General features: G+C 33.9%; 3 protein-coding genes across 4 annotated transcripts; 2 read left to right on the forward strand and 1 right to left on the reverse strand.

Annotated features, from left to right (window-relative positions):
* Window positions 1-1,370: 1,370 nt before the first annotated feature.
* LOC133194341 (gelsolin-like protein 2) lies at window positions 1,371-42,295 on the reverse strand. Its single transcript, XM_061330318.1, has 5 exons — window positions 42,269-42,295; window positions 41,930-42,040; window positions 39,128-39,214; window positions 33,839-33,927; window positions 1,371-1,464 (listed from the first exon to the last, which is right to left on the reverse strand). The coding sequence occupies exons 1-5, from the start codon at window positions 42,293-42,295 to the stop codon at window positions 1,383-1,385; spliced, it is 396 nt and encodes a 131-aa protein (XP_061186302.1). The 3' UTR covers window positions 1,371-1,382.
* Window positions 42,296-47,735: 5,440 nt separating this feature from the next.
* On the forward strand, window positions 47,736-51,624 carry LOC133195484 (uncharacterized). 2 transcript variants are annotated; one of them, XM_061331337.1, is made up of 2 exons: window positions 47,736-47,813; window positions 50,297-51,624. In XM_061331337.1, the coding sequence occupies exons 1-2, from the start codon at window positions 47,761-47,763 to the stop codon at window positions 51,471-51,473; spliced, it is 1,230 nt and encodes a 409-aa protein (XP_061187321.1). In that variant the 5' UTR covers window positions 47,736-47,760; the 3' UTR covers window positions 51,474-51,624. The 2 variants fall into 2 exon arrangements, with proteins under 2 accessions (XP_061187321.1, XP_061187320.1); XM_061331336.1 differs by having other exon boundaries at window positions 47,746-47,831.
* Window positions 51,625-60,775: 9,151 nt separating this feature from the next.
* Window positions 60,776-68,136, forward strand: LOC133195486 (GDP-fucose transporter 1-like). The gene is made up of 7 exons (XM_061331340.1): window positions 60,776-60,886; window positions 61,052-61,112; window positions 61,244-61,384; window positions 62,731-62,847; window positions 63,306-63,414; window positions 65,768-66,314; window positions 67,030-68,136. The coding sequence occupies exons 1-7, from the start codon at window positions 60,810-60,812 to the stop codon at window positions 67,037-67,039; spliced, it is 1,062 nt and encodes a 353-aa protein (XP_061187324.1). The 5' UTR covers window positions 60,776-60,809; the 3' UTR covers window positions 67,040-68,136.
* Window positions 68,137-72,089: the final 3,953 nt, after the last annotated feature.

Below are 72,089 nucleotides of genomic sequence, written 5' to 3' on the forward strand. Positions count from 1 at the left end.
ACCAATGCAATTTATGGTCTAATAATTTTGTTTATTTATATGTTCATGTGTGTTTTATACGTATATCTAACCTTCAGGGTTTTTTTGTATTATTACTATGAATAATTTTTCAATGTTATCTTTTTTATGTGCTGTACTTTATTATAAACTTTTCTTTTTTCAAGTACAGTTGTCATTTTTCATATAACAGCCCTTAGCAGGTCTCTCTCTTTGTATAAATGTCATTTTTCTAGTTTCAGCTGGCACTGCTTCAATAAATATAAATACATCAATTATCATTATGTTTATTATAAGGATGACCTGCGATATGCAGCATTATTGCACAAGAAAATAGCACAATAAAACTAGAAATAAAAATGACAAGTATGAAAAAGAGTTCCAAAAATAATTATAAATTCCAAAACCCATATGTTTTACCCCTAATATAAGTAACATTTATAATTGTATACATATGAAAAAATATAAATTAGGCATGTTAAGTGAAAAAGGTTAGTGATAAAGAGTGACAAAAACGAATTTCTCCAACAATTGGTGTTAATTTTCCTCAGAACATAAATCCATTTATAAAAAAAACTATATATATTGCTAAATCTGGATTATAACTATATCTTTGGGAAAGAAATCCATGGATAGAAAACTATGTATTGCTAAAATCTACATCAAAACTATAACACTATGATTATTGCTGACATCAAAACAACATATTTAAAGGTTCTTTCAGTTCAAAAAACTGTCATCTCTGGGTATCAACTATTTATGAATGGATTAGATTAGCCTCGGCCTTTGTCCTCGAGTAACTAAGCGCTGAAAGCCATTCTGATCTGTCTGTCATGTTTTCCCTCGGACAGACACGTGACGTTCAAAAGTGGATGGTCAGTTTTCTGTAGATATTTCTGAAAATTCAGACATAGAGTAACTTTATTAATCCAGCAGATCTTATGAATGAACGTTCATGGTAATGATCATCAACATAACAATATGTAGGATCTACAATTATATTTTAAAGAAAAATTAAAAATTAGATAAAATACACAGTAATAATAATTAATAAAAGCTTGTGTGGGACTGGTGTAAATGAAGATGCGTTATTTATCCATATTGACAATACAGTTCTGCTTACATGGGCATAAGCCATTGCATTCTTTCTTTCAGCAACAGAGGTTTCCAATCCAATCCAAACGTAGACAGCTTTCTTGGTTTCGACAATAAACACATCCTAACGTTAAAAAAGTTAACAGAAATATATTTATCTCATTGTTACACGCATCCAAACTAACGTTAGTTAAGCTAGTCTGACCAAAGACAGATCTGTAAGTCTCAATATTTAATGTCAAATTCCCTGTAGAAAATATTTTAGACAGCAATCCTCAGTGTACATAGACTCACCTTCTGTCCAAATCAGATGTGGCTACTGACCCAGTCTTTTCTACTTTAAATGTCAGATTTCCCGAGGCATCAGATAATCTATGGAAACAAAATGTTGTAATACTTTGATGATGAAACAAGGTGTAAATTTATATGTTGGAGCAACAGTGACTTTTTTTTTTATTTCAACGTCCTTTTAAGAAACCTCTGTCTTATAAAGTTCTTGAAGTAAATAATATTTCCTTCAAACAACAAGAAAAACAAACTTTGAAAGAAAAAAAGTAAAAAAGTAACATTTGTGGATTTGGTACAGAGACTAGGAAACAGGAAAACCTACTTCAAAGACATTCATAATTTATTTCTAGATGTGCATGTCTTTTAATGGAGATAATATATATATATATATATATATATATATATATATATATATATATATATATATATATATATATATGTAGGACTCCAAAGTGCGATGGGACTCCAATGTCCGATGGTCACGCCAAAGTCCGATGGTCTGCGCCAAACCACGATGGTTTGACACGCCAAAGTCCGATGGTGCGGAAAAACGATTGACGTTCGTGACGTCATAGTACTACAGCGCCAAACTGCAATGCCGCGCCATGCCAAGTATAAATAAATACCATTATGCGAAAACTAACCCTAATCTCTCGGATAGTTGCGAAACTAACCCTAATCGCTCGAAAAGTGTGTAACAACTATAACCTAGATATCTTGGGTGAGTGCAAGACTAACCCTTATCACTCGACTAGTGTGCGAGGACAAACCCTAAATCTCTCGGGTTGGTGCGAAGCAAGGACTAACCCTAATCAGTCGAGTGGTGTGCGAGGACTAACCCTAATCTAATATCTCTGGTGGGTGCAAGCAATAAGCAAAATCAGTAAAATTATATGCGGGGACGAATACTGAACTGATGGCTTTTGAATGCAGGACAACGGCGTCAAGGATTGACGTCGGAATATTGTGACGTCATAAACGTTGATTGTTTCTCCGCACCATCGGACCTTGGCGTGTCAGACCATCGCACTTTAGCGCAGTGCGTCTCATAGGAAACGACCCATCGGACTTTGGCGTGTCCATCGGACTTTGGCGTCCGTACAGACATCAAACCATCGGGGTCTGGCGCAGACCATCGGACTTTGGCGTCACCATCGGACTTTGGAGTCTTACATATATATATATATATATATATATATATATATATATATATATATATATATATATATATATATATATATATATATATATAGTCCGATGTTGACGCCAAACCCCGATGGTCTGCGCCAAACCCCGATGGTTTTGCGTCGGTACGGACGCCAAAGTCCGATGGTCACGCCAAAGTCCGATGGGTCGTTTCTCATGAGAAGCAACGCGCGGAAGTGCGATGGTCTTACACGCCAAAGTCCGATGGTACGGGAAAAGCGATAATCGTCTATGACGTCATAGCATTCGGACGTCAATCTTAACGTCGTTGTTTAAGATTTTCAAAACGCAACAAAAAATGGAAGCGGCGGTCTGTCCAGATGATGGTTACATTTTTGAAAAAGTTAAGAAAAAGCGGGAGAGTAATGACCCAAGTCCGGAGCAGTTTTGGTCCGTCATGGAGGAGGTGGAAAAAATATGCAAATTAAAGGCTGAACATTCAGCATGGGGAGCTAAGAGAATTAAAGAGGAACTAAGTCTCCAGATGGGGGAAACAAGCATTCGCAAATATGCGTCGAACTTTATATTTGATGTTGATACGGAGTGTATTTTCTATAGGAGCTCGAAAGTAAACGAGGTGCACAGACGAGTTCTCTCTAAGGATCAGCTGATCATAGAAATTCAGAGGAATCACAACGTGGACCACAGAAAAAGTGACACCATCTACGAGACAATCGGGAAAACATTCTTTCCCGTGACTCGGGAAAACATCAGACTCCTCTTCAAGCAGCATGTAGAATGCAGCAAGTGTCTCGCTGCAGTTGATCTGCCGAAAACAGAGAGGACGAGAAGGCCTATTCCAGCGTCATACCCAAACAGCAGATGGCAGATGGACTTGAAGAAAATGCCACCATGTCGAGGCTACAATTATATCTGTAACATCGTGGACTGTTACAGCAGGTTTGCTTTTGGAGCCTGTTTAAAGCAGAAGACGGCTTAAGAGGTGTCAGACGTTCTACTGCGGTTTATCTTCTTATTCAGACCTCCTAGGATTCTACAAACAGACAATGGGAGAGAATTTAATAACGCTGATTTATCTGCCGTAATGGAAGAATTTAAGACCAGGTGAACGGCAGACCGTACCATCCGCAGTCTCAAGGTATTTTTACCGCAGTATTATCCAAACGTTTGTTTTTATTATTATTTTCCGAAAATAATATAAGCAGATACATTAATGATATTTGAAATTACTAGTTTTTTTAAGCATGTCAAATTTATTGGTTCTAAATTTTGTTTTTAAATGATTTAAGTAGCGTTCATACAAATGTATTTAAAAGTAATAATTATACTATAGTCTGTCCCACGGTACCAAGGACCTCACTTTTCGCCTCATATCTCAAAATGTATAAATACCTTGGTCTTCAAATTAGGTTCGATCGATAGATCAATTTTTTTTCCAAACTTCCTCCATTTATCCGAACCCTCGAGTTCAACCGGTGTATTGACACGGCGGCAAATTCAAAGTCTACGGGGATTTAACATGGTAAACTCGTCCATTAGCGTTGAGATTACGGGGCAGGAAACGATTTACTGATAGGTCGGACCATAACAATGTCGGACTATAACAATGTCGGACTATAACAAACTAGGACTACCCAAAGTCGGACTATAAGGAAGTCGGACTATAACAAACTCGGACCATAGGATTATTTTTACTAATTAATTAAGTTATATTTATTTCGAAGACTTTTTTTTATGATGTCCAAAGAGTATGAAGGCATACTGACCTTAAAAATGTTGAATTGTAGTATAACGTACGTTAGACTTAGTAAGTGGACGGTGCATATGATAATTGATAAAAGGTTATGTTGCCCTATAGTATATTTCTTATGCGTTATACTGTTATATAGGCCTTATATTACTTAAACAATGTTGTTCTCATTTTATTTTGTTAGGCCAGAGTTGCAGGTTGGTGTTCCTTGTTATTGTTCTCATTAACCAGAATTGCCTCTGTATATTTCGTAGTGAAGCTGCAGCATAGTTTGTTGACTTGAACTATAGACCGTTTCACAATAACTGCGGTACTTCTCTTTTGCAGGGCAAAAAGATATATTTTTTGCTGAAATATGACGTAAAAATTAATTGTTAAATATATTTCCAAACGTAATTAATTTGCCATGCAAAAGAGTAGTACCGCAGTTATCATGAATTTTATATATTTATGCACTGATTGAAAAGGCAGATTTAAAACCTTATTAAAGCCTCAAATTGTAATGAAGAAAAACTAACAAAAAAGTGTGTTTCAATTAATTTATTTTCATTGCAAACAAAGTTTGAAACCAAATAAATAAAGCAAGCACATTATATGGTCAACGTTTAAAGCTGTATCAAATAATTGTTACTGGTGTAAATATCACACAGTCAACACTGGGAGTCACGATCACAACACTATAGAACTATTCATTGTTTGTTAACACATATTTACACATGTCACATGGCACAATCACAAGCACAACACCAAAGAACTAGTCGTTGTTTGGGCCGTATACACCACCACACTCCCGCAACAGTTGGGATGCTGTGAGCTCTCCGTTGGTATAACGGTCCCAAGCTTCGTGTAGCCGGCAAGTGAGGTCCTGGTACCTCCTACGTTGGCAACGGAGGATCTGTTCCTCTGACACAAGTCGGACAGTCAAGTCCACCAATCGCGCCTCACGCTGAAGAGCAGGCACAAGGATGTAGAAGGCGGCATTAGCTTTACCGATGTCTGCATTGATCCTGGTATGCCAACCTGAAATATGTAAATTCAAAAATAAATTAAAAAATACAGAAATCATATTCAAAGATATTTTTTATTACATGTATATGTTCTTAAGAATTTTTTAAATATCTTTTTTTAATGTGGCTTTATCTTATATTATTACCATCACATAATTTAAGACAAATATTTAGCTTACCTTCTACATCGTTGTTTGTCCTGACATTGGTCTGGAAGATACTCCAGTTCCTGGGCTGCCAAACCGCACTTCCAATCCAGTTGCTGTACATGTATGCCACAAGCTGCTGCAGTTCCTGGGATGTTGCTCTGGCTGATAGTCTATCAAAAGCGGGCTGAATGTCTGCAGAGGGCAGAAAGGGCAGTGCCATCAAAGTTAACACAGCTGTTCAGATAACTTTGGGGGAACCTCAAAGGGGTAATGCTACTTATGGTTCGCTGCATTTCATTTCCAGAAATCTGCATAGCATTTCCGACATTATTTTATTTCATTTCCGACATTTTTTTTTATTTCATTTCCGACATAATTATTTTTTCATTTCCGGAATTTACCTGTGCGGCAATTTAATGTTTCCAAGTAAGTGAAAATGGAATATAAATAAATTTAAAAGTATTTATTGCAAAAAAATTATAAAAATCCATGAATAAATGTAAACATATAGCACTTGTAGCATATAGTCTAGGTACAAGATCTAGAGTTCAATGAACGTAAAGTTTTACCACATTTAATGTGCACTAAATTAAATGTCAGGGGAAAATTATTATTCACAGTCGCTTCATTGATAGATTAAAAAATCACAGAAATTGGATTTCAATGATTAATTTATGAGTTATTCCTTTAAATTTTTCATATATGGGTAAAGTCTTCAAATCTGCTACTAAAGGTACTATCTGAAAAATGTCGGAAATGAAAACAAAAAATTGTCGGAAATGAAAACTAAAAAAATGTCGGAAATGAAAAGTTGATAAATTACGAAAAATTCCGGAAATGAAATGCAGCCTTATGGTTTCATCTACATGATTGAAATGTATTTAATTCATCAACAAATTGAGTAATCAATGATTATTGATTGCATGATCTATTAAACTCAGGATTCGGTTGTATCAACGGTTTATTAACTTTAATGAGTTATTAAGCCTAATGAATCATTAAATTCCTAATGATGCATTAGTTAATGAAAGCATTAAAACGTGTTGTACAAAACCTTTATTAGTGTCTTATTAGTTAATGAATCATTAAATATTTAAGAATTCATTAAAGATTTACTAACGTTAGGGTAATATCCCGCAATGCATTGCGTTACCACTTCCGGGGGCGTGTCCTTGGGCGTTTCCTTTGTTTACCAATTATCTAATAAATAAGCACTAATAAAACCAGTTTAAAAGTCCGCCAAATAGTTGTCGTTTTTAATTATGACGCAAAATAAATAAATTACGTCATTTTACCAACTCTGCGAGCGTCTTGAACGATAGGCCTATAACATACAGTACCTGGCCATAATACAGTACGCAAAATGGACGCCGTTAAGGATGGATTCTTCTCATATTTCTTATAATGGCAGAATCTTGATTTTCTGAATACACAATATTCAGACTGTGTACACTATGTTAACATCCAAAAACTTTGGTGTCATCAGCCTTGATTTTCGGTCAAGGTCATTTGAAAGTCAGTCCTAAAAATAGTACATTTACACAGGGAAGTTTTGAAATTTGTGCACATGAATAAATTTTGATGACTGAAAAAAATATTTTCACCATAAAATTAAAGTTGTTCATTATTTTTGATCACTAATTAATATGAAATGAGCAGGTGAAAAGAAAACATGAAATCCTTTACATTCAATAAATACATTTAATCCGAATTTCCTCGATATTTTTTCAAAATTCTCTGTTTTCATGAATTCACATGAAATTTCATCTCAATTTTTACAACTGACCATATAATGTCAAATATTTAGTTTTTTGTCTGATGAATATTCAAAGGTTCAAGATTAATTTACAAGGTAAAAAAGATATGGTAATCAGGCAAATTATAGAACAAAATTAGCCCGAATTTACTCTACACTTTCAGAAATCTTCAATTTACAGAGTGTTTTTAAAATCTATAAGTAAGATTTTTAATCCCCAAAAATATAGCAATTTGGTGTAATTGTGACATATATACATTCATTTCTTCCAGCTATACATTTCATTTTTATGGTATTTTACACCAATGATATTTAAAATATTCATTTCGAATTTCCTCTGTCATTTTATTCTGATGAATAAGTTATGTGTGACAATTTTATAAAATACATCAACTTTCTGGTGGCAATTACAGAAAATTATCACATACATTCTTCACATGCACAGGACAAATTCAAAGCAACTTAACCTTCAATATAACAGGAATAATTAATAAACCTTCCCAAAAAATTATGAGAAAAATCATACTTAAAATTTTCATAGAGTAGAAAAGATTTCAATACATTATTTATGAGATAAACATGAAATCAATATACATGTATAGTGAACATGTCATATGAATCTAGACATTCAATACTTAATACAGTATATGAAAAATTCAAAATCAGAGGGACTAATACATGCCTATACATGTATATGTAGTTATATACATATATACACTGTAGATCCCTGGTATTATGTGTATTGGATATTTCACATTTGTCGAACAAGTTTGAAATCAATAAATACCTACACACATTTATGAGTATAAGTATATAGTTTGATCAGCACAAATAAATATAACTCCTCAATGTGATCATATATTGCATAATTTTTGCTGGAGTTTTAAGATAACAAAAAAGCCATCATGAGTGACAATCAAATGCACTTTGACTTCTTTGCCTGAAAATGACATCTTTTGAACTTTGTAACAATGATATTCATGAAGCTATGAAACTTAATTTCACATTTAGATGCAAAATACTTATTCAAGGATGAAATTTCTTTTGAGAATTTGTAATACAAAAATTTATTTATCAGTGTCAATAACTTGTTTTGATGAAAAATTCACTATAGGAGAAAGATTTCAAATTTGAACCAAAGATTTTGTAAAGTAATCACATTCTACAAAGCATGCACTGTACCAGGTACTTGGGATTTTTTTCCACAAACTTCCAATACATTTAAAAACAAGAGGCCCATGGGCCACAATGCTCACCTGAGTCAATATGGCCCTGCTGTTCTTCATCAGCAGATTTCTTCTCCTATATTTCTCCTATATATTCATATATAAAGCTTTGATCGCCTGTTCTAGGCATACCCTACCCCAAGGTGCCATGTTTTGAATGAAATTGAATATAAACCTTCTGAGGATGTTTCTATCTTCATATAACTAATCATGATTTAGCTGTTCTTTAAAACAGAATTTTAAAATATGTCTAACACCCTTCCCTGGGGGGGGGGGGTGAGGGTCATGATTTGAACAAACTTGAATGTACACTACCTGAGGATGCTTCCATATCCATATGACTGATCATGGCTTTGTTGTTCTTGAGATTGAAGAAGGTTTTTAAAGATATTTCCTGTATATGTTCTTTTGTAAAACTTTGATCCCCCATTATGGCCCCACCCTACTACTGGAGGATGCCTTGAACAAGCTTGAATCTACAATATATGGGGATGATTCCATATCAATATGACTAATTGTGGCTTTGTTGTTCTTGAGAAGATTTTTAAAGAATTTTCCTATTTATTCCTATGTAAAAATTTGATCCCCCATTGTAGCCCCACCCTACCCCTAGGGGTCATGATTTGAACAAATTTAAATCTACACTACTTGAACATGATTCCATATCAATATGACTAATTGTGGCTTTGTTGTTCTTGAGAAGAAGATTTTTAAAGATTTTCCCTATATATTCCTATGTAAAACTTTGATCCCCCATTGTGGCCCCACCCCACCCCCCGGGGTCACGATTTCAACAAAATTGAATCTACACTATGTAATGAAGGTTTCACATAAGTATAAACTTTTCTGGCTCAATGGTTCTTGAGAAGAAGATTTTTAAACGATGACACCAAATTTTCACCAATTCTTAATTATCTCCCCTTGGAAGAGGGCGTGGCCCTTCATTTGAACAAACTTGAACCCCCTTCACCCAAGGATGCTTTGTGGCAAGTGTGGTTGAAATTGGCCCAGTGGTTCTGGAGAAGAAGTTGAAAATGTGAAAAGTTTACAGACAGACAGCTAGACAGACAGACGGACCACAGACAAAATATGATCAGAAAAGCTCACTTGAGCTTTCAGCTCAGGTGAGCTAATAAGGGAAGTCAAATAATTAAACATTATATGATTATAAATAAAACTATTTTTGACTGAAACTTTGCTAAAAAAAATCAAGAATGGAATCATGCAACAAGCAGCAGTGATTTTGATAGCATGCATTGACTTCCATATTTCTACAAAAGATTTTCTCTGATCAGATAAATATATTATTCCTGCTTCTGACATGATATATTCTGAGAAAATCTCTTTTCCACAGACAACCATCATTCATTTGTTGTGAGAATTTCTTGCTGAACATGTGTCCACCTAGCGAAAGTCCAAGTTTTTTGTTTTTCTTCTTTCTTTGGAGTGAAGGGCCACTGCTGTGACATTTTCTCACTTTGATTAAAAACGTGTGTGGGAGGGGGAGTCCATGCATCTTTTTACAATTTAAAAACTGATAAAAACATGTCCTGCTTCCTTTAAGGTGCTTTATATCCCTGGATCCTGGTCTTAAAGGAATCCAGGGACATGATTGTTATGGTGTCTTCGGGTAGCTGGTTCTATATCCTGATGGTAGTAGGAAAGAATGACTCCGTGTAGATGTTGGTGCGGCAGAATGGGATCCTGTACCAGTGTTGGTGTCCTCTTGTGGCTGCTCCTGTTTGGCTGAATTGGGGAGGCAGGTCTATGGCAATAAGGGAATGGACAACACAGTATATCATGATAGCCTTTGCTTTGATTCTGTGTTGGTGCAAACTCTCCCATTCTAGCCTGTCGATCATTCTTGTGACACTACTGGTGGTCTTGTAGTTATTAGTCACGAACCTAGCTGCCCTTCTTTGCACCGCTTCTAATTTGTCAATGTTTTTCTTTGTGTGAGGGTCCCAGACGGTGGATGCATATTCTACCTGGGGTCTGACCATGATCTTATAACATCGTCCTTGATGTTGCTTTTACAGGACAAGAGGTTTCTCCATAAGAAGGCGGTGGTGCTGTTGGCCTTCTTACTAACACTACTGATATGGTGGTTCCACCATAGCTTGTTGGAGATGTTGATCCCTAGGTTCTTGGCCTTGTTGACCTACAATTTAAAAAAAAGTAATATATTTTACATAGCACCACAGATGATGCATTACATGATAGTTAGATAAAGTTGTGTCCATATTTCTTATACATGTACCTCAATAGTCCATCTGCCAACACCCCTTGCTCAATCATCCTGCATTCTGACCTCCAATCTTTTTTCTAGTCTAGGGTAAAGCAGAGTTGTTTTTCTCCTAAGAATTAAACATGAACATCCTTTAGATTATTTTTTTTAAATCAATGGAAATTGATTATAAGATTAAACAACTAATCTCATCTGCATTTCATTTATTGACTTAAATGAATGAAAATATTTTAATAGATTCTACAACATGTATAACATCTTATACTATAGTGTATTAGACATAAATAAATAAACATTTTTTTTATCTTAAAAATACAGAAAAAGAAAAAACAATAATATGAATAGTTTTTGAACAATTATGTTTCATTTTGCTCAATTTATTAGACAATTGTATGTTTCAATATTATTGATACTTCCACATACAATATCAAGTTATTTTTTCCGTTTGATTTGTACCCAAGCGGAACACCTTACTTTTCTAATAACTTGATGATTGTTGTGTCCTAAACAAATTAGGCTAAAATTTGTTGTAATCATATACAAAAATGATATTTTTGTGAATTATTATTCATAAAACTGACGAACACAGGAAAATAATAATTATATCCTCTTCAAATGTTGACAAGTCGCGGGAATGCAGACGAAATATATTGATAACAGATCTATAATTCCCGTGCGAATTCCCATAAATCAATGAAAATCAGCATGTAATTCAATTTCAAAATTATAAAAATCTTCAGACATATATAATTAACTTACATGCTCACTGCACATGACATGACATCAGACGAGGCAACGTGGATCTGCAATCTCGCAGGTGTTTGTGACCTTCAAGTTCAAACTTTCCTTTGGCTGATCGGAATGCCCCCGGGCATAAATAACTATGATTTATAAATTGTCATAACTGTCCCTGGGTTTCTGCAATGCTTCGATAATGTTCACAGTTTGTAGATTTTACAAAACGACCCTCTCAGGGTTTTCTACGGGAAATGATCTGGACATGTTGACATTCGCTACCGAACTGAGAATACGCGACTTCCGAGATACGTTTTCGACCCGATTTTTACATCACGCAAATGTGAAATGTAGGGCATGTTTACTTCCGTTTTCATCGTAAACGATGGCGTCATTAGATGCAGACTGCGATTACGACTATAATTTCAATTCTTGGCAAGTGCCTATGCTGAAAGACTTTTTATCCCTTAAAGGTATAGCTTTTTCAATATATTTAAAACATCATTTGATAAGACTTTGTGAACTGGCAGTTGAAATTCAGAAGTGGCAGATGATTACAGGGTGGTGATGTCAAACTGTTGTAGATAAAGTTTTCCAAATATAACAAGTGTTGATAGGTGGTCTGAAGATCTCATAAAACTGCCGAACATTGAGATTTCTGATGTTTTCATAAAACTTTTGAACGATGGCTGGAGTACGTCATTCTCAGTTGAAAACATAGACAGAGACAAGACAATGATACAGACTAAAACAACCACGTTGATAAAGTGAAAGTGTCCCCCCGTCTGATGATTTTCAGTACACCAAGAGTGACACAGTTCCTGAGACTAGCCAGAATGCAGATCCGTACAAGACCTGGATATTTGTTGAGGGCAATGGACAGATTCACTCAGGTAGATGTAGTGTAAATAAAATATTCTGGTTTTCACATTATGACTACAGATTCTCCAGTAGGATTTAAAGCAATAATTATCAAAAATGTTATTTCATAAAGATATACTAATGTTCATAAAAAAAAAACATACACAGAGGGAGCCTTGTCTCAGCCTAAGCATTTATGATGATGTAAATTGCTCAATACACTTAATTCATGTCATGAAATTTCATATTCAATACTTCATCACTTTGAACAAAAATTCTCTTGATTTTAGAGATGATGGGTCGTGTAAGCACTGTGCGGCTTCGTTATTTGCTGTGGCTTCATTCTGTGAGAGGCACAAAGACTGTCACACTCAAGTTGGAACAGATATTCCATGTGTTTGGGACAATTTTTAAGCCTCTTGTCATTTCATCCTGTATTGGCCAATTACATAAAACTACAGGACTATACAGGAGAAGAACCTGAAGTTAGCACTCACCATTCAATAAACAACCCATGCAAGTCCTTGAACAACAACTCTATTCAAGAAATTTAAAAAAAAATTGTTTCAGCTCCTGTGTTTTTACACAAAATGTGGATTTTTGTGTGAGCAAATACATTATGATCCTTTGAAATTTGAGGAAATTGAACAAAAATGTGAATATTTCTACAACAAACATTTGAAAGTTGCAATTATGTCTCTCTAAGTATAGCAGAGTAACAAATTTGTGAATGAGATAAGCATGTAATGCATACTAATTTATGGCATTCTTGATTATAACAGTGAGAAAAACTTAAAACACTTTTGGTCTAAGGTACAGGATTCATTTATTCATAATTTGTTGATGGCAGAATACCTGAACTGATAAATATAAATTACGAACAAACAATAAAATATTTCAATCATCATGATCATATGATTAAATTCTTTCAAAAATATATACAATATGTACATTACAGTTTGTATCAGACCTAGGGTAATGGTAATGCATTGTAATCATTACATTTTTTCAAAGTAATTGGATGTAATGTGTAATGGACTCATCTTTCAATTGCAAGTAATTGTAATGTTATGCATTACTTTAAAAAAATGTCAGTAATGACCATTACTTTTCAATTACATTTCAATTACATTTTGGTTTTAAATCTCTCTTTATTATTGAATCTGAAACAAATAAAGGTCACTGAGAGGTTTTTTTTTTCTATTTATAATGTCAAAGTCTTAAAATTAAAATCCTATTTCTTACTTTTTAAAAAAAAAATGTTTATTCAATGGTGATTGACAGACATACTAAATAATTGTTTTAATAGATAACTTCTTGACAAGACAGTTATAAAATCAACTGAAGAAAGCCAGAATTTTTTTGAAAAAAAGAAGAAATCATTAGGTTTCAAAGAAGCCACAAAACAAGTGACATTAATACATTTATAAAAAAAAAAACGGAGGAACTAACATCAGAGACTGAACAAAACTACATTAAAAGTGTTCCGATCCACTTTCTTTGTCAACTGTAGATCATGGTATATTTGTAAACTACATGGACATGATAAATGAATACAAAATCCAAATACCACTCTGACTTACAGACCTGAGGGAAAGCATATCAACCAAGCACAAAGTGTGAAAAATATAGATATAAATTGTGTGGTCATAAAATTTGTGTTTTTCTCTTATAAAATGTAATGTGTAATGTAATTCATTACTTAAACAAAGTAATTGTAATTTAATTAATTCCTTTTCTAAATGAGGGTAATGGTAATTGTAATGGTAAAAATTTCAAAGTAATTGTAATTTAATGCATTACATTTAAAGTAATTGACCCCAGGTCTGGTATGTATCAAGATGTCTTAATGGAATGAACATTCGGAGATATAAAAAAAGGTGGTATTATCAACTTTGCCTTCCTTTCAAGTAAGTAGCTCTTTATTAAAAAGCCATGGTCCACCATTACCTCATCTCCAGGAGAAATTAGGTCAAGAAATCTACTTTTAGCTATGATATACCTGTCTGAAACATTCCCTCCCCATAACTCAAACACAAAAGAGAAGGCACCAGAGGGAGTGATTCCAACAAGGCACTTTAATGTGTTATGACTCTTAATATAGTTATTGTATGTTTGATGCTGTGCTGTAGGGCTACGTGGCCGCTGAACAAACATCTCTGATCAGTCGATTACTCTGAACTCTTGTCCTAGGAAAAGCTTTCTTGAACGAGTGTGGCATGAATTTCCTTACTTGTGCTCTTGAAGCACTATATAAAATACATTTACATAGTAATACTTTTCAAAGTCAAAATACTAGTATTCTGTGTGAATTATATTAAATTATTTGTGAATCTAAATAATTAAATATATATATAATATATTTACCAATTACCAGTAATTAATTTATTTAAGGAAATAAACCATTTGTGATATATTAAGATATTTTCATAAAATATTAACAATATTTAGATTTTTATTTGAAATTTAGACAAATTAGTGAACTTGCAGTTTGAATCTTATATTTCTTAGTAACACACCCTATATATGAGATTAATTCATGTGCTAAATATTTGGTATACCCGACTCTCAGCTACCCCAAACAAGTTAGCAAGTAAAGAGGTGTTGACACCAGGTCAAATTCTGAGGAGTGTCACTAAGAATTCTTCGAATCTAGTCAGCTTCCTGGATGGCCCTGTTTTTTTTTTTTTTACATTGACCCTCTTCACACTTCTTCTTTGTTGATGTAGAGGTATACATGTATATTCATAGCGGTTGTATTCGCATACATGTATGCATGCTGACGTTTTTCAATATAGGTGGTTTCTGTTTTGGAATTTTGAAATTGTAGCGACTAAATAGGGTGGGAATAGGATTGTTTTCAGTGGGACAGCCATCTGCAAAATGTAGGGAACAAACGGAGTGGTATCGTTTAGGGGAAAACTTCTCGTCTCGAAAGACCTGCTGAGGCCACTGCCTTCGTAATTTGAGTTTCCTCTTAAAACTGGACGCCTTGCATCCAAGGATAAGTGCCACAATTGGCCTCCCGTCTGCTGCACACCCTGGCAAAGAACACCAGTAGTGGCTGGGAGTATCTGTGTTCTTCCTTTTTTTAAGACGTCGAATAATTTCGTCTGCTTAATATTTCGTCGCGATGTAAACATTCGCCATTACACTGCCCTACATTTCCTTATTATCACGTGACTGCTGTGTGTAAAAGTCAGCCGTAAACCACGATTCCGGCGTATCTCGAAAGTTCCGTATTTTATGGCCATTGTCGCAAATCAAAGAAAATTTTACGAAATATTTATTTATTTAAATAGAAATAGATTCAACATTGCTTAAACTAATAAATTAACTAATAGTTTTTCCTTCAGTGCAATTAAATATGAATTTTGCATTTTACGACTTGCATAATTTATGGAGACCCATTGACGACGTAAAATGCTGACAAGAATCCATCCTTAAAATTAAAATTAACATACAATGTTTTTCCTCTTCATTTTATCGATTGTAATATGATAAAAATTAATGACAACTACACACATCCATACATGAACGTCATATCTGACGTCACGCCCATAGGAAGTTCCGTAGATTTATTTTTAGTACCATAACATACGTAAATCAAAATGGCTCCGAGGGGGAAAGACCTTTCACTCGAGCAAAAGCAGACGATAATTAAATTGAATGAGAGTGGTTTAAGTAGCCGGAAAATTTCGGAAATTATCGGAATAAGTCCAAATTCCATACAGAAGGTTGTAAAACGAAATGCTGAAAGGGGTTCCGTGGAAAACAGAGAAAGACCGGGAAGAAAACGATTGGTGGGCGAAAGAGGTGATCGCGTCTTGTCAAGGTTGGTGAAGAAAAATCGTCGACAGACTCTGTCAGATTTAACTGATAAATTTAATGAATCTGTACCACAGAAAGTGTCTAATAGAACTGTAAGAAGGAGATTAAAAGAACAGAAATATCAAAGATGCTCCGTTTCAAAGAAAATAACAATCTCGAAACCAAATCGTCAAAACCGTGTTTTGTGGTGTCGATCCAAATTAGGGTGGACAGTGGAGGAAAACTGGAGTCAGGTCATTTTTAGTGACGAGATGAAAGTTGTTTTAGGAAAGGATAGAAAAATTTACGTCTGGAGAAAACCTGGAGAAAGATTTCAACCCGATTGTCTTGGACAGTATAGTAGTCATTCGCCCCGCTCCGGCATATCGGCTATGTTCTGGGGGTGTTTATCTTTTAATGGTGTTGGAACTTTGACTGAAGTAGAAGGAAATATAAACTCCGAGAAATATATTTCAGTCCTAGATTATAATTTGTGGCCTCTTGTTGCAAAAGTGTTTCCTGCAAGTCCCTGGATTCTACAGGAGGATAATTGTCCGGTACACCAGTCCAGACAGACGGTTGAATGGAAAACGACAAACAACATCCCTACACTTACCTGGCCTAGTCAATCACCAGGCATTAACATTATTGAAAATGTGTGGAGGACAATTAAGATCAGATTAGAACATCGCCTGGACGAAATTAAAAAACGCGAAGACCTAGTGCGTATTGTGAAGGACATATGGGCCTCTATCGATTTGGAGACGATTAGAAAACTGTACATATCAATACCAACACGATTACAAGCTGTTATAAAAGCAAAAGGTTACATAACCAAGTATTAGTAAGGTAGGATAAATTTTATTATATATCAATTTGAAAAAACAACATTCAAAACTGCAAGTGTGCACGTATATTTTTATAACGGCGGCCATTTTGCGTACTGTATTATGGCCAGGTACTAACAATGACAGAAGAACAGCAATCCAAGTCGATTAGAAACCGTGGCAAGAATTTTGACACAACAGAGATACAGTTATTGACGGAATTAGTGGAGAAAAATATTAATATCCTCAACAGTAAATTGACCAACAGTATAACAAACGAAAAAAAGAAGAAAATTTGGGAGAACATCACGACGCAAATAAACTCTTTGGGGATCGCAAGCCGTTCCACAAAAGAAATAAAAACTAAATGGACAAACATGCACCAAACGGCGAAGAAAGAGTTCAGCCTCAACAAAATTTCCCAAAGAAAGACAGGAGGAGGCCCCTGCGCTAAGCCTCTATCTACTTTCAGTGAGAAGATTGTCGACTTATATAAAGATTCGCCGACATTCAATGGATTGTCTGGGTTTGAGACACAACCACTTGGTAAGTTTAAGTTAAAGCAGGCATGTCGATGAAAAAATGTATTGAATTTCAATTATTGTTAATTTGCAATACGTCTTAAAGTTTTATACAAAAGATATATTATGATTTGATTCATTCAAGTAAAGTAGACGCAGTGGTAGACAACTATTTAGTACATACATGGATACAATGGGGAGGGGTCAATTAGGGACGACCATTTGATTCAGGGGAAAGGGGGGAAGGCTGGCAGACTTTGGAAATAAATAATCTGTCCTCGAAAATGATTAAAATAAATAAAATCTGTCCTCAACTGGGCAAGAAAATAAATAACTTGTCCTCTAGACTAGTCCACTATTGCTAGTAATATCGCAAAAAAGAGAGCCCCCCCCCCCAAGGAAATAGAGTTTTGGACTTTGTTGTTGTTGCTGTTTTTGTGGGTTTTTTTCGTCAGACCTTTTGAAGTGAAAAAGAAAATAAATAATCTGTCCTTGATCTTCTCGGAAATAAATAATCTGTCCTTCACCGACATGAAAATGAATAAACTGACTGTAAAATTTGCCAGACCCCCCCCCCTTACCCCCGAATCAAGTGGTCATCCCCTTAATAAACTAAAACGAGTTTTCTCCCTTGGTTTGGGATTGATTACAGTATGATTACAGCAGTAGATATTACAACCAACGCCTTTACATGCCGCCTGTATGTTAAATCATTAATCATTTACCTCGTTAAGTATCATTTAAATCTTCCCAACAGCAAATCACAAGAATCCCTTCTTTAAATCCATAAACAGGCAGAATAAATATAATACAGTCCTTCAACATTTATTCACAAAATGACGTCACAGTACTAACAACGCCACCTTTCGTAAAAAGTTACTGTGATGGACGATAAAAAGTGTCGTGTCCTTTTTTTTTTTTTATCTAATTACAGAATTTTTTATACATGGGTGTGAATTTTGACAACTTTAAGGTCATATCCATGATTTTTTTTTTTTTTACGGGGGGTCAGAGTCCACATCAACTGTAACAAAAGTAAGACTTGGACATTTTTTGACAAGCATACAACAAACAAACACACGCCCCCCCCCCCCCCCCCAAAGCTGAACATAACAGCTTTCACAAAACTTAAAACCTTATTTCATGGAGGGGGGGGGGGGTGTAGACACATAAGTCTTTTTTCCAAGTCTTCTCTTACAGTATTAAGAGGAGTTTGTGTTTCCAATTGGGGGAGGTGTCTAAGGTTATCTTTTTTTTGTTTACTCTGAAAATCACCCCCTCCACGTACCCTCCTCAGTCTATAGATTCCTCCAGGGACTTTGTAAAATTTGAAATTTGTATTTACAGGGTAATGGGCACCAGAGAATTAAAACAAAAATGCATTATTATTATTTTTTTTCATAAACAGACGAAAGCAACATAGAGATCTTGGGCTCACCCAAAACTATGTGCATGCTAACGGAATTGCTCATTCCGAGCAATGAAGGAGAGCAGGTCGTCGATGAGTCTGATCTGGCACAGAATGTGGTCACCGTGGCGACAGAGGTAACCGCGGCGACAGAGGTAACCGCACCAGAAAATATAACAACTACAGCGACGACAAGCATGGTGCCAAACATGTAATTATAGTTCATAAATAAATAAATTGTTGATATAGACGTGCATAAATATCTTTTAATTCAATAAATAATCAATACTTATTATAACAAATTCAAAATGTGTCTCTTCCTGAAGAGAATCTGCTATCACCATTCAAACTGGCGAAATTTAAGTATAGTTCTGCATTTAAAGTGTTTACACTTACCTGTCGACGTATTGTAACCTACATGTGCTAATGTAAAATTTTACATGTAATAAGTTATAACATATCATATTATGTAATATAATAGGATAAAATAGAAATTCATGATTGCACACATTGCTTTGTTAACAAGTTTTAATCTATGGAATGTCAATAAGCTCAAAAGTTCGATCCCGCATCAATAGTTACTTACTAAACACATACATTATAGGTCAAAAAAGGTGGAGAATATAGGACAACGCAAGAGGGTAAAACCTGAAGACGTGACTCAAATGCAGTACGCAGTGTTGGTGGAACAACAACAGAAATTACGGGAGCAAACGGTTTACTACAGGTTGATGAACAAAAAGCTTAGACGGGAGTTGGATACGTCTTCTGAAGATTAACTGTTTCTTTTCATTTTTTCTCATATTCGTGGGTTTTTCTTCTAACCTATATTACTACAAGTATAACTTTATGAATTTGAAAACAACTATTTGTTAAGCACACCTAAAGTGTTTGTACAATATAGAAATGAATCAAATACAATTTATGAATAAAATACAATAACTATACCAGTGTATACCAATAAACGCCTTAACTGTTTCCATTCGTACACATAAAATAAATGCAAGTTCTTAAAAATAATGTTGTGTGATATAATTTCTTATGTTTTTCCCATCCTCGGGTCCGTTGTACTGCCCTTGAATATTTCCATCGACGTCCAAGTCTTGATCTTCGTCTGCAAGTGGCTCCCGGAATAAAATAGCAAGATTGTGAAGTACAGCACATGCTCCTGAAATCAAAACGTATACGTTCACACAACAGGTACCTAAAAACATGCAAATAATTACTTGTGAATACTAAATGAACATGTTCCTAAGCCTATTAACTACATCTGTCTAAGCCTTGTACCTATGACTGTGCAGACCCTCTCCGGTGTCATCCGTATTTCAGCATGGAGGACGTGAAAACGCCTCTTCCACCAACCAAATGCACGCTCAATGGTCACCCTGGTCTTCGAATGGGCCGAGTTAAAGCGTTCCTGAGCTGGTGTCGATGGTCTTAGATACGGGGTCATAAGATAAGGTTTACATGCGTAACCGCTGTCACCAAGAACAACCCCATCCTTAATCGAGTGAAACTTCTCTTCTATAGTTTGTCTTATTCCTGACATACGGAATATATGACTGTCATGTGTACTTCCGGGCCATCTAGCTACGATGTTGGTAAATCTGCCTGAAAAATATGTTCTCGTTTTGAAGTAAAATATATCAGGAGTTGGGATTTCAGAATATCGAAGAAAATCTCTCTCTCTCTCTCTCTCTCTCTCATACCTGTATAATCACAAATCGCCTGTACATTTACTGAGTGGAAGCCTTTCCTATTAACGTACGCTGGTTCATTTTGAGAGGGGGCTTGGATTCGTACATGGGTGCCATCTATGCACCCTATGACACCCGGGAATCCAGCTAAATTGAAGAATTCGTTTTTGATGATGGTAAGTTCGTCATCGGCAGGCCATCTGATAAATCGGTGAGCCAGGGAAACAAGGGCTCTGGAAACTTTACGGACAACTCTCGAAACAGTTGACTTGTTCACTCCAACAGTATCTCCGACGACTTCAAGAAAACTCCCACTAGCGTAATATCGCAAAGAAATGAGGACCTAAAGATTTGAAATAAAGTGGTATATATGTCTTTATGATAATTTTAGTCGAGAAAAAAAATCAAACAATTCATTTTATGGGCTTTTAAATTACCTAGTAAGATGTTATTCTATTGATTCAAAGAAAGAAAACATGCATTGCTATATCCAAGAAAATTTCGAGAGGGGCCTACCTTAAGGGAAAAAAATAGGAAAAGTCAGTATTATAGGCAAGTTTTTGTTGTGTTTTTTTACAGACGTATACATGCATGTCATATTAATTTAAAGTGTATTAGAAACGATATGACTATTATTAATATACATGTATTTCACTTTATGTTTTAATTAGTTAAGATAATTTTGAGTTCCTCCGATTTTTTTCTAATGCCATGAACTATACACCAACTTCCCGTGTTCTGGTCCGAATTCTTTTTCAATCCGACATTTCTAACAGCGGAAGAGATTGTGATATGAATTGAAAGAAATAGTAAAATGTTAAATTTTAGATTTAAATTTTTTAAAGTCACTTTTGTCGATAACTAAATAAATAACCCGAATAGTTAATATATTAGTTTCGATTTTTAAAAAACTTAATTTAGGTTCAAAGTTCATAATATTCAAACCAAATTCAGTTTCTCTCGATTTACCGGCATTAAATCATGAAATAAAAAAAAAAACGAGTTCATAATTATGTTATAACAATCTGATTAAAATTAGATGTTCCAAATCCGCTACCGCCTCTAGCGGTAGCGGATTCGGAACATCTAATTTTAATTACATGTAGATTGATTTTATAGCAGATTTGATTTAAAAATCCTTCCAAAATATTTATTACTTTAATGGAAATTCACCTGATGAAGAAAAAAAAAATTAATTCAGCCAAAATTTAATTAAATGATATTGAAACACGCAGGATTAATGAGGTTGATTTAATTATTCAATTTACGAAAAATGATGAAGACCTACAATATTAACAATGAAATCTGATAAAATTACTATTGTAGAATTGCATATTTTTATGTAAACTAAATCTTAAACATGTAATTTTTGGCACTATATATATATATATATATATATATATATATATATATATATATATATATATATATATATTTAGGAATGACTCTAATTCTTGGCCAAATTATTCGAGTATAACCTGGTTTGGGTCAGTTTACGCTTTATAATCCGCGAAGCGGATTATAAAGCGTAAACTGACCCAAACCAGGTTATACTCGAATAATTTGGCCAAGAATTAGAGTCATTCCTTATAATTTAATTTTACAATCATTAAATAACTAGGGGTTTAAAATTTCGTTGCTTTTCATTAGTTCAAATTTGCCGCTCAATAATACAACCGTAGTAACGGAAGTGATGGGAAGCGAGGGGAGGTAAAAACTGATACATAGGCCTAGCAGCCATGTTGTTTGTTTGCATGTGGTAAGATCGAATTGTTGTTTGAAGTTAAAGGTACATTTATTAAATCTGGAATTTTCCATGAATCCCGAGGACTGGAAATGAGAGGATTGTATGGATACAGATGATTCAGCTGGTTGTCAGGGGGGTGTGTCCCCATACCAAACCAGGTTATACAGAAATAATTTGTGTTCCTTTTTGGATACTAACCAATCAGAGGCTAGAATACAAACGAAATTAAATTATATATATATAATCATATGTGGATTTCATACAAATGTAGTACAGTGTACATGCATATACATGTATATATTAATTCAATTTTTTTTAGTAATTTATGCTACAGATTTTATTAATGTGGGCCTTCACCATTTTTCATAGATTGAATAAATAAATCAACCTCATTAATATACATGTACAAGGACATATATAGACCCCCCCCCCCCCCAAAAAAAAATATGATACTAGCATATAGTTGCGGATCGTCAGTTTCCAAGCACCTGTGACATGCTTACACGATATGCACAAAGGGGAATAACTCTAATATTTTAGAATCACTCAAGAATTTTGTCATCACAGTTCACCTGTGTATAATCAAACAAGATTATTCAAATAATATGAGATGTATGTATAATCATGTTCATGTATAATATGTATAATAATTATTAATTATTCTTGTACTATATGGGTAAATATTGTCAGGATCCGCCACCAAGGTGACGCAATATGTGACGTAATCAACTAAAAAAGACAAGGGAAAGGGGAGGTTGTGGTGTTTGTTGCATGTTGACTGTTTACGTATGGACAGTACATGACAAAGTGAGTTTTTTTTTATCAGTTATATAGATAATGCCTGCGACCTTCTAATCCTATGGCCGATTACTGGGTCAAGTAAATCCACGATTTGTTTTATTGATTCCTTTCCAAATCGATACCGCCTCCGAATTTCCTCTTCACTCATGTTTTGTACAGAAAAACGTTCTCTAAAAACCCTATCCGCTCTTCTTCTACCCAACTGACCAAACATTACGTTGGCCGCCATTGTTAATGAGCGTTTAAAGAAGCCCTCTTGGCTTCATTAAAATTAGAGAAGTTAATGAAGCTTTAATGCATCGATTCGTTCATTAAAACATTGATACAACGGAATTTAATGACACATTAAAAATGATCAGTTTAATGAAGCTTTAATTATTCATTACATATTGATACAACCGGATCCAGGAATGTAATATTTGGTTTTTGATACATCCAAACACATCAAAGAAAATTTTGACACGCCCCTCAACCCCCCCCCCCCCCACACACACACACACCTCCGAGCAAAATATTATATCTTTAAAAACACCAACCAAAATACGAGATAATTTATATAAATATGGTTAAATTGATTTAGACACAGTTTCGAATAAATAACAAGAGATCATTTATCAGTCAAAATTGTTTTATTTTCCCCGTTGCAATAACGAAGCATGGGTCGGAGAGCCACCCCATGTCCATTTTACAATGACCTACACCCTAGTCGATAATGTACAATACATTTATTTACACTACCATCCACCATATCATACTTAAGCGATCTGTGTTTATGTACGCTCTTTCTGATAAGATGGAATCTGATGCTTGACCTTTCCAGGGTAGTGCACTCTCCTATATCATAGATTTGAAACATCAGACGCATTGATCCAAGAATTAAATTTCTTTGGATAATAAAACCATTTGACGAAATATTGTTTGTTATTTCCCTTTCCTCTTGTCTTTAATATTTTTTCAACTTTCCATAGATCATTGTCTTTCACATCCACTTTTTGAAGTTCTGATTGATAAAAAGATCCTTTGATTTCATCTCCGTCAAAATCCTCTACTCTGTAGACAGGTAAACCACCACGTAAAATCCTCTGAGAAATGATGAATATTTCACCCGTCCACCTTTCATCATATTCGCGGGAAAATGGATTCCTGAGATGGGTAAGTCGAACGTGGTCACCGATTTTAAATCTAAAAGGTTTTCTTACAGTCTTCGTCTTTTTAATAACTGTGTGATCTTTTGGCCAATACATTTTCCACCACACAGCTGTTTCATTTCTACTGTTAACAATTTTAGGAGCCATACCGATAGTTCTGTGATATGTGCTATTGTAGCTTTTTACAAAAGTTTGAAGTTTTTCAACATATGCATACGACTTTTGGTAAGTCATAAAACGATATATCCTCGTCTTCATAGTTTTAATGACGCGCTCGGCAATTGCTGCTTTGGTTTCATTCTGAGCAAAAAGATGTTGAACATCATGATCTTTGAAGAGTGTCTGAACTTCCTTCGCTCGAAATTCCTGTCCTTTATCTGTTCGTATTCTTTTAGGTACTCTACCTTCCTTGAAAATCCTCTAAGGCAATGCCTACGGTAATCCCCTTTTTGTTTTTCAGAGGGCGCATCCACAGATACTTTGATATTACATCAATCACGACCAGTACATACATGAATCCATCGTTGTACTTAGCAAATTTGGCCATATCCATGAGATCTGCAGACCACTGATCATCAGTACCCGTCACCATTATTTTGTTTCTTTGAAAACGTCTCCGTAGTGGTCTTTGTAAGCTGTAAGCTTCTTGTTTTTGCAACCATTTCCTGATTTTGTATTTGCTAATTACATATTTACCGTCTTTTCTCACATACCGGAATAATTTGTCTGGTCCCAGAAAACTACCAGCATTAATTGGATTGTAATAAATTTCATGTAAATAGTTCTCCCAAGACATGTTTCCTCTTCGATCCACTGCACCAAAATAAATACTTAGCAATCTTACATATATATTTATAACCATTTCATTCATCATTTTCATCCTCTGATTCATCATCAGATTTCATGTCATCTTCTTCTTCCTCATCAGTTTCATCATCTGTTTCTTCGTCGTCTGTTTCCAACATCATTTCTTCAAGTAGATGTTTGTACTTCCTTAGAGTCATACGAATAGCCGGCAAATTTCCATATCCCTTTTTATGAAACTTTTCTATACTTTTCATCACCTTATCATGGATTATCCCATTTTTCAAATCAAACATGTCGAGGATGGTGTTCCCATATAGGTTCAGAAACGTGACGAAATTGGCCTCTTTCATTTTGCTATCTGCCTTTTCTTCTGCTTCCTTTTTAGACAATCCATCGTTTTGATATTTTTCAACCTTTTCAGACCATGTATCCTCATTTTTAGAAATAGATCTTTGTCTTATTCTTTTAAAGTAGTCTTCTTCTGATAATGTATTAAGTGAGTCATCTTCACGGTTCATCATGTATTCATCTGACTGTAAGACACGTGGCTTCTTATCTGGTGTAATCATCCAGAGGTAATTTTCGTTTACGATTTTCAGTCTCCGGGCACCATCTCTTGATATGCCGTTGAAGGTCATGTGTGCTTTCAAAAACGAGTCCACAATCGTCACAAGAAGCCATCGTAACACCTAAAGATAAATCGGTGTTTTCAAAACTTGGGTTCTGAACTTCACTAGAGCTATTCAGACGCGTCCTTTCTGATCCAGAATATCTTGGCAAATGACCTGTTGTCTCGGATTTTTCTTCTTTTATAGGCGTATCTGTGAACACATCAGTGCGCATGCGCATCGATTCTAGCGTTGTTGGTTTTAAATCAATCAACAGATTTTCTGTCTGAAGTGTATACTTGGCCCTTGTATCTAAAATTAAAAAATCATCATGTATTTTTCATATGTATAGAAAGAATTCATGATATCATGATACATATACAAATGAAATCAACTGAATTTTCATTATAATTCCTTAATTTCACTTTACAGAGAATCTTCATGACATTTAATATGTTAATATGTTTATTATTGTCATCTTTTTCAGGCCCAAAGTCAGTCTAAACCAAAGATTACCAGGTAGTTTGTCCAGTAGTGTTCACTTGATGAGCCAGACACAAATTGAAGTGTTAGTGATATAATGGAGAGAAAAATACTCACTTTCTAATCCATTCATAGATGTTGTTTCTCTCCTCGGCTTCATGTTTATTATGTCCAATATGAGTCATGACTTCTTTTGTACAAATTGATATTCAAACCATGGATACCAGCAGCACTGAGCATTTCTTCTTTAGTCTGAATATTATAACATAATCTTAATACATGTAAATATAGGATAGACAATTCATTTACCTCTTGGAATATTTCTCAAATGAACTTAAAATGCTGAAAACAGAATTACAAATAACATAGTTATGTTGAGTGGATTTACCCTTTAATTTCACTAATTTAAGGAAGCTCTAAACACTAATGAAAAATGTTTTTAGGACTTTGAGAAAAATATATCATATAAAGGTGCACATATTCAGTATATCTAGTTCATTTTCAACATAGGGTACCTGCCTTATTTCTGCAGAAAAAAAATGTTAAAAGACAATGAACTATTTGTGAACAGAAATCACTGTTATTTACTTGCATCGGTAAAATTAATGGAAATAATATATTCAATTACTTAATCTTGGTCTAACATAGCATTGTGTCATGGTGCGGTACTTTTCCTTTTGATGTTAGCCATACTTTAAATCAGATAGAAAACCTTTGGCTGAATTCCAACGTACTATAACTTCTAGGAGGCGGAGCTTAGCCGTACAATAACTTCCAATGTACTGTACAATAACTTCCAAAGGAACTCAATACTTTTGAAATTTTTTTTTCTTCAATTTCTGTAAGCATATACAACCTATCAAGAGGAAAAATGGGAAACCTCACAAAATTCACCACCCCCCTTTCGATCTGAAAATGCATACGTGAAAACCATTTTCATGAGGATTACATGTAAACTCATTAGTTAACTAATTTAAACAAATATTTTAAAAATACACAGACTTTCTTAAAATACATGAATTCAAATTAAAACAGATAACTGAAATCTAACAATATTGAAAACGCGCAGTTCGATGATTCCCTTAATAGCAACTGTTTTCTGAGTTCTTTGAGTTACATGCAAAATGATACATGTTCGTATATAATTGTATCTGGACTATTTCACACTACATTCCATAATTTTGATACCTGTGCCTACAGTACTTGACTCGGATTTCTTCGGGACATGCAAGCGTATCCCTAGTAACAATGTAGCGGGTCAAAGTGCGGGCGGATCCAGGTTTCCAGTATTGTGCTTGTATTTGTTATGGTTTTTGAAATACTCATACTGCTTAAATTAATCCACCAAATACAATTTCACACTCGTTTAACATTGCTTGGTTTTTCAATGCAACCATCTCCTTCGTACTTTCTGCTTTGTTTGAACACCGGGCCTGTTCACTTACGATGGACCTAGGCCTATGACGTGATGTCGCGCGCAGTTTGGCGCTGAAGGAGTGACTATGCAAATGACCATGACACAAGACATTTACAGACACTTTCTTTCGTTTGTAAGGGATTTATTGTACAGAGAGGCGTGACAGTCTCGTCGCTGCGCGACTCGACTGCCACGCCTCTCTGTACAATAAATCCCTTACAAACGAAAGAAAGTACTGTAAATATAACTTAAGAATACTTTAATTAATTCATAAGAAATTGTGTCATTAACTGTAGGTTCCCATTTTTCTTCTAAGGGCAGATCACTCTAACTTAATAAAACTACCCTACAAATAGAACTCTTTTGTGTGCAGTGTTTAGAGCTTCCTTAAGATTTAAGTAATTTGAGATTTGATATTTTTACAACCTTTTATTCAAGTTTAATAACAATTTTCACAGTATGAATTTGATTTGCAAAGCAGAAGTTGTAAATTATGATACTTGGTGTCTTGAACAATGATATATCTCAAATATCCATGGATATGTCAAAGTGATTTGGAAGTCCCATGCCAACTACTTAATATTCTTGAAGTATTTTACTCTTGATATCTTGAATACTTGGATATCTCGGAAGTTTTTATCAGTCCCATCGTAGGATAACAAGGTTTGACAACAAAGTTTGACTTAATGGGATTAATATAAACACGTATGATGACCTCTTTTTTTTTGGCTTGTCAAGCTTAAACTGAAAATGTTTGCCCCCCCCCCCCCCCAACACACACACACTTAAATTGCTTCCCAAGGGCCTGACCCCATAATTTAAAAATGATTTCACAGATTACTATAGACAAATTTCAAAAACAAAATGTATTAGTAAGCTACGTACATGTTTTTGCAGCTACCTATAAGGTTGAATTAATTTAATGTAATGTACATGTCTGCATGCTTTTGTCTGTCTGATATGTCTTCATGTTCTCTTTCCTAATAATTAAATTATTGTTACAAAATTAAAAAAATACTGCTTAATTTAGTTTTATCTATTGTTTTTATTTTACTTTTCATTGTTGTTATTATTAAAAAAAATAATTAGAAGGCTTTGATTTTTATTTTTCATGTTTCTTGCAAATGTAGATTTTTTTCACATTAAAATTTAAAATGGTCTCAAAAGTTTTTTTTTTTCAATTTGTAAAATCATTGAAATTTCTATCACAAAAGTTCTTATATAAAAAAAAAAAAAAAAAAAGAGGCCCAGGGGCCACATCGCTCACCTGAGCACTGTGGCTAGGAAAAGAGGAAAAATCTGTTTAGTATTGAAAAGCTTAAATGCATAAGTAGTCCCAACCTACCCCTAAAAAGGGGGGGTATGATTTGAACAAAATTAAATCTACACTAACTAAGGATGCTTACATGAATTTTTGACAAATTGTGACTTTTTTCTCTACAAGTTCGAACTTTCATTGTGGCCCCTTCCTACCCCTGGAGGTCATGATTTGAACAAACTTGAACCCACATGACATCACCTGAGGATGCTTCCATATAAATATGACCAATCATAGCTTTGCTGTTCTTGAGAAGAAGATTTTTGAAGATTTTACCTATATACACCTATGTTAAACTTTGATCGTCCATTGTGACCCCATCCTACCCCTGGGAGTCATGATTTGAACAAACTTGAATCTACACCACCTGAGGATGCTTCCATATAAATATGACCAATCATAGCTTTGCTGTTCTTGAGAAGAAGATTTTTGAAGATTTTTCCTATATATCCATATGTAAAACTTTGATCGTCCATTGTGGCCCCACCCTACCCCCGGGGGTCATGATTTGAACAAACTTGAGTCTACACTAAATGAAAATAATTCCACATGAGTTTCATCTTTCCTGGCCCATTGGTTCTTGAGAAGAAGATTTTTCAATAATGCCATTAATTTTTTGCTATTTCGTAATTATCTCCCCTTGGAGGGGGGCGTGGCCCTTCATTTGAACAAACTTGAATCCCCTTCACCCAAGGATACTTTGTGACAAGTTTGATTGAAATTGGCCCAGTAGTTCTGGAGAAGAAGATGAAAAGTGAAATGTTTACGACAACAACGCTGACGCCAACGACGACAACGCCGACAGACAACGGACAAATTTCAATCAGAAAAGCTCACTTGAGCCTTTGGCTCAGGTGAGCTAAAATTAAAGTATACAAATAAACACAATAAATTAAAAATATATACTTGTATATTCCATTCATGTTCTGGGGGTTGTGTGATTACTATCTTTGTATTTTATGTTTGGCATTAGAACTGCTACATATGTAAAAAAAATTATTAAAAATACATAATTGTTTGAAATCCCAGGGCCTGCGTTTACCTAATGCTGATACAGGAAGTTTTCCAAGGCCAAGGTCAAAATCCATTGATGACGTAGTTTGATGCAGACAACATTTAGATCTTGTTTTGCACAGTGATTCAAAATGCATAAACATGGATTTGTATTTGCTTAAGAGTTATAAATGTACCAGAGCAGTAAGCATTGTGAATTCGTGTTACAAGTGATGTTTAACAAACTGTTTAACCGTGTTTACAACAAACTACAGCTACAGTAAACTGTCTAGTGTGTTGGATTTATTTGCGAGGCAAAGGTAAAGTTGTAATTAATTACAAATCTAAATTATTAGAAATTACTATAATACTCGCTTACAGATAGATCTATCATGCTGTGTTGGTAGAGCAATGATGTCACTTGGTTGAATTTTGTTGTAGCCTCGATCGTTCTTTCCATTACAGATTACTTTTGTCAGTTATGACTTATGAAGAAGATATGAGTTGAATCTTACCTCTTTTCTTATAGCAGTGTTAAACACTTGTTCTCGGATACGTCGTAGACGCTGTTTTTGCAATTTTTTCGCTGAAAAATCTGTGTTTATTGGGCACTTGAAAAGTCTCGGGCTGTATTGCGTTCCGTACATCGGTAAGCACAGAGCATTCCCGAACGCGAGTTACGTCATTATGTCACTGACGGCGATCTACGGAAAATCACGAATAATGATGGATCCCCTTCCAAAGTGGTGGCCATTTTGGTAATGTTAAATCTCCGTAGACTTTGAATTTGCCGCCGTGTCAATACACCGGTTGAACTCGAGGGTTCGGATAAATGGAGGAAGTTTGGAAAAAAAATGATCCATCGATCGAACCTAATTTGAAGACCAAGGTATTTATACATTTTGAGATATGAGGCGAAAAGTGAGGTCCTTGGTACCGTGGGACAGACTATAAATTAAAAAAAACCTATACAAGTATACCTGAAATAATGCTACAGGGCGAGTCGAAAGGTTTAATAGAACTGTGGTGGCATACTTCAGAACTCAATTTGTTGACACTAGAGATTGGCCAATTAACGTTGAGGAGTTTTATTACAAATACAATAACCGCGTCCACAAGTCTACAAAGCCCATGACTCCACATCAGATGTTCTTCAAGAGATCAAACTTCTCTGTCGTGGTAGAAGAACAGGTATAAATCTTCAAAACATTAACAAGTGCATGAAGCTTTGATCCTGTCCTTATTTGTACAAATTCAAGGAAATCACCCAGATCCTGTGTATTTACAGCAGGGGTGTGTTTGTGTGTGTATTGGGGTGGGGTGGGGGTTTAATTGATTTGAGAAACATGTTTCATGAGCTAACTAACTATAGAACTAACCCTAATCCCTCGGTTGGGTGCGAGACTAACCTTACTCCCCCGGTTGGCTGCGAGACCAAACCTAATCAACCGGGTGGATAAGAGACTAACCTTAATCAGTCTCATTTTTTGCGAGGATTAAAGTCATAGCACAGGGATCATGCGGATCTGGGGACCAGTAAAATAAAGTCAATCCACATGTGATTTTAATTGATACAATAAATGACATTTTACATTTATCTTATATTTTAATATAAAATATACCTTTTTCGAATTTTGACATGAATTTCAAAATGTCAATAATTATAAATTCTAGATACCGATGTGTAACTTAACCAGGGAAGAGAAGGAATTTCTGGAGAGAGCTCTCCTTGACGTAGAGGAGGATGATGCAGAAGATGATAAGGACGACGAAAATGTCAGCAATAACGAAGACTTAGAGGTGCTACATTACTGTCATATATGTTAATAATAATCATTGGATAAAAAGAATGTCGAAATATTTCGATATATATTTCATGCATTTATTAATTACTCATTCTAAAATGGTTTAGCAAATGATATTAATAATCGTACATTTTTGTGTTATTTATTTAGTCAAACCAGCCGACATCCAATTTCAACACAGCTGCCAAACATATCAACAAGTGATCATAATGATATAGCAACGGTAGGTACCCCCCCCCCCCCCTTCGTTATGAATGGTATTGCCCGTTTATTTCTATATTGCCTATTAAAAAATATATATCTTATATTTTAAAATTAAATTTGTCATAACAGGGCACTACTGAAGATCTGAATAAGTTCTCACTGGATTTGTCTCCTCGGCACTGTGAAAGCCGTACACCACTGCAAGATATTACGAACTCGCAGGTCATACGCAATACCCAACAGCTGCAGGTAGATTGAATAACTTGCATTACAATACCATATATGAAAATAATGTTACTGAATAAATTTATTTTGAACTAAAATCTATTTATTTGTAGTCTTGCGAAACATTTTTGAACATGTTATATAAGCAATTTAAAATTATTTCAGTCCGGTGTAAGTCCGTACTATAAAGATTTGTATAACCGGCTATTACAGTACCCTAAAGTAGGCAACAAAAGGAGATATTCAGACCCCATTTGCTCCATGGAAGAGGTAGGACCAAAATACGCTGTATGAGACCATGTCAGGCAAAAATATAATTAGAATTGAGAAATTCATTTATTTTAACTTTGCATAAATTATTCAACAGAATCCTGACCACTGGAATAACGAATTGTACCCTTTGGAACTTTTTTCCAAAAAAAAAAAAAAAAAAAGCAGCGACTGTGGCAACATTGCAAAAGTTTGATCCTAGCTTGGACGACATCGTGGATTTTAAACCGAATTCGGCCCTCTTCGCTGGTACAAACGTTTTTCTGTCGGGTTACTGGAGGAAGGGGCGGATAACTAAAATTGACATGGATGATAGCAAAGGAAAAGTGTACACTGTAGAGGACTGTGAGAACTGTAAAGTTCACCTTCTGTCTAAATACCTGATACGTCCTAACATGCTGTAACTGATCGATTTAAAGCAATTTTCAATTTAGGGTCTGGGAATAAATATCATTCTGAGTCGATTTTCCTTATTTGTTTTTTGTTTCTTTTATTTTGTACTACTAGTATAATCATATTTTTAGAATTTTGGTAAACCAGTTTCCCTTCGGCGATCAAGTATTTAATGTTTATTTCTAGGGGTCCGTATTTGATGAACTGTACACATTTTTGTATTGTTTGTAGGTTTTTTGGGAGATCGATCGCTTTTCGTTTACTTCACTTATTTCATTGTATTTGTTAAATTCAATAAAACCTCGGACCTTGGCGTGATGCGGCATCTCAATTTAGCGTCATAAACGTTAATTGTTTTCCCGTACCATCGGGCTTTGGCGTGTCACACCATCGGACTCTGGCGACTGCATGTGAACCATCGGGCTTTGGCGTGTCAAGCCATCGGGGTTTGGTGCAGACCATCGCACTTTGGCGTGACCATCGCACTTTAGAGTCCCATCGCACTTTGGAGTCCTACATATATAAAACCTCTAAGCTCAAATAAACATTGCAAAAAGAGAGCAGACTCCGAACACAGACCTCTGAAAATATCAGAGGTGGGACAAGGTGCCATGGAGAAGTACGCTCTCCTTATCAAACAGTCACAACAGCTTTGAGCCCTTTGTCTTGAGTAGATAGACAGAGTAATTTTCTGTATAAAGACCAAGTACATTTGTACAATTTGTATTAACAGTAAACTTTAAACCTCGTGACAGGATTTAATTGTACACATTGTCATTGTATCACCAAAGAATGTGTGAACTGTTGACTCTAAAAAAAAATTTGATACCCTTGTAGCATGAACTTAATTGTCATTAGTCTGCCTCTAGTTGTAATCGAGAAAAATCGAAAAAATGAAATATTCTGACTTCCTGACACATTTAGTTGAGGGAGATTTTCAACCTATACATAGAGCCAGTCATTTCTCCCATTTTCAACACAGGAATCAGTCAACAGGGGCTTGACCTTGTTTATGAGAAAACATGTGATGGTGTTTGTGTATTTGTGCCCCAATATTTTATATGCCCCTCAGCCAACCTGAAGAGTTCCACTGTCAAGTCTTTCGGCTTCATGTTCTCTGCTTCATCTGGAACATCGTCTTCAGTCAGGGCGTGGTAAAACTCATGCTGTAGAAGGCATTTCTTCCGTATAATTTAAATGAATTGTAACCATTATGCCGAAAATAGTCCAATCCAAAAGCAATCAACAATATAGTTACCGAAAAAGATTAGATTACGCTTCTAAGCTTTTTTTCAAAATTGATTAATGAGACATGATATTGTTTTTTAATCTTAATCAAATTTTGTGATTTGTTTTATAACTATACATAGAAACATAATGAAACTCTGATAAGAATAGCTCACTTTAGCCTAAATGTTAGGTTGGAGCATTATACAGTTGTTGACTGGGGTAGAGGGAAACAGTCGATCTGTTGGACCGGTGTGCAAGCTGTTGCCCAAGGCCGCAGGCTGTTTCCCGAGACTCCTGTCAACAACTGTTTTGTTATACTCCTACTAAATCAAATTCATAGATTTATTAGAAAATATTTTTCGTATTTTTACTGTCCTACTTTCAAGTGTCGCCTGGATTTCATCGTCGTTTGCCGCAGAAAAACGAACATCGGCCATTACTGTTTATCTTAACGACAGGTTAAAATTACTCGGCACTCCTCGGCTAATTACATTTAACTCACGGTTACCCGAATCAGCCGAGGTTTGCCGAATGAGGAAAAGATAACTCAATTTAGCGCCATTTGATGTCAGCGGGCAACAGTCTTTTTTAACAGTCTATTTTAACAGTTCCTGGACCGATAGTCGGGGAAAACTGTTGGACTTTTTAAAGTAAGAAATTATATAGGGACTGTTTAGTAGGGGTATAACAAAACCTTCTCGTGAAAGGATAATACCGAACCCTTGCATTATATTCAACTGAAGACAGTAAAACATGGTTGACGCTTACAGCATAGTGATTTTAATTCACCATGGTTTTAAAATGCATTGTTAACTGATTTTAAAAAATTACATTTATTACGAATTAAAATCGGTTTCCGTGGGACTTTGCTGTAAGCGTGATTTACTGTAAATGAGTAAAATGCAAGTAATTGCAATATATGGATATTAAAACATTTTCAAGGAACAAAAAACATTCTAATATATTACTAATATATAAATGCAATATCTCCATACTTAAATAATTTAAATATTAAGGAATAGACTTGCAACGTTTAATAATCACTTCAGTCTCACAAGGCCAGGAATTTACTAAGCCCATGTTTGTTATTTATTTTCAATATCCTCTTCTGTTTTAAAGGTAAAGGCCATAAAATGTATACACATGTAAAGTATGAGGTTTGTCCCAAAAAGTAAAAGAGTAATTTTAAATTCTAGCCTGAAAAGAATTGGGCCTTCTTTGTGTATGACTGTATATCTGTCTTATTTTCGTCCATTTGAAAAACAAACTGAGTTATTTACCATTTCTTTCCAAATGGTCAAATTTTGAACAAGCTTGAATCAACCTTGATGGGCATGTATGCTCAATTATAGTCATTTTGAGATATGTAATCCTTGATATGAAGATTTTTCCTATATCCTGTCATATTTGGAATTTCAAAACAAGTTTTTGATCTTATCATGGCCTCATAACAATTTAAAAATTCCCTTTATGAAAAAAGCTACCACATACACTTAATAGTTGTACCTGCATTGGGGATATAATCATATAGTGGTATGAATAGAGTAATAAATAAACTATGTAAATAAATAATAAATTGCATACAAATACACTCATTAGTATGGATAATAAACAAGTAGGGATGTCAAAATATTTATTTTCCTTAGTTGATTAATCGATTGCATTATTCGAACGATAGTCGAATATTCGGAACATTTTCTGAAAATGAAATTTTATTTCAAACTGCACTGATTCATGACCTATTTATAAAGTAACATGAAAATTAATGCAACGTAACGCGTGGATCGCATGATTATATGAAATAAATTTAGAAACCTATTTCTCCAAAATGTATGATTTCCTCATCAAATGAATTTGTAAATCGATCTATACATGCAGTCAGTTTTTATTTTAGTAAGCATTAAAAAAACCGATATTTTTTAAAGCTTATTATGAAATTTTTTTTTTTTTTTTGAAGGGGGGGGGGGGGGTAATCTCACACTATCCACAGGTCAGGTGCCTCTGAAATAAATAGTTTAACAGTTAGTATGGCATGACAAACGTTGCAATATTGGACCATTAGTAAGATACTGCTTATTCATTTGTTGATTGCTCTGACTATCAAAATGTCCTTAAACAGTTAAAAATGTAAGCGTTCAAATGATTATCGAAGAGTCAAAACATGACATAGCTATGGTTTGTTCCTTGAATTTGAGCAATCCTAAAATAACAAAAGGTACATGGTATAAGATCAAGTCCAATTAATAATTTTACAAACAAAGCCCAGTATATTGGTGGGTAATTTATTACAAAAACAACACAGGCTGTTACTGACAATTCTACTACGATTATTGCCGAGATCAAAGAAATGCCGCGGACATTATTCTCCAATAAATCACGAAGGTCATCAAAAAATTATCAGATCAGAAACACATGTCAAATCTGTACAGTTGAAATAAATATTTCACTGTATAATCTAATACTTAATTAGACCACATCGATGTGTCGTCTTCCCCAGTCTAAACGTGTGTATTTCCTGAAACAGCTGATAAATATCCGTTTTTATAGCCAAGTGGGGCTGTTCTACGGACCTCCCCACAACATTTACACTCCCGCGATTTTACTGATAAATCAATGAAATAGACAACTGGCTTTGTTATTTTTCATTCATAAAAATTAATCAATATATGTTACAAGCAAATTTATATATAATAATTAAAGGATATTTTTAATCCAACGAAAGCTGAAATCGTCTGCATTTTTTGCAATCGATTGACCCTCTGGTGTTAAAAGGAACAGCGAAATTGCGACATGGTGATCTAATTCGTTTCTCTATAGAGAAAACGATCAACTGTATTTTAGAGCCGTTAGTAGAATAGAAATAAAATCCTTGTTGTCGTGAATGATGCAGGATAACCTCTTCGGACTCGAAATGTTGTCTGAAATATAAAAGCCTCGGCTAACGCCTCGGCTTTTATATTTCAGACAACATTTCGATTCGAGACCGAAGAGGTTATCCTGCGACATTCACGATAACGCGGACTTTATTTCTTAAATAATTCTCGCAGTATTGAAACACTTACATTTACCGGTACTGTACTTTCAATACGTGCATGGAAAATCAACCATTTTTGTTGAGGAAAATTATCGACTGTCTCTGAGGAAAGACAGTTGCTCAAATTTGTGATGAGAATTCCATCTCGTTATCATTCTTTTTTGCATTTATTTAATTATAATAATATTCAAATGTCGTTTCAGTATTCGATCGTCGGTCCATTCGAGGATAGTCGAATAGTCGACTATTCATTGACATCCCTATAAACAAGCGTAAATTGTAACATTATAAATAAAAACTAGACTTTGACCCGTGCGTGCACGGGTTGACATTGTTATGAATGCATCCATGTGCATATCGGACATTTACAAAATAGATACATCGACACATTCCTATTGTAAGGTACTTTTGAAATAAACAATGAATGTGAATATAATTCTGGGGGGGGGGGGGTGGGGGTGTTTGTTTTGTTTTGTTTTTTGTTTGTTTTTTTTTTTTTGTTTTTGTTTTTGTTTTTTCAAAATTGTTGCAAAACGGCGTAGCGCAGGATGGGTTTGACCCCCCGTTAGCTATAAATCAAATCATGAGTTCGAATCACGCCGGAGCTTACATAAATTTCACCTTTCCAAACAAATTTAATGAAAAAAATAATGGATATTTATTGAAAATATGACAACAGCAAAGAGTTGAGCACACTGCTGATACATATCAAGCAAAGTAATGAAAATGAAGAAATGTGCTAAGCTGGTATTTTTACACAATCAGATATTACAGTAAAGGTGTAAAAATTTTTGTATCAATTTTAACACTGCAGGTCTCAACTTGTTCAAAATATGACCTCAACAATAAAAGAGTTAAGCACTGCTAATACATATACTTTATATATACACAAGTAATAGACAGGTATATAAGCTGTAAAAGACTGTCTGTTTTGATAAAAATTAATGTAATATCCTTGAATTAGTACATAGAAAAAGTAATAAAAATAGAAGCTTAATTGAGAAGAAATAAAAACAAATTGGTAATCTTCAAGTACCAATGATGTTTAAAATATATAAAACAAAAGACAGTATTCTTCCGATTTATCGGTATTAAAGGCCAAAAATTCGAGTCTATAATTTTGATATAGTAGTTATTGTAATTTTTGGCGGAAAAAGAATGCCTATTTCACTAAGATGTGATTCTAACTGGAGTTGTAACACCACCCCCCCCCTTCAGTTCCCCCCAAAAAAGCATAAAAGAAAGGAGGGATAAAATAAAATCGGGTAGTTACATTAATATTGCTCCTACGATCATGAGCTTTTTGCCTCCGTTGAGATGGCCAGAGATATAAATAACATATAATAAATGTGTCTCAGAAACGATAATACAAACATAGGCGTCAGAAGAAAATTGAAAGTGGGGGGGGGGGGGGGTGCTAAACCAACAAAAAAGGTAAGCCCCAATTTTCAATGCCTATATTATGTCTATCTTTGCAAAAAAAAGTGGGGGGATAAGCCCCCCCCCCCCCGGTTCCGATGCCTATGACAAATACGTGTAAATTTTCATTTGAAATTTGCTATATATTCTGTTCATATATATTAATGATTTCTTATTACAATAACACATATATATCTACTTAGTATTTACTTTTGTCTTCTCTGATTTGAACACACTCTCGACCATCGGCTCATACATTCGTGTATGAGAGCTAGAGAAACGAACGACAACTCTGCAAGCGAGATTGATTTGAACACCGTGATTTAACGTGAATGTAATGCGCACGCGTAAGATTGTAAAATCCAAAAAATCCAGATGATTTCCGGAATTTTTTGAGGAATTTTCGTTGATTATTAATTAGCGAAGCTTAATTGAGAAAAAATAAAAACAAATTGGCAATCTTCAAGTACCAATGATGTTTAAAATATATAAAACAAAAGACGATACTCTTCCAATTTATCGGTATTAAAGGCCAAAAATTCGAGTCTATTATTTTAATATAGTAGTATAGATTAATGAAATAAACACTTGTTAGTATGTTTATTAATAAGTGCTGAGCCACTACACAAGCGTCCCGGGTGTGAACTAGCGATACAAATCCCCGGTTATCTCTCTATACTCACGTCCTTTGATAATAAGCCATCATCAAGAACTTCTGAACGAGCTTTCCCGTTTCGCTCGTCTTTCAGTTTAAGGATGTACTGCATGGCCTACACAATGACATGTACTCAAGAGTTACTTATAGAAGAGAAATAAGTTTAATATCTACATTTACTTACTCTTTTTGACAACCCCTCTTCCTCAAGAACCTCAGACTTGGCCCGTCCTCGGCGCTCCTCTTTCAGGGCAATCAAATATTGCATTGCCTGGTGATGTTGTGTGAACATGACAGTCAATTGTTTACAGTTCAAAGAAATTGTTTTAGTTATGTACATGTGATCAGTGTTATTTAGTAGAGTTTTAAATCCTTGAAGTATGAAAAACAAAAACATGTTATGCTGCCTCATTCATAAAAAAACCCAAACTAAATAGCATTCAAGTCTGACAAGCTTTAGCCACCTTCTTGACTTATTATTTATAAAAACATATTTATTTGTTCAAACATTTTTTCTTAAATAATTACTTATCTCCCCCCCCCCCCGTGCCTGGAGGAAAAAATAGCAAAGACTCTGTAACTGACATTCAACGGATACATGTTGCTCCTTAAGAAATTTTCCAGCAGCATCTTAAGAAGATTTCCTAAATCTTTGGATAAAACCTTGAAGTTCCAAAAGTATTTTTTAGTTACTTTTTAGTTACCATACTCTGAGAACCAAAGATGCATCGACTGACAAAGTTTAATGATTCTAAACCTCTTATTATCTGATATATTCAGATATAGCCATGAAATACCAAAAGTAGATCACAGTGACCTACTTTTTGGTTGAAACAATACAAGGACCCAAGTTAGTCAACTAATAAAGTTTGATGATTTCTAGTTTCTTAGTACCCTAAATATTGAGATACAATAATGAAATTCCAAAAGAAGGAAACTGCGACCTACTTTTTTGTTGACACAGTCTGTTGACTTGAGATGCATCAATTGACAAAATTTGATGATTCTAAGCCTCTTATTATCCTATATATTCCAAAATTAGGTCAAAGTGAACTACTTTTTGGTTAACACACAACAAAGACCCAATATGCATCAACTGGCAAAGTTTGATGATTTGAGCCCCTTATTCTCAGAACTATTTAGAAGTAGTCATAAATTCAAAAAGTAGGTCACCATGACCTACTTCTTGGCAAACACATATTCTGAGAACCCAAGATGCATCAACTGTCAAAGTTTGTTGATTCTTATCCTCTTTATTTGAAATACATACATATGAAATACAGTATATAGATATATTCTTTATAGTGAGAAAAATATGAAAGATTTAATAAAATAAAATTTCAGGCAACTTTGAAGTGACCTTGAGACCACATCCTTTGTCCCAGGGTGAAGATTTGAACAATATTTGAATTAATAGCCTATCCTCATCCTTATGCTTAAGTTTGGTGATAATCTGCCCAGCGGTTCTAGAAAAGAAGATTTTTTAGCAACCATTACTTTTGATTATCTCCCCTTTTTTGAAAATCAAATTATCTCCCTTTATTTAAGGGTCACATCCTTATTTTAATTATCAATGAGAGCCCTTGGGTGAAGGATACTCTGTAACAAATTTGACCAAAAAATGGCCAAGGGGTTCTTCAGATATGGTTAATTGGTCCATATTACAACAAGAGGCCCATGGGCCACAACGCTCACCTGAGAAACTTTGGCCTTGCTGTTTTTCTCCTGATTTCCCCCCTTGTATATCTTATTGTGGCCCCGCCCTACCCCCGGGGGTCATGATTTGAACAATTTAGAATCTACACTACCCCAGAATGCTTCCACATCAGTTTCAGCTTTTCTGGCCCAGTGGTTCTTGAGAAGAAGATTTTTAAAGATTTTTACTACATATTTCATTGTAAAACTTGGATTCCCTATTGTGGCCCCGCCCTACCCCTGGGGGTCATGATTTGAACAATTTAAAATCAACACTACCCCAGAATGCTTCCACATCAGTTTCAGCTTTTCTGGCCCAGTGGTTCTTGAGAACAAAATTTTTTTAATGACCCCACCCAATTTTTGTCCTTTCTAGATTATCTCCCCTTTGAAGGGGGCTTGGCCCTTCATTTCAACAATTTAAACTCCCCTTTACCCAAGGATGCTTTGTACCAAGTTTGGATAAAATTGGCCCAGTGGTTCTTGAGAAGAAGTTGAAAATGTGAAAGTTTCAGACGGACAGACGACGGACAACGGGTGATCAGAAAAGCTCACTTGAGCTTTCAGCTCAGGTGAGCTAAAAAGTTGACGCACATCGCAATTCACACAAATGGCCATAGCATTAGTTCTTTGAGGCTTTGGCTCAGAAGAGCTAAAAAGATTAACTCAATCAAAATAAATTAAATAAATTTTAACCATGTAAACCTAACAGTACCCCTATATTTGAGTGTAACTGGAGAGGAGAAAAATGCGACGGACCAGACCGGGATTCGAACCAGGGCCCACTGAATCTCCAGTCATGTGCTTTAACAACTGAGCTATCTGGCCACCAGCGTTCAAATCCGTCTGACCGCCACATTCCTCCCTCCTCAAAGGCCTTCGGTCCACGAAGACACCAACCCAGGCTCTTCCCTGGCAGATCTTTCACCTGTCACTTCCAGGGCATGGCACGGCACCAATTGTAACGGGAGAAAATAAAAATGTGATGGACCAGACCGGGATTTGAACCCGGGCCCCCTGAATCTCCAGTCAGGTGGTCTTCCAACTGAGCTATCTGGCAACCGTTGTTCAAACAAGCCTGACCGCCACATGAGTATTCTAATAGTACTGTGTCCCTTAAAAATTAGTAACATACCTTCATCCTCTCATCCTTATTACTGCCTTTACCATTCCACTGGTAAATAGTCAAACCCAGATCCAGAATAAAAACATCTCCACTGTCCAATCGACTCGCAGAGCGTGGAACCTAAAGACGAAATACTATTAGCAACACTTATACCTGAACCATAAGAATAAAAGGCAACAAAACCATCCATTGCCAAATTTGCCTACAGCTAGACAGAATGAAAGATGAATGTGTACATGTACACGAAAAGGTAGATGGACAGATAGACAGGTGAGCAATGTTGTTATACCATTCTACACTTATATTTTCTCATGGGGCCTCAATAACAATGAAAAAAATTATCCACACAAGATACTTAAGTTCATTTCCTGTCATAATTTAGGTGTCACCTGGTACTGATCTTTAATTCTTTATGTATTGCATTATTATTTTTTAAAAGTTGTAGTCTCATGACTGCAACGGTGTGTGCAATTAAACAAATTAAATAATACGTGTTAGCGCGTTAAGAAAAATTGTTTGCACAATTTTACAGTAACAGTTTTGAGACTACATCTTTCCAGAAATGATAATTCAATGCTTATATAAATGTTACATTTTTTTAACTCACTGCCTTGTCTGTAAATGCAATGTATATTTCAAAATCCTGAATTATCCTTCAGGTGAGTTACAATTAATGGAAAAGCCATTCAAACAGCTACTTACATTAAACTCTTCAATGTGAGCATGAATTTTGATTTTTCGCTTATAACGTTGCACTTGCACGGCATTCAATGTAACGGTTTTTCTAATGAAATATCCAAATATGAAACAGATGTGTCAGACTCTGTGGTATCTTTTATTTCATGGTAACCTAACAACAAAACTATAAATGATAAACGTAATGACTTTAACTTTTCTATCGTCAACTTTCCTTACTTATGTAGCAATACAATGTATACCCTTTTCACCTGCATATGGAGTTTATATCTCCAAGTTGATTCGATACGCAATTAAAAGCATGCTCCATGTACGAACAATTTCTAAAACGGGGCTAAGTATTGACAAACAAGTTGATGAAACAAGGATATCAACAGTCTCGTTTAAAGTCATTTTGAAAGTTCTATGGTCGATACAATGACCTTGTCAGCAAGTACAATCTATCATTAATTAAGCTGAATGCTGACTGACTTTTTCATACTAATTGTTAGGCCATTATTTAAACACGGAATTGCTACGGATTTTTCCGTTTGCCCGATCATGACGAGCACAAGGCGGGTTTGACCGGTCGACAGGGGATGCTTACTCCTCCATGGCACCTGATCCTACCTCTGATGTTTTTTAAGAGGTCCGTGTTTGCTCTGCTTCCGATTTGTTTTGTTTCAATGGACTTTTGAGCTTGATTACTGTTCATTATCTCCATATTTCATTACAGTATATTTCCTAAGGATCTAGTAGTTAATACTCATTACTATAGACTTCTTTGGAAGTACAATAAATTAAGAAAATTTAAGCGTAAAAATTTCAAAACTATACATTCTAAATCAATTTGATGCACATCAAAAAAAAAAAAAAAAAAAGAAGTTAATCGATGATTGGAAGGATGATAAGAAAGACAATTCTGCAGCAATTATTATAATACATCCTGAAACATGGGTTAATCATTTTCTTAATCTTCATTCTGCTAGCATGCGCGGATCTAGAGGGGTTCGGGGAGATCCGGAACCCCCCCCCCCCCCCGCGCCGAAATTTGCAGAGTTATTAAATGTATGGACTTCAGTTTTTGTTTTTGTGTTGTTTTTTTTTGTCAAGAAATTTCTAGGGTCTGGCCTGGATAGTGATAACTTTTGAATCTAGGATGCAAGACCTATAGATTTAATTTTGGCTGACTTGGAAAAAAATGCAGTATTTATTAAATACTATTTAATGAATTAGATTTCAAGATTATACATAAGGAAATTGTAGATGCAACATCAAAGCATCCTCACAACGTCAGGGGTCCTGAGTCAACACGTTGCCGTCCACACGTCAGGGGTCCTGAGTCAACACGTTGCCGTCCACGGCAACGTGTTGACTCAGGACCCCTGACGTTGTGAGGATGCATCAAAGAGGTATAGCGCCCTTTCCCGGTATTTCGCCTACTACCAGGTTAAAATGGAAAGTACTTGTTACTATAAATAAATTTACTTGGCGCATTGGTTTAGGAAACCAATTTTATGAAATAAATATTCGAAACTACTTCTACATAGATTTACCAGGAAGCTTATGCTCTAGCTGATTCGGGCTATAAATTTACGAGAAACACTATATTACGAGATATTTCTCTTTGATAACTTCAGAACCAGTCATTCTATCACTATAATCAAATCAAATATTCTTTATAATTTTAATATATTTGATTTGTTTGACATTTTACAGAATTATGTATCAAGATTATTTCTTGATTGTTTTCAAGATTTTTTTTTTTATTATGAAAGGTCTACATCACTCTTCGTTTCGGGAACTACTACTGCATCTTAAGTCTACGTCGTCAACGAATCCACTTTTTCGTTATGCATCTCTTCGTTCCAAAATAGTCGAAAATCCCATGTTACATTACATTGTATGTCAGGTAACGTTAAAAAAAAAGAATCTGGAATCTGAAACGTATGGGGTGTAATGTATATTTCCATATATTTCCATTTCTATTTGTTTTCTCTGTAATAACTCTTTGAAAGTTAGGGGAGTTGATTTCTAACGGAATGCAAATTTCGCCAAGCGAAAGGTCCGGAGCTAAGAAGGCCTAATATACATGTAATTCTCGTGCGGCTGTCTTTGTGTTTGACGTCAGTGGGCGGGGACTATTGAAATTGACATGTGAGGCCTCGTATTAGTCTACATTTTTAAAATCTAAATTTACAATTTTATTTCACAATGAAATGGAAATATAAGGAATCAGTGTCTAGTTAGTATGCCAGGGACATCAACGATAGTTGGAAACGTGGGATAATTTATGCATAACGGGCTTCGCACGTTATACAAATTATCCCACGTTTCCAACTATCGTTGATGCCCTGGCATACTTTACTAACTAGACACTGATTCCTTAAATATACTACAAGATTCCTAAAATGCAAAAAGTTAGAAGTTGAAGACTGTTTGAGAAGTCTACCTTGTGAAAGAATCCACCTTAAATTCTGTAAATATATGGTGTTCACAGGAAAAGTACAAGTTTTGCAGTATTGTCTGAATTGGGAAGGTTCCCCCTGCATTATGATATTGTCAGATTATTTAAAATAAAAATCGAAAATCGCTGAAATTCGTAGTTATAAAAATTGTATTTCTTGTACATAAAAAAGAGAGTATGAACATTGAAATTCAATTTTTAAAACTACGAATTTCGGGGATTTCCGATTTTTTTTTTTTTTTTTTTTTTTTTGTTATAATCAGTATATTTAGACAAACTTCGAAAAACACAATTCATAAAATACACCATCCTGAAACCGAGCCCCTATGGTTAGTGTAGGTCCCTGCTTTTGGGCTCTAAATTTGAAATAAGTAGGGCTATTCTCTTCTTTTCTTTTTCTGTTATTGCCTGTAATTATATCTGTATTTATACATGTTATATGTCTATGTCCATTTGGGCCCTGGTTTGGTAATAAATGCTATTCTATATTTTAAAAAAAACAAAACCTTGTATTCTGGATCCGCCCCCTTGAGAGTCAACGTGATAAACTGGTTCCCAATATCTCGAAGACAATCGTAACTACTCGGCCATTTCCGTGAATGATACCCTGGAAAATGGCCGAGTAGTTACGAATGGACTAGCGCTAGCTTTCAATTATGATATTTATCAATAAACAAGTTTGGCTTTCCAGAAAGCCATAAATGTCATCTCTTTGGCTTCATGAATGTCACAGAATAAACAGTGGAATGTTACATTATTTTTTCAGCTATTACATGCAGTAGTATCGCTTTTGAAAAAAAAAGGGGGGGGGGAATCGACGACTTATCTGAACAATCTTTGACAAGGGGGAAAAGGGGTTGTCCAAACTCCACATTTTCATTTCTTGAAAGGAGGATTAAAACTTTTCCAACAAACATATTTTATATTATAGTACATTCCCATGGGATGATTTGACGTACCATACTGCAACAAAAGATGGAAGATGGGGCAAGGACGCGCCTTTGAATGAATATTTTTAATGTTTGGGAAAAACATGGAAGGGGGACGACCCTCCTGTTGCTACATGCCTATATTATTTTACTTGTTGTAAATATGCTTTATTCATTTTGAATATTTTTTGTACAATGTCTGTAAAAAAAAAATCTAACCACTGAGAAATATTCGTAAAAATTAGATATAAAACAATTGTTCCGTATGAAGATGGATAAAACCTTAGCGTTTCTTTTGACTTTAGTTTGTAGTCGCCTACTACAACAGCAAAGCAGTTTTAAAGCGCTAACTTAAATTAATCCGAACCTCAATTATAATTTCCAAAGATTTTCCTTATTTTAAACGTATCCTCCGAAGTGATTTGGCTATCGAGCCACTGGGAATATCAAGGAAAACATTGAGACACTCCTGCATCATATCCTTCTGCTGCCAATATGCAGATTCATGTGTTAACGCTATATTATGTTTATATAATATAAGTACATGTACACGTATACGCTTGTGGGAAAATAGCATGCATAGAAAGGTTATAAAATTGAAAAGTTACCATTTAAAATTAAGTATTGGCACACTGAAAAGAACCTCAATCTACCAACATCGATTTTATACGCTGTTTCACGAGACACACATTTTATAATTTTGGCTTTATTTCAAGAATACGAGGAGTGATTTTTTTTTTTTTTTACTTTTTTCCATTAACAAAAAAATGCAAATTAGAATTGCATAAAAAATTAAATTGATAAGTTGCTTTATTTATTAATCCTTAAAAAACCTGAGCCAGGTCAAGAAAATTGTGTTTTTCCTAAAACTTTTCCGCAGGAGTAATTTTAAAGAAAAAAAAGAATAGTGAAGACATCCGAGAAAATACTCATAATGATTCTTTACTATTTTTATTCCAATGCCTGCAGCACTGAGCTACTTAAATCAGAGACATTAATTTATGTTTCTGCTTAAATTGTGCTTTTAGGTAATATTTCTTTTCTTATTTTTTTTTTGAATAAGTTCTGTTTTATTTTACATATATACGGCAGTAATACATATGAAAGTTACGTTTTTGCCATTGTATATATGCATTTAACGTGAATGTTTTCACTGTTTTCTTTCGTCAGTAAATCTTGGATCCACGCCTTGGCTTATACATTCAATATGCCATGTTTTGTGTATTTTGATCCCCGCGCGCTGACCATCGTTTCTGCTTCTGCCAAGTATTGTCCACAATCAACAAGCTGATTATTATGGCAAATTTGGTGCGCATGATATGACCAAAAATTAAAACTTTAAAAGGTTAATATTAATAATATTTCTTACTTATGGTTAGAAGATGATCACCTGAGACCTAAAGGTGTCAGGTGTATTCGCCGAGACTATCATTCCACTCTTTGATGGTCCAAGGGAAATAGGAAAACTTTTTACGCAATAACCTAGATACAATGTTTATGTGTATTTTGAAGACCACCACCCCAGCAATCCAACCTCTATTATCCTAATGAACCCTGTGTAGTTTTACTTTAAGATGGACCATTTTGTAATAATAAGGCAGAACGCTCAATTTTGTTTACATCTCTATATTTAGAAATCGTGTCATCGTCAGGTCATTTGCCAGACCACCAGCTTATCGATGGCAGCTTACACTAGGACTTCACTTCCGGAAAACGAACTTAATGTGTCATCTCCCGAGGGAGATGACAACTAGGCTAGAGGAGAAGATATGACCCGTATATTCTACAGATCATGTTTGCTGATACAAAGTGCCTTCCGCAGGTCAGTCCTTGAAGACCGGTAAGAATATTAGAATATAATTTTATGGGAATGTTTACACACAACATGTGACCAAATTAGCTCGAATTTCCTCTTTATAAAGTTTAAAGAGAAAGTCCTCTGAAGCTAGCACCTGCACCTACTGTAGTTTAAAGATAACGCATCTGGTTCTTCTTATAAATTATATTCTAGCGTACTGTATTTTCGACCTATTAAGATGTCATTAAATTGATTTATTGCAAACTTTAAAAAATCTGAAAAAATAAGGGCTTATATTAAGAATAGTAGGCCTATATATGTGTCTGTTAATAAAATAATATAATTTTTTATATTCCATAATATGAGGAGGGAGCAGTTTTCTTTACAAAATATTAGCGTCTTGTGTTTTCGACCTAAATAAATTATGGACCCCCAGTCAGTATTGGCTGTAAATATCTCTAGGATATTCCAAACAATAAAAATACGATCGTTTGTCTTTCATAAAAACATTGAACAAGTTGAATATTTTGGTTGCAGACAATTTTATTTGTTGGTTTTACCCTCCCGTCAGTAGCTGTGCATTTTCCAAAAAAAATCAATGAAGTTACATTGCATTCTTCAATGAAATTTTGTAAGAAAATGCCCATATGTACATGATGTAAGGAAGAAAAAAAAAATGTTTGATCCACCCATTCATTTTAATATCAATGCGTCTTTGTGACGGAGATCTTAAATTTCTTTCGGAAAAATATGATCAAAAAACTTTGTAATTAAGCAATTACGACTTTGATTAATCAACAGGTAAAATATGCATTAGTAAAAAGATAAGAATTTCTGACATCGGACTAAAACCATGAGGAAAAAATCTGATGAATTAATTATTTTGGGTATATTCACTACAGTTGTACTTGAAAGGTATTTTTCCAAGTATAACAGCCGAAAATGATGTTGTACCGTGTGGTATCGATTCTGCACAGGAAGCTGATTTGAAAAAATAGGTCCAAAATACAAACCGGTCGAAAACAGGATACGAGACAATACTTCTGTAAGGTCTGGTATAATCTCTTGAATTTGCTATAACTGTAGGCTTTTTTATTTTACCACTTTTCTAATTTTTTCAGCGTGTGATTTTTATGAACGGCTCTGAAAGCAATGCATGAAAAAAAGAGAAAAAAAATTATCAAGATGCGTCTCCTTCAAAGTACTTGAAATCACAATTTTAAATGTTTTGGGGCTGTATATAAAGTTCTTAAGTAGTTGATTTGTTCCTTGAATGAACAGGGTCAGCATAATATCTTGATTTTAACAAGATATTCAAAAATAGCTTGATTAAGTATTTCAATTCAGTTTTTGACAAATATTTTTTTTTTATAAGACAAGAAGTCGCAAGTATGTGATTACTCATTATAATATGGACTACTGTAACAGTCAAATCTTATTATCTCAAACTCGATGGGACCAAGAAAAAAACTTTGAAATATCTGGGGGTTCAAGATGTTGAGGGTAAGGTGCTTAAAGAAAAAGTGCTTGGGAATTCTAAATCACTTCTACATGTCTGTGGTATTCGAGATTTCCGTGTTTGAGATACCGAGGTTCAGCTGTATTAGAAAAGCAATTCAAATCAAACATTGTTTAAACATTGCTGCTTTTGAACACTTTTAACACATGTTTAAGCAAAAGTATAAATATTCAAGCTATATCCTGTGTCAGATAGAATCAAGTCATATGAGCTTGAAAACGGGTATATCCACTAGCTAATCAGATAGAATCAAGCCATATGAACTTAAAAACGGGTATATCCACTAGCTAATCAGATAGAATCAAGCCATATGAACTTAAAAAGGGTATATCCACTAGCTAATCAGATAGAATCAAGCCATATGAACTTCATTAGAGTGTTCCAAGGAATACGTGTGTTGCCTGCTTTTTAGCATCATTAAAGATTATAATAAATCTTAGGGTGGTCAGCTATTTATTTACTAGCATTATAGCAAAGAAAAAAATCCACAAATAGTAAGACTGATAGAATAGCATTTATCATGTATAAAATCTGACAATCAAATAGAAACATGATTCCCCAACCCTCAAAGCTAAAGTGAATAATGAAATAACATATTAGAAATAATTATTTTTCATTTTATAATATCATGTTTGATATGTTTGGTGTAAACCTGTTCAATCCAACTATCCTCCAAAAGAGATGCAATTATCAGTCTACAATGATCCTTTTGGTATACCCAATCCCCATATATTTTCATATTATGATTTCAGTTTGTATGATAACTGTATTGTATACAGTTTCATAGAACAGTGTCATGAGCTCATAAACATGTGATATTAATGCTAATTATCAAAATTCTGCCTATCAAAATCAAAAATACACAAAGTAAATCAACCAAAGTATTTTTGCAAAGTAGGTCAAAGGTCAAGGTCAATTTGACTGTAACAGGTATTTTTCATAATGTTTAATGGCAAATAGTGAACATACATTTTTCTTTTTAATGCAGATTTGAGTTAAGAAGTTCAATGGGCAATCCAAAGGTGCATTTTCACTCTTCACCAGGAAAACTAACGGGACTTCATTTAAAAGATGTAGATCGAAAGCTACCAGTGCACTTTAAAAACAGTATCAATCAGGAATGTTTATCTGTGAAAACTAATATACCCTCAGACAATGAACACTTGGTTGTGTACTTAATGAAGGGTATACCAACTCTGACTTTGCAGACGGGCTGTGGATTCCGACTGAACCAATCAGAGAACACTTTAAGTGTGTCCGTGCATTCAATAGATAAACAGAAAGCTAGAGAGGCAGTGAAAGCTCTGAGGAGGTGGTTAGAGAAAACAGTAGAAATTGGTATCCAGAAACATGCCTATAATAAAAATCTGCACTTACCCTTCACCAGAGAAATACCAGCATTGATTCTAAACCGAGCCTTAACACAGAGAGGTCATGACAACATTAAGGCAATTGGGGCAGCAACTGGTACAAGGATTACATATTCCCCCCGCGGTGTAAAGCAGCCCCATGTGATGGTCCATGCAGATTCATATGAAAAAATGTGGGAAGCGGTTGATCTTACCAAAAAACTATTTGACCAGACTGTGAATCATTTAAGGAATTGTTCAGTAGGAAAGTTGATGATTCCAGATAATTTACCTGCAGACTTTGATGTTTACTGCTTTGCAGAGCTCTTAAAAGTAGTATTAACTGAGAAGTATGGAGAGAGTCAGCCAATTGTGACCCTGTGTTGGAATGTACATAAAACTAAGGATGAAGAAGCCTACGCGTACTACGACATTAGAGCTGAAACTTCAGAGACCGTGGAGGAAGTTAAGTCACTGATCCTAAGGATGTTAGAAAGGGAAGTGGAGCGGTTTAAATATCAGGCTCACGACACAGTGTTCTACCCTCCAGAAGATGAGTATAGGAAATTCACAAAGCTTATGAATACTGTAGGACTCCATCTACTGAATGATTGGAGAACGAGTGATTCCTCTCTAAAGAATATTAGACTTCACTTCAAAGGGGATCAACAGAGGAGGGAGGAGGCAAAAATGACGGGAAACCCGCAGCGACATCGGAAAATCCATATCAGGGGAGATAATCTGGAGGACGTTCAGAAGGTGGCCCAAAAGATTAATAAGATGATAAAAAACTACACAGATGTTTATATTCATTAATTAAATAAATTTCTTTTATCATGTTTATTGTGCATGCTAAATAATACATGGTCTCTCTGTGCATTTCTCCTTATACGATGTGTTACACCTGTATACCAATCAAAACGTTTAACCTACCACTCTGTAAAGTGGCAAATGAAAATTGACACAAGGTTTTTTGATCATTTAAACCTAGGAATTGCTTTCAAATCATTGAAGTATACTTATAAGTATACTTTGATATTCAGATGTTTTATTACCTGTGAACATGAATGTCTTACTGGTTTTTATGTTTTTCACAAATTAAAAAAAAAAATGAGAATACCAGTAATGGTTGACATGGTATATGTTACCTATTTCAAGTAAATACCCCATTCAAATTGAGGTGCATTTTGAGTAGTCAATGATCTGTGGGACATAATTATCAAAAATTGGTGGCAGTTTTAGTGTCTTGAAAATGTTATATTGTCCACTTGAACCTTGATTGCCTTATCTAATAGCAGCATCTGCCGAAATGACAATCTCTCACCAGAGGGCGTATTACGCTATGCTACTATTAGTGGAGCAAAGCTGGAACGATTAATCTGGGTAGAGATTGCCCAAAATGAAGTACAGCAGAAGGGAATAAATGAATATAAATTATTTTTCTCTCCTGACAAATAAAGTTAGAGGCTAATTTATTTCTTTTTCAAATTCAGCTTCAGACTTGCAAGTCGTTGGATCAGAATAAAACATTTATTTTGGTACCACAAGTCAACAGATTGGTTTTTTTTTTTTTCAACATAGCCCCCCCTCCCCCCCCCCCCCCCCACACACACACACACACATCAAAGGATTGTTCCCTTATGTCTCTGATGTAACTGAAAGCACCAATTTAAATCAGCAGGTAAAAAATATGTTAACTGAAGAAATTTATAATACAGAAAAATAAAATTTGATATCATTATGTCTTCAGTTTCTGTTTATTTTTTAAAAATGAAGAAAAAATTGCTCTGTTCAAATGTGCTAATTATAGATCTATACCTAAATTTCCGGGAAAAAATCAGAAATAGCTGCTTGTTACAAGAGTAGGCGATGTTATCATTTAGCATGCATAATAAGCAAAGAAGTTAAAATCTACGGAAGCGTAATAGGGCCGCAGCAGTATCTTTTATTAATTTGTTTTAACAAATTACTAATTTGTTATAACAAATTATCAATTTGTTATAACAGATTAGTAATTTGTTATAACAGATTAGTAATTTGTTATAACAGATTAATAATTTGATATAACAAATTACTAATTTGATATAACAAATTACTAATTTGATATAACAAATTATTAATTTGTTTTAAAAAATTACTATTTAAGACAAAATATGAAAGTGAATACAGATCTATGGAAGCCAGATGAATTAGCAACTTAGATTAAAGCACTTTAATTTTGGTTTAATTGCAGGGTTTTTTTTTTTTTTTGTTTTTTTGGGGTTTTTTTTGTTTTTTTTTTGTTTTTGTTTTGGTTTTGTTTTGTTGTTGTTGTTGTTTTTTCTCCTTTTTTGAGTCAGTTCCTTGGAATAGATGTTTCTGTTAGACAGTTAAAAGAATAGCTGCATCCCAGGGATTATGTAGAAGAAATACAGAATGTTGGATCCTTCGAGAAAAATTCGAAGTTCCGGACAATTAAATATGATTTCAACGCCGTCCATTCAAATCAACACTTTCTTCAATGTCAACATAGGGGTCAAAAGGGGAGAAAACCTAATTTTTCCTTCTTTACACATGTGTAATATTTTGTGTGTATTGTTATAACAAATTATTTTGTTAAACGATTTCTCGTAAAGTATATGAGTAGTCCTATATGAGACAACCAGGATACAAATTACAAATGAATTTGAAGAAACAATTGTTAAAGTTTTCAGCCAATAATAAGTTATGAAGACTTTAGTGGGACTTTGAGGGCTTTTCCAAAAGGCACGTATTTTGATTATAAAAATTACATACATATACATGAAAAAAATTCACAAGGTATCTAAATTCAAATTTTACGAAGTACTACCCACTCAAGAATATTGTTTATTTTCGTTTTTCAGAGAAGGTTATTACAGAGTGTTTATCAATTTTTCTATGATAATTTTGTAATAGTCATGATTTTAAATTGATTTTAATTATAACAACAATTTTCTTTCAGATGCCATTGAAAGTTATGAAATAACTTTCAATAATAAACTTAATTTAAAATAAAAATGTTTTATTTAAATATTAAACATTTAAATAAATTTATAACAACTACCTCTAATTAAAGTCTAGAAATCTCTAGAGTTCTAAAATTACAGTTTAACTCTTAACCTTGAATAAATAAATAAGTAAAAATAGCCATTGGTTAATAATTTCCCGCCAAAACCTTTAACCCCCTTTGTCCAGAGTGTCCAGATAATTACTAGCCTAGGAGCAGTCAGTGTGTAAAGTTGTGTTTTTGATATTTGGAGTATTTTATAGACCACTGCCCGTACGAAATTTTAGTCACGTATTTTCAAAAAATATCCAGGCGTATTATAATCTTAAAATCCTGGTGGATTCTCCATTAAAATAAATACATAAAAGCAGGCGTATAAAGTGAAATACAGGCGTACAAGAGGCGTAATCCTACCGTATTTTTAGCCGAAATATGTAAATGAGTACGCCTGGAAATTCAAAATACGCCTGGAAATTTTAACAATAGAATTACACCTAGATATCAAGCATACCCGTAAAAAAAAAAATACGCCCGTAAAATAAATACACCCGTAAAATGAATACGCCCGTATAAAAAATACGCCTGCCTTAAATATTCATTTCAAATTAAATATTATCACAGCTATGGGGACTACAACCAACATAAATATAAAAGTACAATGTACTTTAGTACATAGATTACTAGGAGTCTAAGTGCATATAAACACATACAAAAAAGATCAGACAAATTAAGCTTACAATCATACACAATTTTTATTTTATTAATACTTTTCAGTATGCTTAAATGTGAATGAGAAATGATTAAAAATCAGAATCGAACATTTACTGTTTCAAATCACAGTCACATCACATGTTAGATTTACATTAACTTTTCCTGTTTCACAGTATTTTAACCTACAAGATTGACATATTAGTTTAGTCTAGTCAGCAGTTGCAACATTCCAATAATCACAGTGAAATCACTTTATTGAGAATCATGCCGATTAATCCTGCCATTCTCTGTACTCCTTATTTGGCACAAAAGATGCAATTCACAAGCAGTTTTGTCATTCACATTTCTTATTATATATTCTCCAATCACATTTTCATAGAAATATTCACAAAAAGATGTTTTTCATGTTTTATAACTCCTGGCATTGAAAATACACTTCATTCCTAATGCTACACTCAACAGCTGCAGTTCATTGGCATGCATCTATGGAAAATGCTGCAATTCTGGTCATTTGACTCTCGCAAGATCTTTTCTTCACTTAAATTCAAGTATTTATGGACTATTTCATCATTCAATTGATCGCCCAACTGATTTATCCTATGGATTATGATCTGGAAAAAGAAAAACATAAGAACATACTCAATGTCATACTGACCCATTTCAATCATGAACATCTGGCTCTGCAAATCAAGCAATTGCATCTGTCTTATTTTTTTTGGTAAAAAAATCTAATATTATGCAATGCATTTCAAAATAATCACCTCTTCTTCACCATCTGTGCTTCGTTGCCGCTTTCTCCAATCTCTTTGTTCCTGGCATGACCTTCCTGGTGGTTTAAAATTGGCGCAAATACTTGGATGTAAATAATGCTGTTGTTTATAACCCCCTTGTTACCTAAACGGTTTTATCATTTCCGAGAGATCTAATCAGTACATTATGTAAATTTGATGAAAAAAGAATTCTGTATTGTTAAAGAATACAATAACAAAAATTCATTTATGTTTACACAAGATGTTTTCTCTATATGAATTATACTTTTATTTTAAAGATTAGGGTGGATAATAGAACTGCTCTAGAGAAACCGGATATAAACTGATAAGCCGTTCTTAGAGAGGTTTACAACATTACAGATAAGTCGTTCCTAAACATGCTCAACACATCTGTAAGTAATTAGCCTAATCCCAACTGGTTAGACTAGGGAAGAGAAAGTAGATGGTAATGTAATATTATCTGAATATACCATCTATATTTTGTTATTTTATAGAGACATTGATCATGCAATTACTGATTGAAAAATTATTTTTAGCATCAGCTATAGTGCTTTGTTAAAACTAAGGACTTAAATATTCATTTAATTAAATGCTACTTTATATTAAACCACTAAAACATTAATGAAAGAATATACTAAGTTTGTTAGAAATAAAATCATCTTAGTTAAGAGAAATAATATTAAACATTTTTTTTTAATTTGGGAATCAATGGCACAGTAATCTAAGATTAAATAGTATAATTTACTAAAATTAATTGCTTTAATAAATACAATGAATACAACAAAGGCAATATTGTAATGTAATCAATGTTTACATGTGGAGTAAATACTTTTTTGGGGGTTAATTTTAATACATGTATCACAAAAGCAACTCAATAGTTACATAAAGGAGAATGAAGTTGTCTAAGTAAAATTTTTATCTAGCTCTCTTAATAATAAGGACTAAGTCACAAAATCCACCAGGATTTCCAAAAATACGCCTTTTGAAATTTTCTAAGTTTTTATTTCCCTATGCGAAAGAGACTAAGAAAAAAATACGCCTGGATTAAGAATTTACGCCAGGAGAAAAGGAGATGTATTTCTGGCCAAAAATACGTGTACGCCTGAAAATGAACCGTATTTTTAAGAATACGTCTCTTGTACGCCAGGATTTGCAAAAAGTCCAGGCGTAATACGCCTCTAAATTTCATACGGGTGACAGTAAGTTGACTTTTTGACATTCTTATTTCACATTAATACTTTCATATTAATAATTGTATGAATGAAAAGTGGCATAAGAGAGAATTTATTAAATTATTTTAGTTTGTCAAAGCTGATGAACTAGTTGATTTTAAACTTTGTATTAATGAAATGTATTTTATGACACAAAAGAATATATAGTGTATAAATGTTATTTATGAATTGTAGATATTAAATCCATAGCAAGACATATATATACACTGTATTAGAAATAGAGATGGATTCATACCCATAGTTTGGTATGTAGCTATATGTACATGTATATTGTAGATATTTATCCACTATATGAAGTGAATATATAAAGAGAAATATCATTGTCAAGAGATATAACTCATTGACCTGTGTCAATATTATTTTATAATCTAATTAATATGTAGTAATTATTTGATTTTATGATAACAATAGATTCTGCTGTTATGTGTGATATCAAATTTAGTTAATGTATTTTATATTGTTTTGCAGAATCTGGTACTTAAGTTATAATCCATGTAATAAACATCACACTGATTTCAAAACCATCTTGTATTGATTGCTGCTCCGCTACAATTTATCTACAAATTCATTTTTGTCAATGTTGCCTTTATTGCCCCCGGCGTAAATTGGGGCCAAGGAGGTTCACCAGAGGAGCAGATTCAGGTTTATGCATTAGGAACGGTGGTTTAGTTTAAATTATACTTTATTCATTATACATAAACTGGATTGAACAGTAGGCATAAAAGCCTATAATACTCTCTCCATTTGTCTAAGTACATACATGCATAAAATTAATGGTACATTTAAAAATTGAAAAGCAGTACGTAAAGTAGATCATCATTTGGTACATGTATAGAATGAATCGAGAGGGGGGGGGGGGGTAAAATGAAATAAAATAAAAGAGAAGACATATTGAAAAAGAAAACATATTATGTTGAACCAGGGACCTATGTACTAACATATATATAGGTCCCTGGTTGAACATGTTGATTCAGGGTGGGAAAAATTCCCTCTCAAAATAACATGTCTTAGATATGATATTTTTTCCTAGCATATGAACGGGGATGCAATGACCTGGTAGATGGGAGTCAAGTCAAGGACGGAACCCTGGTGGGGGAGGAGGACAAAATTCAAATAGAGCTCCTAAGAATAAGTAATTAGGAACCAAAGAATTTGATGCATTGTGTCTTTACAACAATAATGTCGTTTACTGATTTTTATTTGAAAATTAAAATAAGTACACGACTATATATTGTCGTGTACTTATTTTAATTTTCAAATAAAAATCAGTACTAGTAAACGACAATAATGTTTGACAGTGAAAACTTTAAGTGCTAAAAGATGTAAATCCAGATTAACATACATGACAGAGTTCAAAGAGTGGCCTTAAATGGGTTCTATTCAAATTTTAAACCTATATCTGCAGGTGTTCCTCAGAGTCCTGTTCTAGGTCCTTTCTTATTCCTCCTGTATATCAATAACATAACTGGTAATCTAGTTAATAATACAAGGTTATTTGCAGATGATACATCACTGTTTATAATTGTAGATAATGATGTTAATGCAGCAGCAAGATCACTTACGTCTGACTTAGATAAAATTAATAAATGGGCTTCAGCATGGGCTGTGGATTTCAATCCAACCAAAACCTGTAATTTAAATTTTTCAAGAAGTTCGAATGACCACCCCCCAGTCCATTTTGGGTTTAATAGTAGTATTATTAATGAATCTAGAACACACTGTCATCTTGGACTCCTTTTCCAAAATGATGCCAAATGGTCATCTCATATAAATAATTTATGAAAAAGCTTGTTCTCGGCTAAAGTCTTTTAAGAATGTTGAAACATTTGCTAGATAGGAGTGCATTGATAAAAGTCTATTTTGCTTTTATTCGACCCATTTTAGAATATGGTAGCATTGTGTGGGATAATTGCTCACAGGAACTTTTAAATCTTTTAGAAAATATTCAAGTAGAAGCAGCCCGAATAATAACAGGACTTAGGAAAAATTCATCCAGAAATGCTCTGTATTTAGAATTAGGTTGGGAACCATTAAATAATAGAAGGGAAAGACAAAAACTCTTGTTATTTTATAAAATTGTGTATGGTATTGCCCCTCTCTATTTGCAAGAAATGGTCCTACCTTTTATGCCACCAAATCATGGTTACAATCTTAGGAATATTGGTAATTTTAATTTTGTCATACCTCAAGCAAGGACAGTGTCATATTTCAACAGTTTTCTGCCTTCTACTATACAGTTATGGAACAATTTACCATTAGAAACAAAATGTATTGAATCTTATTCAAGTTTCAAGAATATCTTAAAGAAACCTACTATAGACAGAATAAAAAATGTCAAGATCTGTAATTATGGTAATCGCAAGGAAAACATTATACATTGTCAACTACGTAATGAATCTAGTAATCTAAATGCTCACCTGTATAATCAGTAGAGAATGATACTTTTTGACAGTCTTCAGAGTATTACCCTCTCTCCTGATCAAATTTTGAATACTTTGCTATTTGGTGATAGGCAATTACCTGATAAAACTAACTGTTCAATTTTTGAAGCAGTCCAACTATACATCAAGTGTTCAAAGCGATCGCGATTTTGATATTTCATATTCATACATGTGACAGAACTGAAAAATCACAACTGGAGATTTGAAATTTTTCAGCTGGAGTTTGGGTCTCAAAGCTGGAGATTTTTTATCGACATTTTTTCAAATTGCAAAAGACCATCCAACCCCCAAAATTCAGGAAAAAATACCTTCTCCCAGTTTATTACTTTACAAATTTTATTTTATAAAGTTGTTGTCTAGTTTTAAGAAAAATATGATAAAGTTTTTATTCAAATGAAGTGAAATTAAGTATTCAAAGTGAAATCAACTCATTTCCTTGTAAATTAATTAAGAGTTAACAGCATCATTAAAACATTGGATAAAATTTTATTTTTGATTTAGTATTGATATATCAACTAGTAAGTAATGTAAAACATAGCTAGGTTTTATGTAACAAATTCTATGTCAGTAATTTGTTTTTTTTAAAATAGAATATGTACAGATGACAAAAAGTACCCTCTAAAAAATAAACAAATTAGAGTTGGGTATATTTTAGCAACACCCTGTAGTGTGATCTATTTTTAACTAGAGTGTGACCTACATTATAACTGCACCTTTAATGACCAAAGCAGCATTAGAAGATGGCAATTGGGCATTTTAGCAACTAATTACAATGTTTTGCATTCAGTAATAAACATCAGTGGTCTTTTATCAAGTTGATATATCACTAATTTTTACAACATAATTATACGACCTCATGTTGATTCCTACGAAATTTATTGCACTGGCGTTGTTATCTCAATTTCTTTTCATTCTAAGCAATTATATGAAACATGATTAAAAACATTGCAAATAATATTTAATTTGAAGAATTTTAAAACACGGAAGATTTAAAAATTAATCGGGAGGGGCGGAAGGGGGGGTGAAATATCGGGAGTTTTTGTCTCCCGCCGGAAGAATCACATGTATGCATATTTAAGTTTTAATATTAATTTCCTAATATTTTTGATATTTATACTTATTTCAAATCTCAGCATTTCCATGTATATATATTGTTTTTTTTTTCTTGGATATTTGTCTTTTGCACTTCCATTCTTTTTTTTTTTATATAATTATTATTATTATCCAGTGTTTTTGCTTGTTCCAGATTTATTTATTTATTATTATTAATATTATTTTCTTTGCTTTTTTTCCCTTGCATATTTGTCTTTTGCACTTCATTTGTTTACTTATTCTATTTTGTTGTTTGTTTGCACTCTTTTATTTTTTTCATTATATTGTATAGTGAGTATACATGCTAAGTAATAACTCTTGTGAATTTATTAATTCATCTCTCTTTTTTTTTCCCATTTCTAGTTAACAAAAGAAATTAATGTAACTTATTATGAATCATTTCATCATGATTGTAAATCATTGTCAATTCTTAACATTTGTAACCTTGACCTTCTTGGAGAGGACTTATATAGGCCATGCCTGATGTCCAATCCAATTATGTAAACTGATTTTACATAATAAAATACTGATTAAATTAAATTAACATATTGATCAAAAGCTGTAGCTGCAGAGCTTGTACATTTATTATTTTCATAAATCCAACTTGTAAAAAGATTTCTGATCTCATCTGGCTTCCATAGATCTGTATACACTTTCACTTTATCAAAAATAGTAATCTGTTATAACAAATTAGTAACTTGTTAAAACAAATTTATAAAGATACTGCTGCGGCCCTAATACGCTTCCGTAAAAATCCAAATGCAGTCGCCTTCTCGAATATTCTTAGTACGTGTTATCGTATATCTGGTTCGCTGCACATCACAAAAACTGGTTCCCTTAGTTTGCAGAGTCGTGGCAGGATATACAAGTTTTTTATTTATGCAAATTTTCTCATTGTTATGGTGTACAGAAGAAACAAGATGGAGTCGTTCTTTTCAAAGTCGGTTAAAATAGCGTCAGTGGTCGCTGCATATTGGTAAGTTGGTTCGTGAGACGCCTTTATTCTTAATAATATGATGACTTGAATTTCCTCCTGATTACTTCATATGGTAAGATGCAAGTTTTGATGTAACTTTTGCAAGTTTTTATGGTTTTAGACCTTACGACTTAAGTAAAAAAAACTGTGAATTTAATATTGCAGGGTCATTTCTATTTCCATGGTTTTTCTCAACAAATATTTACTAAGCAGCAAAGATTTAAAGGTAAGGCAAAAAGAAAAGAACATTCTTGTAGCCACACACATACACATGCTGATTAAAAGCAAAATGAAATCTATTAAATCATCAGCAGGTAACATCAAGTGTTTAATATGTTAATATAAATATAATTACAGCTGAATGCCCCTCTGTTCATTACGTGGTACCAGTGTGTCGTTACTGTGGGGCTGTGTTGTCTACTGAGTGCACTGTCTAAGGCTTTTCCAAATCACATATCCTTTCCATCCATTCAAATTGACACACAAGTCTTGAAGGGGGTAAGTTGGATAGAGTATTTTTATAACTTTTTAGACTTCAACATGTTTTTAGAGGCATTTAAGAATAAGAATATAAAACAAAAGGTGTATTCTGACTCATTCATAATCAGTATTACTCGGTATAATCTAACTGTGTCTTGGGAAAAGCCCTCACCACAGTTAGGAAACATCCCACATATTTGCAATGTTAGCAAATAGGAGCGGATACGCTCTGAAATTATTTTGAAGAATACAAAAAGAGTTGCACTGAAAATAACCAAGTTAATCATCAAGATTTTTGAGCTTGTACATGCCTTCTACTAGGGCTGTCACGGTTCCAAAATTTCTCGGGTCGGGTCGGTTCTGTAAATTTTTGGTTCGGTTTCGGGTTTTTCGGTTCGGTTATTTACATCTATTTTAAACCTTAATTTCATGAATTTAACTTGAAAAATCTTTATTTGTTACATTAAATTTACATTGAAAACAAGTCTTAACCATGCGAACGTCTAGACATCGGTGTGTAGAACTACTTGGCCTACAATTAGCCACAACCTGACTATTCCTGCTCGTTTTGATAATTATCTAATACTTCCGTGTCAAGTGTTTTGTCATGGAAAGAAGTAGATTTCAGTTGTGATGTTTATTTATCACTGTTATCGCCATCATTCCTTTGATTTCGACGCCATTTTTGTATTGAACAGACTCTAATATATAAACCAGACCCGAACCGAAATCCGGAAAATGGAACTGAAACCGAACCGAACAACTTGGACCGCGGTTCTCGGTTATTTCGGGTACTCGTGACAGCCCTACCTTCTACCCTAAAAAATAATCCATATAAAGACAAAAATTCAGCTCATTTTCTACACATTTTTTTTTCTTCGCCATGTTGACATTCAGAAGTCTTTGGATTGTTCCTAGTATACATGTAGATAAGAATTATCATCTGCCCCTGTTTATTTTGCTACATTGACAACACAGAACGAATTCTATCAATAAACTGGGTCTGTACATGTAGGACAATACCATTTTAACGACAGAACATTCCTTTTAATTTGTGCGTTAAGGGAAACTCCTGGATGTTATCTTTAGAAAGGTATACATGTACCAGCATTAGCTGGATGTAAAGGGTGTATCCCGACTCGTTCAACAAGGGAAAACCCTGGATGTCATCTTACAGGCAATTGTAATGTTATATAAATGTACAACAGCAAATGCAGGATGCAAGGATTCTTTCCATGAAACTTTTCTGTAACGGTAAAGATACCAGGGTTTATCCATCAATTGTACGTGTATTTGAAAACGGCCTGTAGAATTTTGTCGTCAACGGTTTGTGTTCAGTTGCAGACTTTCAATTTATATTTCAGGTGCTGCCCTTATCCATAGTATTTTGCTGCATGATATCGTTTAACAACCTGTGTTTGAAGTATGTGGGAGTTGCCTTCTATTACATAGGACGCTCATTAACTACAGTATTCAATGTGGTTTGTATCAGTAGTACGAGTGTTCTCTCTTATGATTGAATTAAGTTTTTAGTGTACCGGTCTATCATACAGGAAAAAATAATGTATTTTACTAGGTGGTTTTATTTTACAGGACATATCTTTACAGCCCAAATTAAATTTGGCAATTTGTTTGACTCTTTGTTTTTAAACCTTAGTCAAATAATACAATTATTCAAGCTTAAGTAGAACATTTGACATCCTAAGTGCTGTTAAGCTGAAATTTTATCAAATCTTTGGGTGACTAGAAGCCCTGTATTGTAGAGTTTTTCTGTAATTCAGTACACTTAATGTTGTCTTTAACACAAGTGTTCTCCTGTGATTCAATGCTTCATCAGATGACCTCCATCAAGGGCATTCAAGGTCATTGTGTGCTGTCTTATAGATCTGTGTGGAGTGTTTCAGTAGTTCAGTTCTCATGTTGCTTTTCTTTTTACCAGGTGTTTTCCTACACAATGCTACAACAGACAACCTCTATCAAGGCCATTGTATGCTGTCTTATAATCATTGGAGGATTTTTCATGGGAGTCGATCAAGAAGGAGTAGCAGGTAAACCTAAAAATAACATTGAGGACCCTCTATACACTATTGAAAAATATTTTTGGGACACTGAGAAAATTATATTATGGTATAAAGATGTGAGTATTGAATACATCAATTTCATTTTCAGCAAATGGTATCTGTCATTTACCTCTCAGGAAAAATGCTAAAAGACAACAAAGTATTGATGAGCAAAAATCACTGTCGTTTACTTAAATGGGGAAACTACATACAAATGAAGTGTTCAATTAATTTATATTGGCCCAATAGAATATTAAGAATGCTTGAATTGACTGCAAATTGATGAATACACAGTAGATTTCAATTATTTTTAAATTGAGATCTAATGGCAGACCACTCTAACAGCATAAAAATACCACAGAATTAGAATTCTTCAGTGTGCAGTGCATAGAGGGTACTTAATTAAATGTGAACACATTTCTTTGAAGTATTGATTTTTTATTTTTGAGAATTCAAAGTTTAGTGGCTAAGTTAATAGATTAATAATCCACTCACCCCTTCCCCTCCAGGGAAGCTGTATGGTACCATATAACCATATATAATTGGTAATTTCTGCAAATGGTTCATGCTGAAGTTAAATGACAAATAATTGAATTATAAAATATTTCAAATCCCAATATAAGAGGTATTGCAGAAATTGCAAACACATACATGACTATATGAATGCACCTTTGACAAATAAGATATAAATGTTAAATCCCATTACAGTCTTTCAATTATTAAATATTCTAAAATTTTTCAAGACAATTTGTCAGATTGAAAACACTGCCATCACTGTGTCATTTACTATTATTATGGTATAAATTGTTATCGTATTATACAGGTAATCTCTGGTATCTCGACATCTGATATGTCGACAACCTGGGATATGTCGACGTCCTTCCGCGGTCCCGGCAGTATTTACTATATAAATGATTTGCAAAAACTCTGATATGTCGACCTTGGTAATGTCGACAACCTGGGTTATCTCGACTTATATTCACAGTCCCAAGAACAAAATTCACCTGGTATATGTAGACATCGGCTCTACTGAACCTAACTGTTTGTCAGATAGGGTGGCTCGTCACGCACGGACGACTCCGGGTATCTCGACGTCGTCAAAATTTCACATCTTTCACACCCATGTTTTTACTGCACGCTGCTTAATTAATTCTGTAGACTATGTTTGTAGGTGAATCCCCCTCAGTGTCTTTGAGAAGTTAATTGCTTAATGTTCAGCTTGGGTAATACATGTATCATTGCTAAATCTACATGATTCTGCATAAATGTACAGACGATTATTTATATCGAAACCTACCATAACTTTTAAATTTGAAAAAGGTAACTAAATTACAATGAATAACAAGCACACTGAATAATTCAAACTAAGGAATTAAAAGATGTTTTAATTATGTTTTGTAGTTAAAATGTATTCAACAGGAAACAATCCAATTAACGACATGATTGACCAAATCAGCAGAAATTCATGCATCTGTAACATCACTACGTTAGTTTAGATACACAAATTTCTTTAAAAATATTAATTTTAATGTACATTCTTCCTGAATGAAATAAGAGAAAAAATAATCCGCATTTAATTTTTTTTACGTATAGCAGATGTCGACTTTATATGGTTCGAAATTTATAGAGCGCATTTCGTATCCTGTTCTGACAAAAGGCAAGTTACACGCGAATGCTGTAACTTTGTGAATTTAGAAAGATTTTGATTAAGAACACGTTTTATAAACAAGATTTTTAAAATAACTTCTTAGATTTTTAATAAAAATAGAGGGAATTCTGAAATATGTTGAGCTACAGTCTATATTGAAGTCATGTACATATAATAAGCTTGTCTGTTTTGTGATGAAGTGAAATCTTTGACGTCAAGTCTCATCTGGGATATCTCGACACAGCCGATATCTCGACATTTTCCAATGATCCCGTCGATGTCGAGATAACGAAGTTTACCTGTATATTCTTTCAATTTCTTTGATTAATTTCTTAATATTTAGGCTAATTATTTTACTAAAGTTCGTTGAATGTTCTTTTACACTTACAAAATTTGCATGTCCCAATGACCTTGACTTCATTGTCTGAGACTTATCGAACAGTCAAAATCTTCATGCGCAAGAGACGATGTTTTTAAAACTAAAGTATAGTTTTAAAACTTACCTCATTAAAATTTCTGATTAAAAGAAGTAATTTGCAAGTGTGGTCAGGGCTAGTGATTTTATTGTCAGGGAGAGTAACAGTTATGGAAAGTAGCCTGACTGGTCTAGTACTTGTAAAAGTTAATGTCAAACCCTGAGCTTTTTATGCTTAGCTCTATCAGCATGATCAGTCACTATTCTTTGTATTATAGGATCGTTATCTGTAATGGGAGTAGTGTTCGGCGTCTTGGCTAGTGCCAGTGTGGCCTTGAACTCTATTTACACCAAAAAAGTGCTCCCAGTGGTGGACAACAATATCTGGAGACTGACCTTCTACAATAACGTTAACGCCTGCTTCCTCTTCCTTCCCCTCATGTTAGTGTTTGGGGAAATCGGGGAAGTCTGGAGTTTTCCAAAACTAGGGAATACAACATTTTGGACCTATATGACCATAGGTGGAGTGTTCGGATTTGCCATAGGATATATAACCGGATTACAGATCCAGGTGACTTCCCCTCTCACCCACAACATATCGGGAACAGCTAAAGCCTGTGCTCAGACTGTGTTAGCGTGTATATACTATCAAGACCACAAGTCACCGCTGTGGTGGACCAGTAACTTTGTTGTGTTATTCGGATCTGGTGCATACACTGAAGTACGGAGACAGGAAATGAAAGTGAAACATAAATTAGACATGGCTCAGATATCTGAGAAAATGGAGGAGGGTGAGGATTCCTCAGAGAAAGAACTCATATCCAAGTGAGAAAACTAGAATTTAATTAAATAGGAATCAATTTTAATCTTTTTTTTTCTTTCATCAGAGGGAAATAAGTATAATGAAATGGAATTAGTGTCCCAATTTTTCTTGTTATATTCACACATGCTTGTGTTTTGAGGGTAAACACTTTTTAGACATGATATGCAAACCTATAAACCTTTTGAAAAAAAATGAATCCATTCTTTGGTAGAATTAACATTATCTGAATTTCTGTTATTGTTTGCTGGGGTTGTCATTAAAAAATTGAATGTTTTTATGAGTTGATGTATAGAAAGGTCACATTTTGGTAGAAAGAGGAATTGACACATTTAGTCTTGTTCTTCATGTGTATCTACAGTCTTGGAATATCTGATACAGTCTTGGAATATCTGATACAGTCTTGGAATATCTGATACAGTCTTGGAATATCTGATATACTTAGGAAATTATCTTTGGTTTAAATTTGAATATCTGATACAATTAGGACATAATCTTTGTTATGTATATACATGTACGTATATGTATTCCTTTTCCACATGAAATCCACTTTTCTTTTCTCTGTAACATTAATTAGTCCCCGTTACATTCCTTTAAGGGCTTTCATAAATAAACTGCCAAGCAAATATTTCTTGTGTCCGTTTAACATTTTACATTTTACTACTTAGGAAATCATTGTTTTACACGAAGAAATCAAACTTTTCAATTTTCTACATTCAGGTTTTGTTGATCATGATAGACTTGAACCAGCTTAACAGACAGAGTTTAACTCTTCCTACATTTTTCAATCATTAGAAAAGAAGAAATTCCCTGAGGTCTTAACCTTGATACTAATTAGTTGATTGAATGGAGAAAATGCCATTGAAATAACATATCATCTGTTAGTAAGAATGGAAAAAAAAATACATGAATATCTTTTATATTATGTATAATCTGACATGTATTTCTATGTTACTTTTATTAATTATTACTTTTAAAGTTCATATGAAGTATGAGATGTTTGTATTTTCAATCATGTGGTAATATGTAAGAACATGTTACTTATAAAAATGCATTCCTGAGAATGTTTTAGAATCTCGTCTATAAAGTTATATCATCGGTAATTTTGCATTTTTTTTGTTATGTGCTTTATGCTGAAGACAATGGTTGATGTGCCATGTGTTAAAAACTAATTTTTCGATAACAGACAATCCTGAATTTCAGTACTTGTGTATGTGCAGTGAAATCGTGGATATACAGTTATTGCATATTTATTATTTTAATACAGAAATACCTCAAGTGTCCATCTGTGACATTTTCCGTACAATCACAATTTTGTATCTCATGAAACCGTATTACCAAAAGTAACCATAACTTTGGAAATGAAGTAAAAATACATTTTTGTGTAGTGGTAGTTTTCTCCTGTCAATATGAACGTTAAATAACTGACCATTATTTCTGTAAATATAAAACCTTTGTTAACAATATAATTATGCAATGTTAAATCAGTCTATAACTACATGTATATGTATTAATTTTAAGAAATTTTAACCATTTTTGTCTTCTACGCTTTGTATTTCAATCTTCATCAGAGTGTTATGTCTGCTCTGATACAAAGACATATTGTAGAATCACAGAAATTAAAATACAGATTATTGCTGGTTTATATTATTGTGCTATAGTTATTATTTATATGCGAATAACTTATGTATGTTAAATACTTATACCTTAATATGTAAATGTTATAACCATTGTTTTATGTATGCTGTGCTTATATAACTGTGGTATTCTTTGTGTGAGTACAAAGAATGATTACTCTTAAGATTAAATGTGGGTGTATAAAACTTATAATTTTTTTTTGAGTTTTATGGAGTAGAGCCCTCGTACACTTGTCTGGTCTATAGTATCAGTGATTACGTAAACAGCTTTGTTATTTCAATATAATTTAATTTTGTTTTTATTCTAGCCTCTGATTGGTTAATATCCAAAAAGGAACACAAATTATTTCTGTATAACCTGGTTTGGTATGGGGACACACCCCCTGACAACCAGCTGAATCGTCTGTATCCATGCAGTCCTCTCATTTTCAGTCCTCATGATTCATGGAAAATTCCAGATTTAATAAATGTACCTTTAACTTCAAACAGTAACTCGGATCTTACCACATGTAAACAAAAAACATGGCTGCTAGGACTATGTATCAGTTTTTACCTCCCCTCGCTTATCATCACTTCCGTTACTTCGCTTGTATTATTGGGCGGCAAATTTGAACTCATAAAAAGCAACGAAATTTTACAACCACAGTTGTTTAATGATTTTAAAATTAAATTATAAGGAATGACTCTAATTCTTGGCCAAATTATTCGAGTATAACCTGGTTTGGGTCAGTTTACGCTGTTTTATAATCCGCTTCGCGGATTATAAAGCGTAAACTGACCCAAACCAGGTTATACTCGAATAATTTGGCCAAGAATTAGAGTCATTCCTAAAATATATCCTATGACACAGTGTAAATACATTTGATATGTATTTTACAATAATTTAATTTTGTTTGTATTCTAGCCTCTGATTGGTTAATATCCAAAAAGGAACACAAATTATTTCTGTATAACCTGGTTTGGTATGGGGACACCCCCCCCTGACAACCAGCTGAATCGTCTGTATCCATGCAATGCTCTCATTTCCAGTCCTCGGGATTCATGGAAAATTCCAGATTTAATAAATGTACCTTTAGCTTCAAACAATAACTCGGATCTTACCACATGCAAACAAAAAACATGGCTGCTAGGACTATGTATCAGTTTTTACCTCCCCTTGCTTCCCATCACTTCCGTTACTAGGGTTGTATTATTGAGCGGCAAATTTGAACTAATAAAAAGCAACGAAATTTTACACCCACAGTTGTTTAATGATTTTAGAATTAAATTATAAGGAATGACTCTAATTCTTGGCCAAATTATTCGAGTATAACCTGGTTTGGGTCAGTTTACGCTGTTTTATAATCCGCTTCGCGGATTATAAAGCGTAAACTGACCCAAACCAGGTTATACTCGAATAATTTGGCCAAGAATTAGAGTCATTCCTAAAATAATTGTCATTTATTAGTTTAATTATTTAAATTATATTATGAATTCATATGACTGGGGTATGGAACTTATGTATATGGCATGCTGTTCTCTTTAGAGAAATAGACAGGCATAAGCTTCATGTAGGAAATATCTGCCCACTTATCTAAAGAGAATAATATCATGCTTGTGCTTCATAAGTTTCCAATTCTAGTACTTTGAATTTAAAGTGAGATAGAGATTTAACGGAAATTTGGAGAAAAAAAACAACACACAAATACAAATGTAAAAAATGCATTTTGTATTTGTCGTTATTGCTTTTATATAGTTTAGACAAGCAAAAGGAGATTGGGAATTTCTTTAAAGATGGTATTATGAAATTATGCAGGGAGGCGTCTTGATCAACATAAAATGAAATGCTATGTTGTTCAAAGTAATTTGTTCACAGTATTTGATTGCTTTGCTATGCAATGGAAGTTTTAAGATTAGGGAACCCCCTATATACTGCACACTGAAAAGTTCCAATTCCATGGTACTTTTAAGCAGATTCTCTAGATTTTTACATAATACTGAAACGTAGATACTCTTAAAAGAGATGTTTCCATGTGAAAGAAATTCAGATTTATGGGTAATACATGTATAAGTGTGTAACCGGAAGTAGAACTCTTTAGTGTATAAATTACAAAAGTTACCAGCCAACTTGGCTTAAAGGAGTAAACTATCTCCAGTTATCAATGATCAACCCAGGTAAGGGGATTTCTGAACTATGATCAACGCTAAATGAAAACACAGTTGTAAGTTTTATAAATTTAATAAAGTGAGAATTAACCGTTGTAAATGATAACAAATAATAAATAATGATCAATTTTTTTTTTTTTAATTATTTTATTTTTTCAACACAATTCATTATATACAAAATGTCCATTATCTTTTCTTTAACAGAATTGTGTATATATATATAGAGAGAGAGAGGGGGGGGAGAAAGAGAGAGAGAGAGTTACAAAAATAATTGGTTCCACCTGTTCCACTGATTGTCAAATTTCTCTTTTTCACCATTTTTATATGATATATATTTTTGTGTTTGGTAAAAATAACTCAAGTGTGATATCGCAGAGTGCACATTTAGAGGTTTTTCAGTGCATCTAGAAGTATAAATATAATATTTCAACCATAAGATTAAGATATTAGCTATTTCATTATTTTTTCCTCCAATACCTATGAATGATTTTTTTGTTATGGACAAATGGAGATTTTTCTGCTGGAGATAATATTCAAAGTTTTCAAGGAGTGATTGTACAAGATCGCATTCCCATAAGATATGTTCAATTGTCTCTTCTTCTTTTTGACAAAAAGTACATTGCTTTGAAACAACCTTTTTAATTTTGAATAAAAAAGAATTTGTTGCCAATATTTTATTTAAAATTCTGTACTGAAACCACTGGAGTTTACAGTTTTTTGTGACTTGAAATGGTAATTTATGAATTATTTTGCATTCCTTACTATCCAAATCAAATAATTCAATTCATTTTTTGTAACCAGCTGTTATAGAAGAATTTTTATTGAGAATTTCATAGAAGTTTTTTGATTTTTTGCATTTTGATACAAGATAAAAGTAAGACATTATAAGAGGATTTTCTGATTTTTGTAAATTTTTATCAAAATTGCTCCTCTTTATCCAAGCTTTAACTGCATGGATCAAGCTAGAATACTCTAAAAAATTAATCTTTATATCTGGATAAGTATTGCAAAAGCATTCATAGCTATAAAAAAAAAGCCACCTACTCCAATAATGTCATTAATATATCTAATATTATTGTCAAAAAGTTTTTTTACTATAAAAGGTTTTCCCTCCAATATGGATCATAGGGTTATAAAACTAGTAGTTACCCAATTAAGTTGATAGTTTGGGATTAAAACCTCATCACTGTATTTTTTGGATCCAATCCACACAGTGTGTGTTTTTGAGAAGTTAATGCATAATCCAGACATATCTGAAAATGTGTTCAAAGTTTTCAATGTTTCTAAAAGAGAATCACTTCCATCAAGAATAAGGGAAGTATCATCTGCCAGTTGAGAGATCTTTTTTTCTACATTTCTAATGGTAATACTTTTATTTTTTTTTATTTTTCCTAATTTGTATGGCTAGAATCTCTGCACAGATCAAAAAAATATATGGAGACAAGGGGTCTCCTTGTCTGCATCCCCTCTGAATATCAATTACATCAGAAAAATTACCACCTTGATTAACAGTAGCTTTAATATCCGTGTATAAAAGAGTGACCCATTTTCTGATGGAAGGGCCGAAATTGAAAAAATGTAATGCTTTTTGTATGAAGTTCCAGGAAAGAGAGTCAAAAGCTTTCTCAAAATCGATCAGTAATAAAAGTCCTGGAATATCTTCTTCTTCTGTAAAGTGCATTATATCATATATCAATCTTATGTTTTCTCCAATATATCTGTTGGAGATAAAACCAGTTTGGTCAGGGTTGATTATTTTATCTAAATATTTTTTAAATCTGTTTGCAATAGAGCCAGATGCTATTTTATATACAGTATTTAGCAGTGTAATAGGACGCCAGTTCTTAAGAAAATGTCTTGGCTTGTCACCTTTAGGTAATAATGTTATAACTCCATGTCTTTGTGTAATAGACATGATATCATTCCTGTAACCATAGTTAATAGATCTTACGACAAAAGGCCCAATATATTTTCAAAACATTTTAAAAAACTCTGTGG

Source organism: Saccostrea echinata, unplaced genomic scaffold (genome assembly GCF_033153115.1).
Source record: "Saccostrea echinata isolate AGI-Se365-2 ecotype Australia unplaced genomic scaffold, CSIRO_AGI_Sech_v1 ptg000029l, whole genome shotgun sequence".
Lineage (NCBI taxonomy): Eukaryota > Metazoa > Mollusca > Bivalvia > Ostreida > Ostreidae > Saccostrea > Saccostrea echinata.

Coding starts and splice junctions, on each gene's coding strand:
- LOC133194341 (XM_061330318.1), bottom strand. CDS start 42,295: ATGACAGGAAATGAACTTAAGTATCTT. Junction 39,215..41,929: donor ATAAGGATGAGAGGATGAAG/GTATGTTACTAA, acceptor GTCATTGTGTAG/GCCATGCAGTACATCCTTAA. Junction 1,465..33,838: donor TTGACAGTGGAACTCTTCAG/GTTGGCTGAGGG, acceptor TTGTTTCCATAG/ATTATCTGATGCCTCGGGAA.
- LOC133195484 (XM_061331336.1), top strand. CDS start 47,761: ATGACCCGTATATTCTACAGATCATGTTTGCTGATACAAAGTGCCTTC. Junction 47,832..50,296: donor AGGTCAGTCCTTGAAGACCG/GTAAGAATATTA, acceptor TTTTTAATGCAG/ATTTGAGTTAAGAAGTTCAA.
- LOC133195486 (XM_061331340.1), top strand. CDS start 60,810: ATGGTGTACAGAAGAAACAAGATGGAGTCGTTCTTTTCAAAGTCGGTT. Junction 61,385..62,730: donor ACACACAAGTCTTGAAGGGG/GTAAGTTGGATA, acceptor TTTATATTTCAG/GTGCTGCCCTTATCCATAGT. Junction 62,848..63,305: donor TAACTACAGTATTCAATGTG/GTTTGTATCAGT, acceptor TCTTTTTACCAG/GTGTTTTCCTACACAATGCT.